At 39.2% G+C, this 60,948-nt stretch overlaps 1 protein-coding gene across 5 annotated transcripts; it reads left to right on the top strand.

Moving 5' to 3' along the window:
* The first annotated feature begins 4,597 nt into the window (after positions 1–4,597).
* Positions 4,598–41,961, top strand: CPSF6 (cleavage and polyadenylation specific factor 6). 5 transcript variants are annotated; one of them, XM_054718870.1, is made up of 11 exons: positions 4,598–4,733; positions 14,168–14,377; positions 18,046–18,149; positions 21,636–21,781; positions 22,687–22,860; positions 22,990–23,100; positions 23,545–24,049; positions 25,353–25,468; positions 26,359–26,512; positions 29,653–29,842; positions 37,157–41,961. In XM_054718870.1, the coding sequence occupies exons 1-10, from the start codon at positions 4,674–4,676 to the stop codon at positions 29,837–29,839; spliced, it is 1,767 nt and encodes a 588-aa protein (XP_054574845.1). In that variant the 5' UTR covers positions 4,598–4,673; the 3' UTR covers positions 29,840–29,842; positions 37,157–41,961. The 5 variants fall into 5 exon arrangements, with proteins under 5 accessions (XP_054574845.1, XP_054574844.1, XP_054574847.1 ...); XM_054718869.1 differs by having other exon boundaries at positions 29,650–29,842; XM_054718872.1 differs by lacking the exon at positions 22,990–23,100.
* Positions 41,962–60,948: the final 18,987 nt, after the last annotated feature.

Raw genomic sequence — 60,948 nt, 5'->3', positions numbered from 1 at the left:
CTGAAAAGCAATGAAAAGTTATTGTTTTTTAAAACTGAGTTGCTTTCTCTTTAGATTTTGTAATTTAAACTAAGACAGATGGCCATTTTCTTGTATGGTGGCAATTTAAACTCTGGAGCATAGCCATGTGCATGAAAAGGAGAGATAGTTCCTCTATACAGAAAGTAGATGTACAGAGAACTTTGGGACATTATTTACCTCTTTTCCAACTCTTTTACTACTCTTCTTAAACATTTTGATTTTATATTGTTTATATAGTTGAAGTGATGCAATGTGGGAAGGGGGCTGCAGCCAAAGAATGTGGACCACCTCTTCCTCTAGAAGCTGGAAAAGGCAAGAAAATGGAATCTCCTCTAGAGCCTCCAGAACAATGCAGCCCTGCCAACACCTTAATGTTAGCCCAATTCTGTTTCTGACTTCTGATTTCTGGAACTATAAGATAATAAATTTATGTTGTTTCAAGCCACTAAATTTGTGGTAATTTGTTACAGCAGCAATAGAAAAGTAATGTAAGTGGGCTAGAAGGAAATTCCTCTGCAAGAGTTAACATACAACTGTCGAATTCCTCCCAAGGCACTTTGGACTTCCAATTCTAGGTAGATTTGAATTGAGAGGGACCTTCATGGAGGACTTGAGGTAAAGGACTTGTCTAAGGTTACTTGGCTATTCAGTAGTAAAGCCAGGACCCATTCTTTCATCTATGTACTTTACTGACTATAAGATGACTCTAACAAAAAGGCTAGTACGTAGAAGGTATTCAATAAGTGGTAGAGTTTTTGCTGTCATCATTATGATTATACGTTTTTTGTAATCTATAATATTTCATTTTTTTAACATTGCCAAGTAAGGAGGTATCATGTGTGAAAGAACCAAAGATTCAACTGAGTAAATTTAAAGACCTAATTGGCTTTATTGAACGATTCATGAACTGGGCAGCATCTCATCTAGTAAATAGAAAGGTGTTCCGAAGAGCTGTATAAAATGGGTGGCTTTTATAGGCAGAAATGGGGTGAGACAAAAAAAAGTTAGAGTGAATTATTTCAGGCAAGGTCACCTCTCCTTAGCAGAAGTAAGAGGATCTATCAGGCAGATTACCTCATTAGTGCTAACCAAGAAATTCCAGACTGACTTAAAATTCCACTCCTGGAAGAGGCTGAAACTGCAGTTAGGTTAGGCATTCAGTCTTGGTAGGACTACAAGTGACTCCATTTGGGGTCTGTGCTTTTGCCCTCGGGGGCATTTTCAGATTCAAGCAATATGGTTGAGAGGTTGAGACTTCTAGGGAAACAAAATATGGAGTCTAGAACCTATCAAGGGTGGTGACTTTGGTAAACCATGCTTTGGGCTGGTCCTCAGAAGGACAGCACCCTGGGAGGTAAGGGTGAACAAAGCTAAATCAATCACCCCCAGGGTTCCCAATCATCTAGATTAGGGTGATCCTGTTTGTTGGTACCCCAAGGTCCTGCCAGAAGAAACTGAAAATTATATATATATATATGTCTCCCATTATTTTTTCAAGTGTTTCAATTACAATGTTGTGCACATAGTCAGGTGACAAGACAACATGAGTGAGAATCAGCATAAACAACAAATAACTAGAACAAACAACTAACAATAGACCCAAACATTAAAAATAAAAAGCAATACACTTCTAAACATACGTAGTGAAAGCCTTGGTGGCTTAGCTCAGTTGGTGGGAGCATCATCCTGATGCACTAAGATTGCAGATTCAATCCCGGGTCTGGACACATAGAAGACTCAACCAATGAATACATAAGTGGAACAAATTAATGCTTCTCTCTATATAAAATCAGTAAAGCCCTGGCCGGTGTGGCTCAGTTAGTTGGGCGTCATACTGTTAAGGGCAAAAATAGAATATTGGGGACTAGCTATGGTTATGGGAAATATTAACCATGCCCTGTTAACCATGATTGCCTTGTGTTGGTTAAAGAAAGGACATTCTGACCTGGCTAGGAGTTGTATGTCGCCAGGACCTGGGAGTCAACCTTGGACCTGGGAATCAACCTTGGAACTTCCCAATGCCTGTAATCCCTACTTCCCCATGTATCCTTGTCCTACCCTATATAAGCAGCTGGTTTATGGGGGGCTGTAGAGCAGATTTTTGTGGGTGACCTGCTGCTCTCCCGTACGGCCAGCAGTATTGAAATAAATGCTCACATATGATTCAACCCCATCTCTGCTGAATTGACTCAAGTAGTGACAGGCAGCCCAGACCCATTGATTGTCCGGGTACAGTCCTGTGCACTGAAAGGTTGCCAGTTCAATTCCAGGTCAGGGCATGTGCTGGTTTTGGGCTTGATCCCTAGTTGGGGGGTGGAGGGGAGGGGAGTACAGGAGGTAGTGGATTGATGTTCTGCTCTCACATCAATGTTTTTCTCTCTCTCCCTTCCTTTCTCTCTAAAAATCAATTTTTAAAAATCAATTAAAAAACATAGTGAAAGAGCAGAAAGCCAAGTTCTAAGAGGAAAAAAAAAAATCTCAAAAGCAGCTAGGGGGGAAAATAACCCGATGATCTTCAAAGAAACAGCTGCACTAACAGCTGATTTTTCAAAGGCAACAACAGAAGTCAGAATCTTGAAATTAGTTTTAAGTGTACTGAAAGAAAGAATAGCCCTAGCCGGTTGTTCAGTGGTTAGAGCGTGGGCCTTCGGACTGTAGTGGCTAAATTCTGCAAGTACCTCAGGCTCGGTCCGGTCCAGGGCGTTAGGGGGTCTGGGCGTGTGAGGGAGGCACCAGTATCCATGAGTCTCTCACAGCAGATGTTTCTCTCTCTCTCTCTCTCTGTCTCTCCCCCTCCCATTCTCTCTAAAAAAATCAAATAATATCCTCGGGTGAGGATTAATAAAAACCTAAATTGCTTCTGTTATCAAATCCCCTTCTCTGACCCTTCAGCCTTCTTTCACTTGTGACTACTATGGACTCACCAGGAAATCAAGGATAATCTCCTTTTCTAGAATCAGATCCGAAAAATCCCTTTTTCATCTGAATGTAGCATATGCACAGGTTCTGATGATTGGCATATGGCCATCGATTATGGGCCATTTTTGTGCCTACCACATTACCATCTTTTAAAAAAACATATTTTATTTTACTTTTTTTACAGAGAGGAATAGTTAGAAACATCGATGAGAGAGAAACATCAATCAGCTGCTTCCTGCACACCCCCTAATGTGGATAAGCCAGAAACCAAGGTACATGCCCTTGACCGGAATCGAACCTGGGACCCTTGAGTCCGCAGGCAGACACTCTATCCACTGAGCCAAACCGGTTAGGGCCACGTTACCATCTTTTATCATAAAGCCCCAAGGAAAAAAAAGGAAATCAGCACAGTATTTCCAAGAAGCAGAAAAGGATAGGGCATTTTGCATACTACCTCATTTAAAACTACCATCAGCCTTTGACCTTGGTGAGGTAAATGTTATTACTCCGATTTTAAGGATTCTGATATTGAACATGAGAAAAATGAGGTAACTTGACTGAGATCATCTAGCTGATCAAGTGTCTGACTAGAAATTTGTATCCAGATCACAGATTGGTCTCTATGACCATGCTTTTCCCACCAGACCCAGAACAAATATTGCTTGGTTTATCAATTCTATGAATGATTTCTGGTCAGTCGGGATCTTAGGAAACACACTTTAATTTGGTGGGAAAGAAATAAAGAATGGGGGAAGGTTTCAAACTGTGACAACATTGTTGGATCGAGTATTGGTGATAACCGGCTTTCTTTATTGACCACAACGTCCAATTCCTTCTATTTTATCAGGCCTCCTCTCCCCCATCAGTAAATTGAGAGGAATGTTTGGACCCAATAACACCCTTTTCCGTGTTACTCCCCGCCCCTCCCCCCACCCCGCCCCCCAGGGGAAGGGGCATTCTAGGGTTCTAGGGAGAAGCCCCCGGCCGCAGGATGCCTCCACCTGGTCGGGTGGGCTCTCGGATGGCTGCCTTCAAGATCGAGGCATCTGAACGATTGCAGAGAAAAACCACTGCAGATGGAGTCGGGAAAAAGAAAAGCAGGGCCAGGAACGGGGGAAGAGGAGATGCAAGAAGACGACGGTAGGAGCTGGAGCTGGAGCTGGAGCTGGAAACATAAATACAATGCAAATCACCTAAGTAGCATGCAAATAATTGAAGATAACAACCGTCCCTGGGGGGCAAATGAAAGGCTGTTGGTCTGAGCGAGGGTGCAGGGGTAGGACGCTGTTCCCGCGCTCCTGGCGCTAACGATCCTGGGCTACGCTTTGCATTTACTCGCGGACAGACAACTCCCGCCTTTCCAGAAGCCCTGGCTGTGAAAAACGTTAGGAGACACGGCGCAGCTGAAGTACGGCAAAACGTCGGCGAGGGCCGGGGCAGCGAGGAAATGCCGCCTCCGGAAACAGCCCGGGCGCCCTCCGTCCCCCCGAGCCTCCCGCAGACACACGAAAACACAAAAGAAACCGCCTCTGGCCTCGGAGACCCGGCTTTTCGCTCCCGCCGCCCGCGGCGCGGCCGGGAGGCGCCGTCCCCCGCGGCCCGGCGCCCCGCCCCCCGCCCGCCGCGGAAGTGACGCAGCGCGCCCCGCCCCCGCCGCTAGTTCGGCTGCTGCTGCCGCTGCGGGTGGATCTGCAGGAGGCGGCGGCGGCGGCGGCGGCCGAGGCCGAGGGAAGATGGCGGACGGTGTGGACCACATAGACATTTACGCGGATGTAGGCGAAGAGTTCAACCAGGTACGTGAGGGCCCGGGCCCACGCCGCCGAAGCGGGCGGCGCTGCGGCCCAGACGCAGGCCCCGGGCCCGCCGCGGGCTGCGAGCCGGCGCCGCTGCAGACCGTGCGCTTTTGCCGCCGTGGGCCGTGCCCCGACCCCGGCGCGACGCCCCCCTCGCCCCTCGTTCTACCGCGTCGTTTCGCGGGCCGCGGACAGTGCGACCCGCCGCGGGGGCCCGGAGCGCGGCCGCGGGCCGCAAGGCTGCCGCCTCTGGCTCCTCCCTCGCCGCCGCCTCGCTCCCCATTGTTGGCGGCGGCCGGCGGGCGCTTCCCGCCGCGCTAGGCCCGGACGGGGGGGACCGCGTGTGTGCGGCGGGGAGAGCGGGCCGCCGCCGCGCCCCCGCCCCTGTCGCGGGCCGAGGAGGAAGCCCGGCGAGGCGCGCGCCGCCCGCCGCCCGCCGCCCCCTCCCCGGCCGCGCCGCTCGGGCTCCGATTTCTCTCTTCGCTCCATTTTGTCTCCTGGCCGCGTACGGTCGCCTCATGGAAGGCCGCGTTCACCGCCCTTTGTATCCCGCGCGCCGGGCTTCCCAGGCTCTCCTCGCGTTTGCGGCGGGTTTCGGCGTGGCGCTCTCCTCCTCCTCCTCCCCTCACACTGGGTGGCGGCGGCTTCCAAACGGTGTGGGCGCGTTTGCAACAAGTCCTTTGACTTTTGGACCCACGGATCGTTGTTAAAAGTCGGTGCCCTGGCGGCGCCGTGGTGGTCGAGGGCTTGCGGCCCGGCCGCTCGTGGCCTTTTCGGTGAGAAAATACCTGGAAAGAGGGGTGGTCTGGGCCAAAAGGAAGACTTGGAAGCGGGAGGGTTGGATGGAACAACAACAACAACAAAAAAGATGGTAGCTCACCCAGAGATCAGAGGAGGGATTAAAAAACGTTCACCTGAAATGCTGGAGATACTGTTTACAACTAGAGGGTTGTAGGCATGACCTGTTTTTATTTCCAAAAGCAAAACGCTACCTGTCCTCCGAGAGACAGGCCGTGTGTTTTGGAGGGATGGGGAAAGTGGGGACACACGCTTTTCCCGGCGCCTCACCGGCCACCGTTGGCCTGGGGCTAGCCGCGGGTCCGGGATGCCTGGTGTGGGGCATCCTTGCAGAAGATCTCGTTTGTTGTGAGAGGAGTGCCGGTGAAACTTGAGGCCTGCTGTGCACGTCTTCACCGCCTTTTATGTAGTAACACATTCTTATTTTTTACTGGTTTTGGGGAGTACGTGATTAGAGCTGGGGACGGTGAAGCAAGGGTTTAGGGTAGAAGAAGCAACAAGGAGAGAGCCTAGGCGGGCAGCTTTGCCTCGCTGAGAAGTCAGAGAAAAGGGGGCCCTGAAGACAGGGTCGGGGGTTACTAGCCCTGGACGAGAGCTGCACTGCCCCGTAGTTGCAGGTCTGGTGGGATCCCTTAGAATTTAGGAGAGGCAGGCCTGCGAGGGAAGAAGGAGGGGGAAAGGGATGGGGAGCACGCTGTAGTAACACATTTTAAAAAAAATCAAGTTGTGCCTAACTGCAGTGTATCTAAAAGCTTTATTTTTATGTTTTTCCAAGTCTGTATGAGAAACCATAAAATTCTACTGGTTAATGTGTTTGATCCCCCCCCCCCCCCCCCTCCATAGGGATCTTATGTGTGAGTAGGGGCTCAAGATCTGTTTTTTAATTGGGAAAGCTAGAAATCTGTATCATTCTTTTTTTTTTTTTTTTCAGGAACGACTTTGTGCCCCTGGTTTCAATATTAGGAAAACAATTTTCAGTTAGCTTTAAATGTTTCCTACTATGTTAAAACTGAATATGCTTAAATGTAAACCATTGTAATCAAACGTTAAGTTTTAAAATTGTTCTTTTTGTTGTGCTTGTATTTTGAATATATGATGCCTTAGTTGTCAGTGACTATTATCTTGAGTGCTACATAGTCTCAGTTCTAATGCTTTTAAGGTCATTAGATAAAGACCTCCAGGAATTTTTTTCCCCTTTTATCATTTCATCCCAAAGCGGGCCATACTTACAAGTAAGGAACAATTAAGTATTCAAGACTTTTTATTAGCTTTTCTTACAAGAGTATACATTTGTCCCACCTGGATTGAGCATTGCCAAGAGGTCGCCAGGTGGATTCCCGGTCAGGGCACGTGCCCGGGTTGCGGGTTGGATCCCCAGTTGGGGGCGTGCAAGAGGCAGCTGATCAATGATTCGCATCATTGATGTTTCTCTCTCCCTTCCTCTCTCTGAAATCAATTTAAAAAAAAGTATACATTTGCTTTGCTTTTCTACACCCAATAAACAAAGAATTGGTGTGCAATTTTAGAAGTTGAGGTTTCTTCAGGATCTCTTTGAGAAATATTTTAGGCATTCGCAGACTTAATATGGTTATGGACATTTCTCCAATTCATATAGTTGGATGAAGTGATACTTGTTTATCTCTGCTATAACTAGTGTTGACAGCAGGAGGTAAGAAGAGATTAAAATTTTGTGGCCCTGATGTGGAACTACTTTATAGTATTCTTTTTAAAGTGTAACTTTTGACTTGTACCTACAGCATTTTATCTCACACATAGTTGTATAATTTTATCAGTAAAGTAGCTATATTTTTGAATTGATTAATGGGGTTAAATCGAAGCTGCAAAGGATAGTTGTTTTGCAATGTTCATTCTGTTTTTTAAAATGTTAGTATTAATGACTTTTTTTTTCCTGAAATTTTACCAGAATTAGAGGCAACTACAAAATCACTACAGATTTATTTATTTTGCCACTATATCATTAGCTAGTGCCATTATTTGTATTGGTTGCTGTAATAAACTATGATTTATTTTGTTGTAGTTGAGGAAAATGTTTTACTAAGTATAAACAGTCTTGACTTATTTTAGCTTTTAAACTGCTGTAAACATTTATAAATCTTTGTTCTTTAATGGGAGCTGCAGTTTTCATTGAATTTGTGTACTTTGAAGTTCTCCATGGTCTATGTATTTCCTATTTCTTCCATTTTAAATAGTCATACTTTTATGAAGCACTTTTTTTTAATGTGTGTATTTTGGAAAAGCACAATATAAACCTATTTCATAAAGTATGAAATGTTAACTGTCTTAGAAGAAACTTCAAATTGGAAATAGGGTAAGAATACATTAATGAAACTCTATAGTAGAGTCCCTTTCTTCACCAGAAGAATTTTAGAATAGAGAATAAAGTTGAATGGGAGATGGCACAAGGGACTGGGCTATTCTTTATGCGTACTTAAGTTGAAGGCCTTTGTATATAACCAAACTGAGAACAGTTGCTCCAGTGGAAGGAGAATTTGAACTACTTCCAAACCTCTATATTACTTGATTTTGGAGTTGAGAAGAAAGCGGTTTTGTTTTAGCCTGTAGGGTGTATCAGTTGAATTTAAACTGGGGTTTGTACTCAAATATAGTGTTACTAAACTAATATTTAATAATTACAGACTTTTATTTTGACTAAAATAATTGAATTTTTAAAAATTCAATTGCTCAAAATACATTTCTTGAGTTTTTGTTATATGCCAACAAGGAGGGATACAAAGTTTAGATATAGTGCACTAGTGTTTGGTGAGAGTTACCCACACACATAATTGTAACACTGATAGGTTGTGTATTGTAGAATTGACTCCTTTATGTGTGTATCTGTATCTGTAGAATTGTTGGTAAGGAAGAGGAAAGCTGATACTGTATGCATTGAAGTAGTGTCTATTTTGCTTGTTTGGGGATCAAAAGCTCCTAAGGTAAAATTAAGTATTGATCTGACTACTCAACTTTAAAATGAAAATGTGCATAGGTAGTGACCAGGAAAAAAATTCATTTAGAAGTTATAGACCTAGACATCCTCGAAAGTCAGGTTTATTTCATGAGTCATTATACTTTATATCCTATATAATAAAAGCCTAATATGCTAAGTGTCTGACCATTTGACCGTTCGACCAGCCTCTATGATGCTCACTAACCACTGGGGGAAGACGCTCCAACCGGTAGGTTAGCTTGCTGCTGGGGTCCAGCTGGTCAGGACTAGGTGAGATGGCCCCACAAGCCCTGGAGCCCTCCTGCGGTCCCTCCCCGGCCCCATGGTACACCAGTGGGGTCCCTCTGCCTGGCCTGCGCCCTTTCTGGCCTATGGCCTCTCACAATCCAGGACCCCTCAGGGGATATGCCGGTTTCAGCCTGATCCCCGCAGGTGAGGCCGAGGGACCCCACCAATGCACGAATCTGTGCACTGGGCCTCTAGATTAATCATAATGTATATTTACTCTAGCCAGTTTTGGAAAATGAGTTTATTAGACAAATATCAGTGAAACCTTATTTCTGATAAATTTATATGTAATAGAAAACCCTCTAAGATAAGTGTTTAGGGTTGAGAATGAGGTAGGTAGAGATTGATTCAGAAACTTGGGTAGAAATGTTTAGGGGAGCTAGAATTCTTCTCACTCAATTTTATTATTTATGAGTGTGATCCATTCAACTGTCTATAAATTGTCCACTTTGGTTTATGTGGCATGATTTTAGTAACAAGTTGGCTTCCTTACTATTAGTCGAGCTCTGTACAGGAATTACCAGCTAATTTTAATATATACTCAGAACATAATTAGACAAAATCAGAATATGATGTATTTTCTAAAAAGATAAATACATATTAGATTTATCTGATATTGGATTTTGTGTGCTAGCAGTTTTCCTTGGTATCGAATACATTTTGTAAATGCAAAATAAAAATTTTCCCTGCTTATATTTCTCAAAGTGGAAATGACTATTAAATTCCTTTTATTTGTTTATTTATTTTCAAATAGAGGAGCTTTGAAACAAATGACCTTTGCTGTGCTGTTACTGGTAGTATCATATGCAGGAATGATAATACTACAATTTAGGACCAGAAGCAGTCTTGGTCCTATCAGGAAGAATGAAGAGTATAGCTGTACTAATTATTATGTATAGTACAGCTATACAATGGTCATCCGAATAATGGTATTCAGTACATACAATATATCTGATATTAAGATTTTATGGGAGGTGATTAGGGAAAATATCTCTAAAAATAACTTTGGAGGGAGGAGGTGGTGCTAATGAAAAATGGTAACAAAATATTAAAAAGGAACTGATAAAATTTTGGTTACTTTACTAAGTTATTTTTTAAGTGTTTTCTCTGACTTGGCAATAACTACTTGTATATCATGTAGAATATAATCTTGGAAGTATAAAATCTTGAGAGGATACCTAGCTTGTAGATTGATTGTAGTGATTTAGAATGCAGGAAATGAAAAAAAAATTACTTAGTGCATTTTTAAAATAAATCCTAAGGGCTGTTAATTATTGGAAGTTATATATATATAATGCACACCTCTATTGGTGATTAGCTACTATGAAAAGTTAAGATTGGGCAGCATTTGGTATCTAAAACAATCAGGGGGGTAATGTTGATATTTTCTTGTTTTTGAATGTTATTAAAATTTCCTAAAGACGATTGAAAAGATTTCTATAGTAGCACCTGACATTGTTGACCATTTCTCTTTGACAAAATAGAAGGCATTTTTTTGTTCAAGTAGACTTTCAGAACTTTCTTTAATGTATGACCCATGATACACATTTTGCATAATTTCAGAATATGCTTGTTTCCCCTCTTTTTAAAGTGGGAACAAAAAGTAGGATATGTTCTGTATTTTTTTTAATGTATCTTTATTGATTTCAGAGAGGAAGGGTTAAGAGAGAGAGAGAGATAGAAACATCAATGATAAGAGAGAATCATTAATTGGCTGCCTCCTGCATGTCCCCACTGGGGATCAAGCCCGCAACCTGGGCATGTGCCCTTGACGGGAATCAAACCTGGGACCCTTCAGTCCGCAGATTGACACTCTATCCACTAAGCAAAACCATCCAGGGCTATGTTCTGTATTATTATTATTATTTTTAATGTGGAGGTTAAGTGTGATGCTGAAGCTGAAAAGGAAGATTACGAGTACTACAAAAGAGTATGTGCTTTGAGCTGAATTTTGGTAAGAGCGACAAATGTATTTCGATTCATTAGTATTTTTTCGCCATATCCAAATGTGTACCTTTGGGGCTAGAAGTACAGGCTGTGACCTTGAAATAGAGCAAAGTTAACTAGTCCACGTGGAAATTGAACCCCAGGACCATGGTCTCAATTAGCATCATTCTTGAACCAGTTGGAAGCAGTCCAACCAGACAAAGTGGCAGATCCTAAAATATTGGAAGTCATATCAATATGGAAAATTGGTTGGTGTCAACGTAGGAATTCATGGAAGGACAAAAATAGTAAGTGATTGTGATTCACTAGGTTAGTGTAGCTGCAATTATGCTTGTAAGGAATTTATGTTAATATTTTCCTGGATTTACAACCAATGAAAAATCAAATAATGTGTTAACATGTTTGGTGAAAGTATAAATTTATTCTCCCTCTGGCCTTATATTGTGATTATAGGCTCTGCTGAGCAAACACAACTCCCTTTGTATAATACTAATACTAATATTATTACTGTTGTTGTTATTATTATATTTGAGGTACAGAACTGGATTGCAAGGGAGTTTACAGTGCCCACAACCTCTTTTTAGTATCTCAGGTGTATGGAACCACTGCTGCAACCATGTCACCTGAAGCTTCAACTACACTGAAACTTCCTAACAAAACTCACCCTCCCTTTTTCTGTTACTGCAATTTGAACATGTATTTTAACAAAAACTCAGTTCTGAAAGATTATTTTGGTGTTGCTGTACAAACAAATTTATGGTATTATTCACTGACTTGTCTTAATTTCTACCTTTTGCTAAAGATGGCTTTGTTCGCTGACCTACCTTAAGATTTTGGGCCCCTTATTAAATGTCTTACATTCTACCTCATAACAAAATTGTTATGTAAAGATTCTGTTACATAATTGGTAAATTGGCTAACTTTGTTATGCAGAAGATTACCTGAAGACGACTTGACAAATTTCAGGTCCCTTTGGCTATGTGTATAAATGGTATTTCCCTGCCTAGGTTTTCTTTTTCTCTTTTTAAAAAACTTAAAAAAATATATTTTATTGATTTTTTTTTACAGAGAGGAAGGGAGAGAGATAGAGAGTTAGAAACATCAATGAGAGAAACACTGATCAGCTGCCTCCTGCACACCCCCCACTAGAGATGTGCCCGCAACCAAGGCACATGCCCTTGACTGGAATCGAACCTGGGACCCTTGAGTCCGCAGGCCGACGCTCTATCCACTGAGCCAAACCGGTTTCAACATCTTTTAAAAAAACTTTTGGTTTAGCTTCCTCTGAACAACAAAGTAATAGCTATGTTCCTATGGGGCCTATAATAACAATACTTTGTCAATCTGTTTACAATATTTTACGAATGCTCTCTAGGTCATTCTTTATCTATGTAAATAGTCCCTAAAACTTTGCTCCTCTTAATGTGCCATTTGTATAACAGTTCATCCTTAATAAATTATATTAATGGGAGAGGATATGAGTTATGTCTGAGTTTGTTGGTTTGTAACTGATTGACTCTCTTTATTATCAAAAATGCGGGTTGTGGCAAAAATAGGTTTACAGTTGTGAGTACGTAAAAGGTTTTATTCTTGTACTAGTAGTCCTGCGCACGAATCCATGCGCCAGTAGCTTGCAGCTGCCCTCCTGTAGTTCCTCCCTGCCCCCCACCCCCACCCCCTCATAGCTTGCTGCCTTGCCCGGTCCTGTTAGCTCTCTGATGCCCTGCTTGTAGCTTGCCCCACCCTCCTGCTGATCCCCACCATCCTGCTGATCGGTGATCCGGTCATTACACGGTTGGTGAGTACGCTTCACGGGGTAAGACCATTTGCATATTACATCTTTATTATACAGGATTATTATTGATTAATTACTGTATTTTCCATACGAACAACTGTAAACCTACTTTTGCAGCATTCTACATCATGAGAATAAAATCGTTCACATTGACTTTAGGTACTTGGTGGAAAGGAAGAAAGATGGAAATAGGTTTTCCTCTGATACAGGTTAGTTAAGCCTGTGGCCCAGTAATGGTTACCAAAGGCAATTTTATTTTATTTTTTAAATATATTTTTATTGATTTCAGAGAGGAAGGGAGAAGGAGAGAGATGGAAACATCAATGATGAGAGAGAATCATTGACCAGCTGCTTCCTGCACATCCCCTACTGGGGATTGAGCCTGCAACAAGAGCATGCATGTGCCCTTGCCTGGAATTGAACCTGGGACCCTTCACTCTAGCTCTATCCACCAAGCCAAACCAGCCAGGGAACCAAAGGCAGTTTTAAATGGTGTTGAGTGTTCTGCCAATAGCTGCACTTCATGTGGTGGTGGTGGTGGGGTGGTGGGGGGGGGCTTATTTACAAATTAAACCCTCCCTTTTCATTTTTCTCTTTATATATGTTTCTTTTCTCTCTTCCTTGCTTATTTAGGCATGTAAGTGGCATCCACTAGCATTGCTTTAATTCTGTTAGTGACAGCTTTCCTAGGTCCATTTTCTCTTGCTAATTGACTAGATAATCTAACAAGTCAATTAAGCATTAACTTTTTGTTGACTGAGAATAATAAAGCTATTGCTAGACACTAATTTGTATAGTTTCACTTGTCTTTATGTATTATTTATCTTTCCCTTGTTCATTTGTTATAACTTTCGGAATTATTTACATACCCACGTTTCATCATTCCCTATGCTTAGCTCTCTAAGCTTTTCCCCCCAAAACTAATAGATTTCATAGGGCTAGCAAAAAAGATCTTGAATACCATAGAAAATAATAGTTGTTTTTCTTCAGTTAAATATTTGTAATGGGTCTGATTTTTGTTTGTGATATTTTTTGTGTCAATTTTTTCTTTTTTTCTGTCGTTTTTGTGTGTCAATTTTTTTTTAAAAAAGCTCATCTATTTGTATTAATTCATGTATTATTACTTTCACTTTAAGAGTATTTTACTTCCAAGGAAAGTTTTACATTAGTACTTTATTATGAGTCCATGTCATTCTTTTCCCAGAGGAACATTATTTTCTGTGTTATAATAAATAGTGGGAAAATAGCTTTCACTGTATAGACATTTACTTTATAGGTACTGTTTAAGAATACAAGTTTGGCCCTGGCTGGGTAGCTTAGTTCGCTGTCCAAGGTTGTGGGTTCAATCCCCGGTCAGGACACATACTAGGAGCAATCAATGAACGCATAAATAAGTGGAAATCAATGTTTCTCTCATCAATAAATTAAAAAACAAACGTGTGGCATAAAATGAGAAAAGATTTTTGCTGATATTTTTGGCCTTTTTCTTTTTTTATCTAAAACTTTAAAAACAAATAGTTGAATTAAATTGTGTTTTTTTTTTAAATTAATAGTTGAATGAATTTGTATTCAAATCTCTTTAGTGTAGTAGTCTGACTATTGTATGACTTAAAAGCATATTTTTATTTTTGTATCCAGGAAGCTGAATATGGCGGGCATGACCAGATAGATTTGTATGATGATGTCATCTCTCCATCCGCAAATAATGGAGATGCCCCAGAAGACCGGGATTACATGGATACTCTCCCACCAACTGTTGGTGATGATGTGGGTAAAGGAGCAGCACCAAATGTTGTCTATACATATACGGGGAAGAGGATTGCATTATACATTGGAAATCTAACATGGGTAAGTAAACTTACATGAATTGGTAATTGAGTTTGAGCTATTCTAGCGGTTAACTTTGAAGTTACTAAATTGATTTTTCTATGTGCTTGCTTATGCAATGAGGAGGAGGATAATAATAGTACCTTTAAAACAAATTCCAGATCTTCTAGTTTTTAATTTTGTAGTCATTCAACTTATTTTGGTAGACATTCCAATTAATTATAGTTCAATGATTTTGTCTTCTAATCAGTTATTCTTTTTACCTATTCCTAGATGTCAGCTATCTCAATTTTACAAAGGAAAACTATCTACATAAGGTCTTAAACCAGGATTCAGAACTGCAAGAGAGAAAGAGACTTTAAACTCTTGGTTTTAAAGTTTTCATTATCTAATTCCTGTTACAAACTTGCAGAGTTTTAATTTCTGCTCTCTTTTTTTTTTTTTTTTAATATATTTTATTGATTTTTTACAGAGAGGAAGAGAGAGGGATAGAGAGTTAGAAACATCGATGAGAGAGAAACATCGATCAGCTGCCTCCTGCACACCCCCTACTGGGGATGTGCCCGCAACCAAGGTACATGCCCTTGACCGGAATCGAACCTGGGACCTTTGAGTCCGCAGGCCGACGCTCTATCCACTGAGCCAAACCGGTTTCGGCTCTCTTTTTATTTTGAGTACATTTATTAAAGCTGGGAACAGAATCAAGGAGGGGCTTAGGATAGAAGAAGCAACAGGAGAGAACCTAGGCTGGGCTGCTTTGGTTCCTTGAGAAGTCAGAGAAGGGCTTTGGGGACATGTTCAGGGGGCTACCCCTGGACGAGCTAATGCTGCCATTTGCTCCCATGGTTGCAAGTCTTGCAGGGGGTCCCTTAGAATTGCAAGACTTCGGGGGTCTCTTAGAATTTAGGTCTCGTAGAATTTAGTAACCTGTGGGGGAAGAAGAGGGAAGGGGAAGATGCTGGTGTACTCACGAAAGGGAGAGCATGCTAAATTCTGATCTTAAAATATTTTTTTAATGTTTAATTTCCAATTGCTGGTTGCTAGTATACAGAAGTACAATTTATTTTATTACATTTATTTATTTATTTAAAATATATTTTATTGATTATTTACAGAGAGGAAGAGATAAGGAGAGAGAGTTAGAAACATCGATGAGAGAGAAACATCAAACAGCTGCCTCCTGCACACCCCCTACTGGGGATATGCCCACAACCAAGGTACATGCCCTTGACCGGAATCGAACCTGGGACCCTTGAGTCCACAGGCCGACGCTATATCCACTGAGCCAAACTGGTTAGGGCTCCATTGATTTTTTTTTTCAGAGAGTGGAAGAGAGAGGGAAAGACAAATATTGATGTGAGAGAAACATATCCATCGGTTGCCTCCTGCATGAGCCCCTACCAGGCCCCAGCCAGGGAGGACTCTGCAACCGAGGTACATGCCCTTGACTGGAATTTAATCCAGGACCCTTTGGTCTGCAGGCCGACACTCTATCCACTGATCGCTCTATCCACTCAGCCAAATTGGCCAGGGCTGCTCTTAAATTTTTAATCTGACTTATGGAAATACTGCTATATATACATTGTACCTTAATTTGCATTTATGAGACCTTAAAATTAGTGGTTGGGAGTTTCATTAACTGGATGTTTAATGTAGCTATTTATGATTTTATTAGCATTAAATTTTAAATACTAGAGCAATCCTATAGAATTTTTATCTCTACTTTGAAACGTGTATTATATGTACTGTAAAGTTTAAAAATAGTCTAGAAATCAAAAGTTGTCACTCCTCAGAAGGAGACTTGACTTTGTCAAAGGAAAAATATGACAACAGCCAACACAACAATAGCCATCTGGTGTGAATGAACAAAAAAATACCCTTTTTTTGTCAGATTGGCAGAAAGCATATATTTTGGTGTGCTATAGAATTTTGATAGTTTATGAGATGAAAAAGGTTGAAAATCATTGCAATATACAGATGATGTATTATAGAATTGTACATTTGAAACCTATATAATTTTATTAACCAATATCACCCCAATAAATTCAAATTAAAAACAAACAAACACTTGTCACTCTTCAACTTCCTTAATAGCATTTTCTTTTAAAATTTTTACATTGAAACACACACAAATTGATTGATCTTCTACCACCCAATCTGAGAAGTTTTATAATATTGGAGACAGTAACAGTATAGTAATGGAGAGTGGTTGATAATTAAGTCTTTGAATCTGGACTCCTCCATATATTAGTTTTGTGATATTAGGCAAGCTTGTTAATCTCTTTCATCTTATGTGAAATGGGAATAATAATGGGACTTGTAAGACTGTTTAAGAGTTAAATATTTGACATAAAGTACATGGTAGATACTCAGTACATGTTATTTTTTCTTTTCGTCATTATATATATATATATATATACACATATATATCCTACATAATAAAAGGGTAATATGCAAATTAACCATCACTCCGCTATGCCCACAATTGGGGATTGAGCTCCTCCTGCTGTGCTGCTGAGCGGGGACCTATGGGGGCGGCGGGGACCGATGGGCGCGGCGGGGACTTGCGAGTCCCCGCCGCCTGCGCCTCCCGCCCACGCGCTGAGCGGGGACCAAATGGGGCCGGTGGCGCGAGCTCAGCATCTGCGCCATGGCTGTGCTGCAGCACAGAAGGGGCCTCTGGGGCAGCGAGCCCACGTCCCCGCCCCGGCCAGCCGTGCTGCGGGAGTGAACGGGCCTGTGGGGCCCGGAGCTCAGCATCTGAGCGTCAAGGGAGGAACCAGAAAAATGGATCTTTCCAGTTCCTGATGCTGACAGCCCTATGGGTGCCGGGGTCCTCCACCTGCAGCCCATCAGCCCCAGTCACAGACTGGAAGCCCCCTGCCAGCAGTCCAGACGGGACCAGTGTGGCGCCGCGGTGGTGGGTGTCAGTGGGCATGCTACAGACATCAAATCACTGCCACCGAGGCCACCCCCCACACACACACACTCGCAAGTAGTATGGTCCAAGGGGGTGACTCCTATGGCAAGGCTCCCATGGCAGCTGATGCTCACCATGCCAGGTGAGGAAGCCAGACCTGAAAGCCCAAGTACCCGAACTGCAGGGCGTCGTGGGCCAGGGCCCTGAGGAGACCCCAGGACAAGCATCTTCCCAGAGGCTGTGCAGAAGGAGGGGAGGAACCTCTGGCTAGAGGCCAGGGTGAGGGATGCTGGCATCTTTGCAGGCCAAGACAGGGCTGAGGGACACCCCGCACCCCCGTGTACGGATTTCGTGCACCGGGCCTCTAGTATGTATGTGTGTGTGTGCGTGTATTAAACAGAATTTCCCCAAATGGTTGCCTTTAAGGAGAGGAAGTGACAAGTGATACTAGTTTTATTTAAAATTTTAAATCTTTGCAGTTTAATGTTGGAAGAGACCAGAAACTTTTTAAGATTAAAAAAAACCACAAAAAACAACCCACTATCCTATCTCTAAAGATTTGTATCTTAATTTCTGAAAATTATCAAGGAATGCATTTTGCCCTTAGGTACTTTTGTGTTATTTAAAAACTGAAGACTGATTTGCAGCAACTGCACTTAGATTTGAACTGAGCATTAATTTTCTTTATTTTGAGTTTACCCTTAAAAAATTGAAACAATAAAAATCTTGGATATGTTTTAATGGTTAATGAGGGGGAAATGTCTTGCAGTGGACAACTGATGAAGACTTAACTGAAGCAGTGCATTCTTTGGGAGTAAATGATATTTTGGAGATAAAGTTTTTTGAAAACCGGGCAAATGGCCAATCAAAGGGGTAAGATTCCCCCCCCCCCCCAATAAAGTTAGTAGCTAGTGATTACAGTTTTGGTGTTAAGTTTTCTTCAAGTTAATGCTTACTATTCACACGTGTAGGATGCGTGTTATCCACATTGGCAGGAGGTTCTTGGGAAAAGATTTGTACTCCATTTGTCTTGTGATCCAGCTCACTAAAACTAGTGGACAGATTGCAAGTGTGGACAGATTGTGTCTATTCTTTAATTTTCCTAAGTTTTCTCCATCTATGGTTGAAATTATTATTGAGATGACAGTTTAAAGAAACCTTACTATCCCTGGGATTAAAGGGTTGGGAAAGATGGGCAACAGGAGAATAATGTAACATGGATGTTTTGCTTTATTTTTTTAACTGTTAAACTATTATGAGATAGGAACATTATATAACACATATTCAAAATTTAATGAAAGCCATAATCTAACCATCCATAGATTATCACTTTTAACATTTTAGTGACTATACTTTTAGGTTTCTTCATAGTGCTTTGTGTTTATATTGCAAAAAAAACCCTAGGTTACAATTCATGTGTTTTATAACGTGTTTGATACAAGGAGTAAAACAAGTATTATCGATAAGTACATATTCTCTTCTAATGTCTAATTCTTTCCATCATCCCTTGTATGCTTCTGTATTTAACCATTCTTATTTTTGGTTATTTCGGTTGTTTCCACTTTTTGCCTATTATAACTATGTTACAGCAGGAATCATTCTATATAAAACTACCTTCTGAACTTTTGCAGTAGCTGCCTACTAGGTGTTCCTGCTTTCACCCTAATCTAAAGTGTATACACATAGTAGAAGTTGGAAAAAAGTGACACCAATATTCGTCTGCTCACAATCTTCTAATGGCTTCTATCTCACAGTGAAAACCAGAATATTTACTATGGCCTACAAATTATATGTGATCTGTTTCCCCACAACCTCTGACATTATCTCTTAACCATTCTTTACTTCATTATGCTGTTGTTTCAGCCATATTAGTCTGTTTGTTGTTCCTCAAATACATTCCTACTTAGGACCTTACACTAGGTGCTTCCTCTTCTGGTTTACTTTTCCCCCCAATGTTCACATGGATCTCATTTCCTTCAGAACTCTGTTTTAAGAGTTCTGTTCCCGATCATCTTGTGCAAAATAGCACCTTCTCTTTCCATCACTGTTTTCTGTCTTTTATTTTTTCTGTTACTAGTGTATTTCTACTTGTTTATTGCCCTGTCTCCCACTACATTATAAGCTCCATGCAAGCAGAGATTTTGTTTTGGTTAACCATTGTATCCCTAGCCTTAGGATGGTGCCTGGCATGTAGGAGTTGGTGTATTGCTCAATAAATATATGTTAAATGAATGAATTCATTAAATTGTTGCTAAATTTAATCTTGACTCACAACAGCAGAATTTTTGACAACAAAAAAACTGGAATAGGGGTTCTAGTTAACAACCATTTTGAGCATTAGTGAGAAAAGGGTTCCAAGCTCCTGAGAGTCCTGATAATTTAGAATATTGTATAACTGTGCAAAATTGTTAATCTTTTCTTGTTTCAAATTATTTTTTTTAACTGCAGTGTAATTCACATACCAAAAAATTCACACTTTTAAAGTGTTGAGTGTTTTTTTAGTATATTACAAAGTTGTTCAACTATTACCACTGTTTCATTCCAGAACATTTCATCACCCCAAAAAGAAATCTCATACCCATTAGCAATCTATCTCTATGGATTGGATTATTCTGAACATTCCATATAAATGGAATCATACAATAAGTGGTCCCACGTGACTGACTTCTTTCACTTAGCACAAGGCTTTCAGGGTTCATCCATGGTGTAGCATGTATCCGTATTTAATTAATTACTAGTGACCCGGTACATGAAATTCGTGTACGGGGGTGGGGGTTGGGGGTGGGTGTCCCTCAGCCCAGCCTGCACCCTCTCCAATCTGGGACCCCTCGGGGGATGTCCAACTGCCGGTTTAGTCCTGAGACATCCCTCTCACAATTGGGGACTGCTGGCTCCTAACCGCTCATCTGCCTGCCAGCACGATCGCCCCCTAACCTCTCCCCTGCTGGCCCGATGGCCCGTAACTGTCCTCCTTCGCGTGAGGCGGCATAGACGCTGGGACTGGCCTCCTCTGCGCTGCGTGGAGCCACGGGACCCCCAGGCCTCACTTCATGGAGCTGCTGCCAGGCCCCGCCTCTGCTGTGCACATGACCATCTTGTGATGGCCATCTTGTGACAACAGCACGCCTGAGGGGCACCTAAGCTTTTATTAGTATAGATTTTCATGGCCACATATTTCATTATATGGATGTACCCTCTTTATTTACTTGATGGACATTGGGGTTGTTTCTACTTTTGCTAATTGTGAATAATGTCCCTATGAATATTCATGTGCCAGCTTTGTGAACATATATTTTTAATTCTTCAACATATACATAGGAATTATTGGATTATTTGTTAACTCTACATTTAATTTTTTGAGAAACTGCCTGATTGACAAAGTGGCTGTGCCATATTACATTCCCATCAGCAGTGTATGAAGGTTTCAGTTTCTCATCCGAACCAAGATTTGTTAATTGTCTTTTATTAAAGCTACTCTAGTGGGGCCCAGCTGGTATGGCTCAGTGGTTGAGCGTTGACCTATGAACCAGGAGGTCATGGTTCGATTCCCAATCCGGGCGCGTGCCTGGGTTGCGGGGCTTGCTCTCTGGTGTGGGGCGTGCAGGAGGCAGCCAATCAATGATTCTCTCTTGTCATTGATGTTTCTATCTCTCCCTCTCCCTTTCTTTTTGAAATCAATAAAAATATATTTTAAAAAAAAGCTACCCTAGTGGGTGTGAAACGGTATCTTACTGTGGTTTTGATTTACATTTCCCTGATAGTTAATGATGTTGAGCATCTTTTCATAATGGCATTATTCATAATCAAAAAGTTGAAACAACGCAAATGTCCATCAATGAATGGATTTTTTTAATGTGTAGTATCCATATAATGGAATATTATTCAGCCATAAAAAGAAATTAAGTACAGCACATACTAGAGCATGCATAAACCTTGAAAACATGCTAAGTGAAGGAGCCAGTCACAAAGGACTAAATATTGTATGATTCCATTTATATGAAATGTCCAAAATAGGCAAATCCATAAAGTCAAAGTAGATTAGTGGTTGCTTAGGGTTGGGGGATGAGAGGAAATGGGTATGAGGTTTTATGTTGGTGTGGTGAAATGTTTTAAAACTGATTGCGTTGATAGTTGAAAAACTGGGAATGTGCTAAAAATCACTGAACTGTACACTAAATGAGTGAATTGTATTATGTTATTTAAAAAGTTCAAGATGAAAGTATGAACTTGTATAGTTTTAATTTAAGAAATATTTTGTTTTCTTAAATAAAATGGAATTTAGGCTATTTTCTTTTTAATAATAGTAACATTATTAATCTCTATTCACTTTCTATTTCCATCCCCTTAAACATCTTTTAGGTTTGCCCTTGTTGGTGTTGGATCTGAAGCATCCTCAAAAAAGTTAATGGATCTGTTGCCTAAAAGAGAACTTCATGGTCAGAATCCTGTTGTAACTCCATGCAATAAACAGTTCCTGAGTCAATTTGAAATGCAGTCCAGGAAAAGTAAGCAATTCCTCTGAAGCTTTTATTAAAAGATGTGTATTTTAATCGATGTTGCTAACATTTATTATATATTATACTAGAAAAGTCACCTTAATATTTAGTGTGTTGGAGAATCCATTTTAGAAAGTCCATACTTTGCATTTGATTTAATTACTGGTTATGACTGTGATCCTGTATGCTGGAAACCTACTCGCATTTTTCTCTAGGTGTCACAAACCCAATATTATTCAACAGTGTGCAAGTTCTGTAGCCCTGCCATTCTTGTCCTGTCATTCCCATCCTAGAGAAAGGAAGAAACTACATTCTAATCCTTAGATTGAAGGAAACTTATGTGGATGTGTGTTATGGTGGTGGAGAAACCACTGATAATCAGAAAATATTCGTTGATTTCTGCTTGGCACCAAGACCTTTCACCACTTGGTAAAGTGACTATAGAAAAGATTTGCCATTGCCCACTTATGAATGCTATCACTTAAAGAGATAAGATGATGATTATGTATTAAACAGAAATTCAAGTGGATGGTATTTTTAATGTTTTAGCACTGAAGGCTTAATTAACAAGAGTATGTTAAAAAATTTAAATGATTTATGCTTAATGAAATTCATATTTCTATTGGAGAATTTGGTCTTGGCTGCTGCAGAGAGTACTGTATTTTGAAAGTAACTCATATTTATTCATTGGAAATACATATGTGCCTGGATATTTTGAGACTTCAAAAGAACATAAATAAATGTGAATGTTTTCCTAATCAATACTTCTCAAGTAGTTTGGAAAGGCCCACGGCATCTGCAAGTTAGTGTATAGTATAAATGATCTTTGAGATGTGGTTGTTTCTAATAATAATGGTTACATTTCAGAGAACTACTTTAATAAATGCTATTTATGAGTATTTGGATATTTGCAGCTACACAATCAGGACAAATGTCTGGGGAAGGTAAAGCTGGTCCTCCAGGAGGCAGTTCACGTGCAGCATTTCCACAAGGTGGTAGAGGACGGGGCCGTTTTCCAGGGGCTGTTCCCGGTGGGGACAGATTTCCTGGGCCAGCAGGACCAGGAGGTCCACCCCCACCTTTTCCAGGTAAAATTTTTTAAAAAATTACCATGGATAAAATGTGTCTATCTAATACCTCTTTTCCTTTTCTCTCTTTTCAAGTAATGCATTATTGATGTGACTTACTCTCCTTGTTATGCTATTTTTGGAATCCAGGAAATTTGATCAAGCATCTTGTTAAAGGAACTCGGCCTTTGTTCCTGGAAACTAGGATTCCATGGCATATGGGGCACAGCATAGAGGAAATACCCATTTTTGGCCTAAAAGGTCTTTATTTTTCTCCAAACTTGCTTGACTTATATATAGAATATTTACATCCGTCTTATTTTCTTACCTCTTAAAAAATTCTTTCAAGACAATTTTTCCTTGTTTCACTTTCTAGCTTGGCATCAGAGTAGAATATAAGGTGGGTGATTTCACTGTAAGAAATGTGTGTATGCTGAAAGATGGAAACTATCGCTAAGTATAATTATCTCTAGTAAAGTTTTTATTTCAATAATTTTTCTTAAGCATAAATTGAGGAAGTTAAATTTGTAAGGATATACTTTATCTTTGTAGTTGTTAGTATAGCATTTACCATATGGGTTTTATTTAACAAGAAAGAATCTTGGTCTATGAGTTATGCTTTAAAAGTATAATCTTAGCATGAAGGTTAAAATACTTTATTGAAGTGTGTTTTTTCTTTCTCTCTCTCTCCCCTTTGTTCTATAGCTGGACAGACTCCACCACGTCCACCCTTAGGTCCTCCAGGCCCGCCTGGTCCACCAGGTCCACCTCCACCTGGTCAGGTTCTGCCTCCTCCTTTAGCTGGGCCTCCTAATCGAGGAGATCGCCCTCCACCGCCAGTTCTTTTTCCTGGACAACCTTTTGGGCAGCCTCCTTTGGGTCCGCTTCCTCCTGGTCCTCCACCTCCAGTTCCAGGCTACGGCCCCCCTCCTGGTCCACCACCTCCACAACAGGGACCACCTCCACCTCCAGGCCCCTTTCCACCTCGTCCACCTGGTCCTCTGGGGCCACCCCTTACACTTGCTCCTCCTCCGCATCTTCCTGGACCACCTCCAGGTGCCCCACCGCCAGCTCCACATGTGAACCCAGCTTTCTTTCCTCCACCAACTAACAGCGGCATGCCTACATCAGATAGTCGGGGTCCACCACCAACAGATCCATATGGCCGACCTCCGCCATATGATAGGGGTGACTATGGGCCTCCTGGAAGGTAAGTTAGTGTATCTTTGAATGTAGACTTGGTATATTTGGTAAAAGATATTCTATGTTCCATCATTGAAGTTTTTAAAATGTTATTGCCTTTCCCCAAATACTTAATTTTCTGTGTTATTTTCTCTTCTTATTAGAAAAGGCAGTATGGTATGGTATGGTAAAAAGATAGAACAGGGTTGGGAAATAATCCAGCTCTGCTACTTGCATAGCCATGTGATTTAGGGCAGGTCACTAAATCCCTGGAGATTCATTTCCTTCATATATATAAATTTCAGAGAGGAAGGGAGAGGGAAACATCAATGATGAGAAAGAATCATTGATCGGCTGCCTCCTGCACACCCCCTACTGGGGATTGAGCCCTCAACCCAGGCATGTGCCCTTGACTGGAATTGAATCTGGGACCCTTCAGTCTGCAGGCCGACGCTCTATCCTGAGCCAAACCAGCTAGGGCCATATATATATTTTTAAATAGGTTTTTATTGATTTTTTTTTTTTTAAGAGAGAGTGATATAAACATTGATGAAAGAGAAACATCACTCACATCAATTGGCTGCCTCCTGCACACCCCCTAGTGGGGATCGAGCCCGCAACTCGGGCACGTGGCCTGACCAGAATTGAATCGGTGACTTCTCAGTGCATGGGACAATGCTCAACTAACAGCCATGCTGGCTAGGGCTACATGTACAATTTTCAAAGTTGTCAAGCAGCTTTAGAAAATCTTGGCATTTTACTCATTTTTTTAACCAATATTTGCACTTACTGAATATCTTTTATTTTCCAGATACTTTTCTAGGATTTAGTGGCAAACAGCATAGTCTATGGTCTTGTCTGTTCTGAAATTCTATTAATCAGACATTTATTATCCTTCAGTTGTGAGTTGGACCCTCTGCCTGGAGTATCTAAGTGTAATAAAACCGAATTCCTGTCCTTGATTTTGTAGGCTATATTTTTTGCACTCAACATTTTGTGTGTGTATTCATCAAAAAATTAATTACCTGTTTCTGTGAGAATGAAAAATGCCATATTGTAGATATGTAAATATATCATTTCTGCCTCCAGAAAGACAAGATTTCTAAGCTGCTACTTCATTTCATCTGTAAGATCGTGATGTTAGATAATTTTGCTTATTAGATTTGCTTTCTTAGTAGGATTTCTCCTACTTTTAGCATGCTTTAATTTGGAAAATAAATACTAGCTCTAAGGCACTTGTCAAAAACAACCAATATAAATTGCTTTATATACTGTTAAGACTAAGTTAGAAATCTGTTGTGTATGAGTTAAGGTTTATTCTGATTTTATAGGGAAATGGATACAGCAAGAACTCCACTGAGTGAAGCTGAGTTTGAGGAAATCATGAATAGAAATAGGGCAATCTCAAGCAGTGCTATTTCAAGAGCCGTGTCTGATGCCAGCGCTGGTTTGTGTATTTCTTTCTGTATTAATGCTTCTTATTTATGTTATTAAGAATGATTGTTTATATATAGTAGTTATTTATTTATTCTCAAACATTTAATGACTGAGGCACCTTAGGGCCACTCATTTATTATCCTATCTAATAAAGAGGGAATATGCTAATTGACTGTCCTGCCCTCAAAGATGGCAGCACCCACAGCCAATAAGTAGGGAATGTGCTAATTGCCATGCCCTTGAAGATGGCAGTGCACACAACCACAAGATGGCAGCACTCAATCCCCTTAGTCTCGCCGGGGTAACAGGCGTATGGCAAGGCTGGGCTTGCTCCCAGGCAGGCCTGGCTGCTCTATGCACCTGCCTCCAGAGTCCCTCAGCCCCCCAGCTACCCAGGGCCGGCCCAAGGCGCAGGCAAGCCTCGGATGGCGGCTGCCCAGCCTCCCAGGGCTGTCCAAGGCTCAGGCAACCAGAGCCAGCTGAGGCTTGTGCTGCAGGCAGTGGCAGCAGCAGAGGTGTGATGGGGCGTCACCTTCCCTTGATTACCAGGTCGCCTCCTGCCCCTGAGGGCTCCCAGATTGTGAGAGGGGGCAAGCCAGGCTGAGGGAACCCCCCTCCAGTGCATGAATTTTCATACACCGGGCCTCTAGTCATATTTACAAAATGGTAACATGCTTCATATAGATAATAATAATAACAAACTGCTAATTTTATGCACAGAAAAGCCTTTTGCAAATGGTAAAATACTAAAAAAAACCCCACAAAACTAAGAAATCTTCTGTGGTCATTTTAAAGTTCACTCCTTGTGTAAAATGCTTTATACTCTTACTGCAGAGGTGGATTGGTGGTATTTTGAAAATAAAATTTATTTGACTTCAACCCCTCTTCTTCCCCTCACAGGTGATTATGGGAGTGCAATTGAGACATTGGTAACTGCAATTTCTTTAATTAAACAATCCAAAGTATCTGCTGATGATCGTTGCAAAGTTCTTATTAGCTCTTTGCAAGATTGCCTTCATGGAATTGAATCCAAGTCTTATGGTTCTGGATCAAGGTAAAACTTTCCTGTCTCATTTCTATTCAAACCTGCTTACAAATGGAAAAAATATGTTCGGGACTTTAAAATAGGACTTTGATTATACTTACACTTGATCATCTCACTGTTTTTGTAATTGATAGTCTTTCTGTTAGGACCCCTTTTCCTGAAAAAATATTTTTATTGATCCAAGAGGGAAAGAGAGAGCGAGAGACATCCATGGGCTGCCTGCCTCCTGCATGTCCCCTACTGGGGATCGAGCCTGCAACCCGGGCATATGCCCTGATCAGGAATTGAATGGGATGCTGCTCAACCAACTGAGCCACACTGGCCAGGGCATGGCTTATGTTTTTCATGCCTCAACTCAGTCTAACTTATAGCAGGAGTCTTCTTCCAGGACATTTTGTCAGGTTTTGTTATTTCTTTCATAGTACTTACTATAATCTATTCCTATTTATTATTAATTCACATTTCTTTTCACTGTACATGTTGAAAGGTGGAAGGGGCCTTACCCATCCTATTCACTACATTATTTCTTCTTTTAAGATAAATGTTTTGGAGTGACAGATTCAAGTGTGCAATTGTATAAAACGTCATCTGCACATTGCATTGTGTGTTCACCATCAAAAGTCTCATCTCTCTATTTTGTTTTAATATATTTTATTGACTTTTTACAGAGAGGAAGGGAGAGGGACAGGGAGTTAGAAACATGTGAGAAAGAAACATCGATCAGCTGCCTCCTGCACACCCCCTACTGGGGATGTGCCCGCAACCAAGGTACATGCCCTTGACCGGAATCGAACCTGGGACCCTGCAGTCCGCAGGCTGATGCTCTATCCACTGAGCCAAACTGGTTAGGGCTAGTCTCCTTTTATCACTATTTATTTGACGCCCTTTACCTTCAAAATCCCCTCACCCTCTTACCCTTAGGTAACTACAATACTGTTGTTTATGTATGAGTTTTCTGTTTGGTCCCTTGTTGCTTTCTGTTATATATCCCATGTATGAGTGAAATCATATGGTCCTTTTCTTTCTGGCTTATTTTGCTCAGTATCATACTCTCATGATCCATCCATGATGTTGTGAATGGTAGTGTTTCATCCTTTCTTATGGCTGAGTAGTATTCTGTTGTATCTATTAACCGTATTTTTATCCAGTCATCCCAAGGACTCTTGGTTGTTTCCTGTCTTGGTTACCATGTATGATGCTGTGATGAACATAGGGGTACATATATCTTTACAAATAAATGTTTTCTAATTTTTTTTGTGTGTGTACCCAGAAGAGGGATTCATTCCTGGGTCATATGATAGCTCTATTAATTTTTTGAGGAACCTTCATACTTGTTTTCCATAGTGGCTGTCACTATAATATTGCTAATGAATATACAGAATGGGTGCTAAGTAAACGTTTCTTGAACAAGGGAGTTAATGAATGGATTATCTATTCTTAGTTTTTTAATTAGGTCATTCCATATTTTAGCATTACTGCTTACCTTGAAATTTTTCATAACTTTTTAATGGTAGATCTTTAATCTTCACATGATACTTTTGAGATCTGTCTTTTGTATAATTTATCTGGTGGTAGAATCTTTTTCTTATTAAAGTTAAGGAAAAAGAGCTTGTCATAGTCATGGTCCCCTACTTTATAATTATTACATTTTGACACAGTGTAAGGATTTTTGTATCTGAACAAATTAGTCATAGCTAAAAACCATATCTCAGAGTCTTCTTTTAAACGTTTTAAGCGCAAAGTAAGCACCTAATAATGAATTTCAAATTTAGAATAGAATTTTTAAAAGTATTTTAGGCAGCATACTTGGTTAAATTACCTGTGGTTTGTTTTTTTTAAGTGGTCCATGGAACATTTCTTTTCATTAAGTAACAATGTGAATAGTATCCCAATCTTTACTAGGGGTCGTAATTAGTGGGTTTTCTTCTTTGCTTCCCACCACTCTTCTCAGCCTCCCAACAAACATATATTATTAGAAAGTTTCTTAGAGGAGTGACATTCTTTAGTTATAAAGGTAAAATTGATATTTATGTATGGGTTAAGGTAACCTGTGTTAATAGATGGTAATTTTGTTTTTTACTTTAAAAAAAAAAAGATGTTTTTATTGATTTTGGAGACAGGAAGAGAGAGGGAGAAAGAGATAGAAATATCAATCGGCTGCCTCCCGCATATCCCTTTACTGGGGATCCTACCTGCAATCCAGGCATGTGCCTGACCTGGAATGGAACTGGTGGCGTTTTGGTGCATGAGATGACGCTCAATCCACTGAGCCACACCAGCCAGGCAATAGGACTAAAATTTACTAAACAATTAGATTAAAACTTACCTTTATAGGTAATTTCTTATATTTAAGTCCCATTGTACATTGAGTGATTTCATGAATTTTATATCTACAGAACTACCTTCTGTATGTTCTTTAGCTTGAAATAGAAGTCCTTTGAAATTTCCTCTTTTACCTTTCTGTTTGTTTGTTTACTTACGTTAATTCTCACCTGAGGCTATTTTCCCATTGATTTTTAGAGAGAGTGGAAGGGAGGGAGAGAGACACACAGAGAAATATTGATGGGAGAGAGACACATGGATTGGTTGCCTCCCACACGAGCCCTGATAGGGCTGGGGATCGAGCCTGCAATCAAGATATTCGCCCTTAACCTGAATCAAACCGGTACTCTTCAGTCTGCGGCCGACCGACACTCTATTCACTGAGCCAAACTGGCTAGGGCTTACCTTCCTGTTTATTATTCAGTGAACAATACATGTCTATTAGACTACCAATTATAATAGATAAAACATGATGTGTGCCAGGTTCCTAATATTTGGGTATTTTTTAAAATGGAATTTCTAGTTCATGCTTATAGGTGTGCTGGTAAGTCATTGATAGTTCAGGATATCATAAATCTGAATTAGGCCTATAAAATTATTTTGGCCTTAGGTATTTTTAAATACCAGAATTTTTTTTTATATATAGCAAAAGTGGAAATTTATTGAAGAACAAGTATAGACTCCCACACGGGGAAGGGGAAAGATTCTCACAGCATAGACTCCCACGTGGGGGGGGGGGGGAGGAGAGTCCCCAAACACCGAATATTGAGAATCTTTTTAAGTTATACAATTATGGAGAGCATTAATCCAGTAATTCCTTTTAGAAGACGTGAACGATCAAGAGAGAGGGACCATAGTAGATCACGAGAAAAGAGTCGGCGTCATAAATCCCGCAGTAGAGATCGTCATGATGATTATTATAGAGAGAGAAGCAGAGAAAGAGAGAGACACCGTGACCGAGATAGGGACCGAGACCGAGAGCGTGACCGAGAGCGCGAGTATCGTCATCGTTAGAAGGTGGGTATTCCTTGTCCTATTGTATTTAGTATATGTATTATTAACAGTAATTATAACTCCGAGGCTATTGTTTATACAGTATATACCTACATTTTAAATGGTCCAACTACTTGTTCTGAGTTTAATCTTCTGGAACCATCTGAGACAAATGACAGGTGAGTAATGACAGGTAAAAAATTTGACCTCTTACCTTTGAATATTGTATTGCTGAGTTATAACTTTTCGTTTTCAGATTGTTAAGGGTCTTAAGAAAGCAAGAAAATAATCAAGAGGACTCATTGTCTACTTCTAAAATCCAAAAATTGGAATTCTCTTAATCACATAATTTGCATATGACTTAAAATATAAAATAAAAGGAGTTATATATATATAAAATGTGCTTGGACTTTTAAAAGTAAATTTTTTAAAAAGTAAATTTTACAGTTTCTCTTCTGGAACTAACTTCATTCATTCATCCCTAAAACTTTTAAAAATGCAGGATGGTTTCTCAACATTGGAAGAGCTTTTCTACTTAAAAAAAAAACCAAACACACACAAAAAACCCCAATTTTTAGTAAAGACACTTTTCCTAGCACCTGGTTTTTGTTTTTAAAAGAAAAAAACAAAACACAGTACTCTTTTAAAAATTTGCAAAGAAGATATGAAACTTAATTAAAATGGGTTCAGGATACTTTATATCTAAGAATTTTTAATTGTGTCAAATTATTCATCCCAGGTTAGAATAACCGTGAAATAATTTTCTTTGATGTTTCATTCATAACCATAATCATTGTCTTTTTTTCTGTATTTTAAAACTTTCTTGTGTACATTTTTTCATAAAGCAGTAAGAGTTGTCTGTTTCTACTTCATTTTCACGTGTAATTTTATTTTTATATTGTGAGCAGCATTTATTCATGTGAAAAGTGGGAGGAGGGCACTATAAATGCTTGTGCATGTGAGACAAAGGTTATTCTGTAAACAAATATTTTTTTTTTATATGTTGGTGGCATACTCGGATTAGACTAAAACTTACCTTTATAGGTTACTACTCTTTACAGTTATTTCCCATAATCATGGGAAACATTGAAAATTAAGTGATGGTAATTGTTAGTATTTAAACTGTTATGGACAAAATCAAACATTTTATCAATGTGTAATTTTGTGATAGAAGAGCAGTTTATTTAATATGTTTTAGCAACTGATAAATTTTTTTGTAATTTAGTAAATAAGCATGTCAGTGTTATTTTTATGGTACCTAATAATCTATTCCATTATTTGTAGTTTTAAGAGCTCTTTGAAGTGAAAAGGCCAGTTTTAATACTTTTCCTTGCATTTCAATATCCTAAACCTGACATTTAATGACTCAGGAGTCTTAGGGCATTCAAAATATGTATTATATTTATCAAAATTTCAATTTTAAAATAGCCCTTCCTGTATTATAGAACTTAATATAAATAGTTCTCAAAACATTTCTTTAATATGATGCAAAACATCTTTCACTTTTAAAATTAGGCTTATTGAAATAGATAGTTTTTCGGATGAGTAACAATTGAATACTTGTATCATGTAAATTTAAACATCAAATTTTAAAAGATACAGGTTTTGATACCCCTGGGTTGAACAGATCTTATTTCATCTTATGAAAAAATTCTCAGTTTCCATCAATTGCTTAAGATGAATTGTGGCCAGCTTATTACTTGAATGCTTATCAGCCATTTCATTTTATAGTAAGGTACAGGTCCTACAAGTTACATTTTTAATGAGTTTTCTTACTGGTTCTATTTAGACTAGCATAGTCGGCCAAGTAAACTCCTTGAAAAGTTCATTGTTGATTTTAAATACTTTTAAGTAACTAACATTACATTCCAGTAATGGGTACACCTAACTACATCATGCCTTGAGTTTCGTTAGATTCAGACATTAACTATGAATTGCTAACTTGCAAACTATTGTTGACATTTTTCTTAATCGTGTACCATACCAGAATCTTCATGTTTTGTTTGTACATTAATCAAAATTGAGTTGCAATATTGTTATGTGCCTTCATCCAAGCAATATTTTTACATAAGCATTTCCAGTGCAAAAATTTCTGTTATTCTGGAATATATCGTTGTTATATACCAAACTTATTGTTGATGTAGGGATGGGAAGTGGGATTAAATATTATCAAGTGAAAAACTTTTAAAAATAAACAATATCTGCACATTTAATCACCTTTATTAAGGTCTGTTGACCTTTTTAGAAGTTTTTAAATATGGGTCCTTTTGAGCTTTCAGGTAAATCTTAAATTTGACTAAATGGAATAAGAGTAACTTGGAAGCTGAAGTGAATGTCAGAAAGTCTGTATACAAATAAAACAATGTAATCTATTATTAAAATGGTGATGAATGGCTAAAAGGGCAAGTTCTTAATTTAACTGGAAACATTATGATGTTGGCAAGCTGTTAATGTCTGTCCTATTTTAATTTTTTGTGTTTGAACTGTTGGTAATGTTAATTGCATTCTCTCATTAAAAAATGTATTAGTTTTTCTAAAAGCATACAATATCTAGGTTCAAATAGATAATATTCCAATGAGAATATCAGTATTGTAAATTTTTGGTATGTAAATACATTGTGCTTTATATGCTGTAATTTCTGCCTATTCTCAGACCACTCTGAGCAAAACAAAAGCATTTCAGTGTTGTAAGATTGTACACTTAGAGAAATAATTTTACTTTCATAGTTTTTTTTTTTTTTAGGTTGTATTCCACTTACTATTTCTGTTAAGGATTCAGTTTCTCTTTATGTACTGAAGGGTTGAAACCAAATTATTATTATTTTTTTAAATATATTTTTACTGATTTCAGAGAGGAAGGAAGAGGGGAGAGAGAGAGAGAAATATCAATGATAAGAGAGAATCATTGATGGGCTGCCTCCTGCATGCCCCCTACTGGGGATTGAGCCTGTAACCCAGGCATGTGCCCTGACGGGAATTGAACCATGACCTCCTGGTTCATAGGTCGATGTTCAACCACTGAAGCACGCAGATCGGGCCCAAATTCTTTTTTTAAATACTCTTTATTCATCTTTCCCTGATAAATGAGTTTCACATATTCTCAAATCATTACCCATTTCTTTGATTAAAAAATTTAAGCATCATGTATAGAATATGGGTTAAATAACCACTTTTTGCTGAGTGATTACTTCTGCCATAAATATCATGATCTTAAATGTTGTTACTGAATAAGATTTAGGGCACTTTGCATTTCTTAATTCATTTTATAGCTTTTCATTAATTTGGGAAAAACAACAAAAGTTTCTTACGTTAAAGATGTTTTATCTTTTTTTTTCTTCTAATATATTTTTATATATTTCAGAGAGGAAGGGCGGGGGAGAGAGAGAGAGAAACATCAGTGATGAGAGAGAATCATTGATCGGCTGCCTCCTGCACGCGCCCCCCCCCCCCCCCCCCCCCGCCCCTGGGGATCGAGCCCCCACCTGGGCATGTGCCCTTGACCAGAATCAAACCCAGGACCCTTCAGTCCACAGGTTGATGCTCTATCCACTGAGCCAAACCATCTAGGCAAGATGTTTCATGTTAAGAGTTAGTGTTACTTTAAGGCTTATGTGGAAATTAAAATTCTCTTAATTATCTGATGAATGATGATGGTGATAATGAAATTTAAAAATTATTTCTGCAACTCTTAGGTCATCTAAGGTCTGCCTTGTATTGTCCAGCCCTGTGTTGTCTTTGAGGTTTCCTATATATCCTTACTGCTTCTTTTGGATATGCTAGTTCTCATTTCTTTCACTCTAATTTTCTTTGCTTTTAGTATTATTTGTAAAACCTGTCTGACCACCAGCTGTCAAATTAAAGTGCAGGAGGGTAGGAAGTGATCCCTTGAATGGATATATAGTATGTTTTTGCTCATTGTGGTTTAAGAATATGGTTGTTTACAAATATTGTCCCTCTTTAAAAAAAAAAATCCATGCCAATGTGAGTCACTTTGCTCTCTCCATCTTAGTGTGGAATTTATTATCATTGTTCTAGTTTGTAAATTAGATTGTTTTGAATATTTAGTTAGCATTGTTTAACAAGAACTTAATAACCAACAAAGGGCTAAGTTTGCCATATATGCTATCCAAATTTACTAATTTGCTTTCTGTGGTAGCATGTTTTAACTCTCACAGTGAATTCTAAATCACATAAGCTTATTTTGAAATGTCCATTTTGTGAAATTTTGAGGACAAAGCTGAGTTTTGTTTGTGGAAAAGTTCTTTTCTACTATTGAGTGAACTGCCTAGAGTAACATCATATAAAGGTTTTATAGTGTAATAAAAGGCTTTAGTTTAAATGAGGTAAGTACTAACTCTAAAGGTAGAAAGCCAAAAATATGAAATGTTTTGGTAGTAAGGGAACTTTTTGAAAACATCTACAGAAGACAGAATTTTGTGTAATATATCTATGTTGATGCAGGAAGGATTTTTGATTTTTAAAATGATTTAACTTATATTTAGAGACTTCTTTTTTCTCCATTCCTCTGGTTAAGGAAAAATTTTGAGGTAAGAGTGAATTTAATTGCACTGGGTTAATTAAAAGTGCATCTCTAAAATTATATTAGCATTCTTTTTTTAAAAAAAATATTTTTATTTCAGAGAGAAAGGGAAAGGGAGAGAGATAGAAACATCAATGATGAGAGGGACTCATTGATTGGTTGCCTCCTGCATGCCCCCTACTGGGGATTGAGCCCATAACCCAGGCATGTGCCCTTGACCAGAATCGAACCTGGGACCCTTCAGTCCCCAGGCTGATGCTCTGTCCACTGAACCAAACCAGCTAGGGCATATTAGCATTCTTTAAATTAAATGTACTAACGTAAAAACTTATAAAAGCCATATCAAATATACACTTGAATCTTTTTTTTTTTTTTAAATATATTTCATTGATTTTTTACAGAGAGGAAGGGAGAGGAAGAGGGATAGTTAGAAACATTGTTGAGAGAGAAACACTGATTCAGCTGCCTCCTGCACACTCCCCACTGGGGATGTGCCCGCAACCAAGGTACATGCCCTTGACCGGAATCGAACCTGGGACCCTTCAGTCCGCAGGCCGACGCTCTATCCACTGAGCCAAACCGGTTTTGGCTACACTTGAATCTTTTGACAGATGAATTTGCCATGGGTTTAAGATACTGATGCTAACAAATTTGCCTAGTTTCTAAAAGAAACACTCATAATTTGAGTTTTTACTATTGACTTAATTTTACATTAATCTCAAAATGCAGATGCTTCTCTATTGAAATTTTATAACTGATAGCTAAAGTAAATAATTGTGTGGATTTGACCAAATGTTATTCTCAAAACAAAAGCATTGAATGTATTTGTCACTTTTAAGCTTCTTTTTGATATCTTTGTTTATGTAGATGTCTACATAGAAATTTGAAAATATAATATGGAATCGGATTATTGGAAATGGGTTGTATTGCCTTCAAATTTGCTTTCATTTGGGATTGTATATTTTGTATTTCCAAATGGATAACTGTAAAGTGTTTAGAAGTAGAAATAAAAACTGTTAGAGTATCCCCCAAATTTTATGTCTGTATGGTGAAATTGAGAAACTTATTAATAGTAAAGATCTAACTATAAAGTATAATTATGCAAAAGATGAGTGCATTCGTCCTAGATAAAGGTGTATGTTAAAATTTCATGAACAGGATTTTCTGCATTAAAAGCAGTAAAATTCTCCGTTGGAGTGATGAATGATATAAAGTTGCAGTGTATATGATTTTTGGAAGGGTGGGGTGTTTTTATTTTGTTCACTGTGACCTTAAATAATTTTCCCCTCTTAATGATTCATCTCTCCCAGCATAACAAAAATATAGGGTGATAGCATTTTTTTTGCAATAAGATTTATTACTTTTTCAGTAATAGTTTGTTTTTTTTCATATTCCTTGTCTCTTTAATACCGTGATACTAGTTTTTATAAGTACCGCGCGCTAACCGATTGCGCCACTGGAGCTCCTCGTGATACTAGTTTTTAAAAGTGCATTGCAAATAGTAAAAATAAAACATTAAAGCTGCCTTTCTAGATTTTTTTTTTTCATGAAATAATTCCATCAAAAGGTTCATCAACAATGAGATAAGGGTACTGTAACAGGTAACATTAGAAATGGTGTAATCATCTCTTTGAAAAACATGGGCAAATAGAAACTATTTAAAACAGAAAGTCCAAGATTGTAACATTGCTTTTTACTTTTGTAGTTACACAATTTAGGTTTTTACTGCTAGGCAGTGTGAATGTGATATGTGTACTGATGCTCTTAAGATTCTTAGAGCCTAGTGGAGAGGAAAGGACATAAAAGATAAAATTTATAGTTTGATAGAATATTAAGTACTCATAATTACAGAGCAAAATTTTTTCTTAACATATGGCAAAATATCACTAAATATTGGGCTCTTTTGCCTCTTATTATTGAAGTGCTCTCTTGGGGTTTATACTTTAAATACCTGATGTTTCAGTGATCACTTATCCAAGTAAATTGAATGGCTTTTTTTGTGAATCTCTACTTGAAGTGTGCACATTTATGTATTCTTAAAATTTTAGTTTATCAAATTTGTTTTTTTTCCTTTATGTGAGTTTTCAATGAAATTTATTGTAGATTCCTATTTAGCTTGTTTTTGGTTAGTTTATTACATTAGATATTTATATAGGAGGATTAGAGTGAAAGTAAAGTAAATGTTTTAAATTTGTATTATGTGTGAAAATTTGTACATGGATGTTATTATATTTATTTAAATGTGCATACTAAGCTATATATTCATAAATTTTGTAACATAGAGGACCCTTTGATTGATAACATTTGCAGTAGTTCCTGTACGCTGTCAAATAAATACAACTAATTTGTAAAATACTTATTGCATTTTATATTCACTTTGCATTTAATTGTTAATGCATTCCATAGAATTGATATGTGTTTGAATGAAAATATTTACACTAAAATCAAGCATTTAAAAATTATTTTTGTAGTATGCATATTTTAGAAAATGACTTATGTTTCCATCGTCACAGAAACAGTAGCTGCTATTTTTTTTCTTTTCTGTTTCAGTCATTAAATTTATAAGACTTAAGGTCCAAAAATAATGAAATCAGAATGTCTCAAGTTTTAATCATCACATAAATTGGGAACATTTCTCCACCACAAAGGCAGCTACTGTTTCAATTAATTCTTACTTTGTGTTAGAATACATGACAGTGAAATAGATGCACGACTTGTGTTTGTATAGTTAAGCCAGCGTTTTTCTGTGTATTATGGGGAATAGCAAAATCTACATCACAAATTTTGACACATTACAGCTGAAGGAAGAGGAACACCTTCCAAGACAAAACAGTCTTCATGAGGGAAACATGACGCTTGTCCAGCAGTTTGCTTCTTGTGATTGAACTGAACCTGTAAGGATTCATGGATAAAATGAACAGGAATAGATCTGAATAAAGCAAATCTGCATAAATGGTAACCAGTAGCTCTCCTTTTATTTTTTATGTTGCTTAACTGTTTTTATTTGAGGAAAACCTGTGTGATTTGAAAGTTATAGCTTTTGCAACTTTATTACTGGTTATATACTTTTTGGCCATTATAATGTGCAAGCAATTGAAACAAATGTCAAGTAAATGCTTGTTTTTATAGTAGTTTGTTCTTGTTAAAAATGTTCATATGATAATGTCTGTAAACAGCACCACTTTGATTACAATAGATGTAGTGTTGTAATAAACTGTTTAATGGGGCTGATGTGTAAAGCTGTTCAAGTTATTTGATGTTTACACCTCAGGGAAAGTCTTGTGTTTAGCAATATCTAAAGATAATGTTACTATGACATTTATACTGTCCTCTAAAAAGGCGTTGCAATAGCATTTTTGGATATGCATCAAACTAATCTTGCATTCAGTGAATTAAACATACTAATTAAGTGTCTGTTGCCCTTGGTTGATATTAGGATAGGTAATTACACGGATATTTAATATTTCTATATTCTGCTTTTCTAGCTCTTTTTACCTCGTTAGCTTGTGGTTTTGCTGAATGGTATGTAAACCTATAAACCGAAATTTCACAGACATAGCAATTCAGGCAGTGTGTTGGGGTCAGAACAATTTTGTGGTTTTAACATTTTAGTTAAAATCCATGCATTATTTGCTACAGTAATGCAGCTTAGTCACAACACAAATGTCCTGAAATGCTTAATTGTAAACTTCTGGCATTGAAGAAATATTTTGACAATTTCTATTTGATGCGGCACTTACTTGTGGTTTTATATTGATAGTGCTTATGGTTAATTTTTGAAGCCATGGGCAGTGTAAATACAGTCATGCAGCAGACAGGTTTGAGTAAAGAGAGCCTTAGTTTTATTTTCTGGTTACTATATAGATTTCTGAAGGGTGTAATGTTTATTAACATCAGGTTGTATTCTCCCGTGTGTGTAATGGGAGATTATAGGTATACCCTATCTATCTCCATAGTTAAAGAATTCTGTGTATTTTTATGCAACCTATTGATTCATGCTAGAGTTACTTAATCAAAGTTTTTATTTTCCAAACCTGCCTTGCATAAAGGCCCACAGTATAAGCACTTGCCTAGCATATCTTCTTAATTGCAAAATTATCATAGGCAGTGTCACCTTGATTAGCTATTTTACAGGAAGGTTATTCTGAATCACTACAGAAATTTGAGTGAAAATCCTTAAGCAGGTTATAAATTGCTTTTAATATTTTTAAGATCCAATTATCTTTGAGAAGTCTTCTGATAATACACATTTGTTTTTTAAAAGTATCGCCAAATTTTAGGACAATGCTTAAAGTTTAGGTACCCTAGATATTATGTCATGTGCAACTGTAGAACCCTCCTGAGATTTGCACTGCAGTTCTTCACTTAATCTGTGTGCTGTCACACTAGTTCTTTCAAAATTGTTTCAAATGATTCATATCATATTACTGCCAGTTTTATTTTAAAACATTTTGTTGAGTTTTTATGCATGGGATCATTGGTGTTTATCAGAACTCTGCTCTCAAATTCTTAAAGTGTTCTATCTTGTTGAAATGCACTTGCCTTTTAAACATTATTTGAGAGTTGTATCAAAATCGATTTTCTTGTTTTGTATATAGGTGTTTTTTCGTTTTTGTCATTTCCTAGTTTTTTATATTTTAATTATAATGCCCTAATGCAAAGTACGGACATAAATCTATTACAAGGGAAATTAGTTAATAGTAATCTTAAAAAGGTAAGTAAATATCCATGAGAATAAACATTTCTCTGAACAATGTTAAAATGGAATCATAGAAATCGCTGTTTGAACTTGAAATGAAACTGGAAATTTTATGCTAATTAAATCCTTCATTTACTTTCTCACTTTTTATCAGTGGAACCCTTTAATTGCTCATTCTATGTCACTCTTCTCCCTACATGGCTTAGGTCATTGTGTGACTTATTGCAGACCGTGTGAGTGTACTAGAATTGCTTGCTACTAGTTCATTATTTTTTAAGTGTCATCAGAAGGAAATAACTTTCTGGTTTGACTAATTAAATTTCACAGTCTTGTTCTACCTGATAACATATGAATGTACAGCTGTAAAGGTGAAAATTGCAATCCTTGTTTTATTTATATTCCTTCTGTTGTCTATGGGCTGATGTGATTTGAAAAAAAAAATTTTTATGTATAAAAACAATCCAAAGAGATAAATCTTGATTTACATAGACACCAAAGAAAGAGAGAGAGAGAGAGAGAGAGAGAGAATGTATCCAGAGACGTTTCAATTTTTTCTTAGTTACAGTGGATATGAAAACAAATGTGGGCTTAATTTTAAACCATAGCATTTATTAATGCTATGCAGCCACATTCCTTTTAGTCAGTAATGTATGTGATGACAGCACCTGAATGGTATTGTTTCTTAAAGCAACACTTTGAATTGAAGTATGCTGCTTTTAGTTAAAGGACATTTGTTGTAGGGATATTCCAGTGTAAATTCCAGTTTATTTTGTCAGTTTTCATAAGCAAGATTTGGACTACTTTGAGGTGGCTGGTGATCATAGTTTAGTCCATTTAATGTTCCCTTTACCTTGTATATTCTTAAACAGTTAACTACAATTTGGAGTTCACAAGTAACTTATGGATTGTAGCTTAAGGTATTTTTTTATTTTATTTAATACTCCTATGGAGAACATTGCATTTTTGTTTTTAAATTAGTTTAAGGTCAGTTCTTAAACAAGGTTTTAATGAATGTTGTATAACATTTTATAGTGAAGGGGGAAATTGTTGGAAGGGTAAAGACTTTCCCTTACGTATTTAAATGTGCCAATAATTAAATAAATACATACTGTTTTATACAATGAGATGCTACTACAAGACTTTCTGTTGGAGTGCTCTCGACATTTTGGTTTTACCTGAATGATTATTGCATTTTCTGTATCTTATAAGATGGCCCCGACTTTGTGTTTTAAGGTTCAGCTTGTTATTTTTAGAGAAAGTTTATGTTCTGATTCTTTACCAAGAATATAGTATTAAAATTCTTGGCACTTTGCAGATACCTGCCCTTTGAATTTTAATCCATTAAATTCATTTGCATCCCATAGCCACCTGTAAATGTTTCCCACAGTTGTATGTACTTAATTGCACGCTTACCCATTGTACATATCTTACATTTTTGTGCTAAAATACATTAAGTGGGGATTTTGTAGCAAAGCATTCTATTTTTCTGTTCTTAAAGTGTGTGTGATGTTGTTTTATTATTTTTTTACATTAATTTTCAGTTTAAACACTGGTGTATTTTTTTAGCAACTTGACTCTTAGAAGCCTTAGACTAATTTTTAAATAAATATTCAACCAAAAATTATAAATTTATTAAGATGTGGCCTTACATATAGCAATCCTTGTTTTAGTAATGTGAGAGTTTTAATTTAGAGAAATCAGAAGATTCAGGATTAAAGTTTCATTAAATTGAAATAGAAAATGTGCTAAAATGTCTAGGCTTCTGGGAGGAAGTTCTTATACTCTTCTTTCTTGGCATTAGAAAGAAGCAATATGAATTTTTATGAATATTCAAAATGTTGAGGCTATTGTATCCTGTTCAGATTAATTTAGATTTGTCTTAACCAATGTTTCTTTAAAATTTCAGGTTTTTGGCATTCGCTCTGAGTATGCAGCTAGTATGGTTTTTAATGTTTTAAAAACTTGCTGCTATATTAAAATTGTAATGGGAGTCTTTTAAAATATTAGGTAGAATTTTATTGAAATCACACAAATCTTAAAATGTTATCTGCGGATAGTATATACTACAGAGAGTTTTCCATTCCGTGTGTGAGTAGTATTCTAAAACTCTGCCATGGGTGTAAATGTTTTACATTAATTTCATAATTAGACTCATAAATGAAATTAAACATTTCATTTTGAAAATTTTTCTTTCTTGTTACATTGTTACTACGTAACATTTTTTAGCATTTTGTAAGTTATTTTAAAATACAATGGTGGATTCATGTTTATTTTTTTATGTTGAAAATTGAAGTACTCAGGTGGTATTTAATGGGAAAGGAATTTTTGGGGAAATAGTGTATTCTAAGGAATGCATCTATAACATTGATGACTTTAGCCTTAAAAAAGGTCTATTATTCCTTCTTCCTCTTCATCCATTGGTATATTAGCAAAGTAGTTTACAGCCTTGTACAGCCTTACAAAGTTGTTTTACAATTTTGATGGAAAGACCTTAACAAAAATATTGTATCATATTCCAGTATCCATGAATTACTGAATCATGGTTTGTAAATAATTTGTCTAATACCAGAAGGCCAAAGAAAGTCTTGAAATTTTAGCTATTGAGACTCTATGGTGACTTCACACAATAAGATTTCTGTGCAAAAGGTAAGGTAAACAAATGACATATTTTTGGTGTTTATGATAACTAGACTTCCATATTTGCTTCTACTAGAAAGTTCATTCCATTTTATTAAAATGTTTGTAATTGCAATTTTGTGTTTAATGTTTACTTTCTGTCTTTTCTTTCTTTAGCATTTAGGTGATTGTTCAGCAGTTTACTATATGGCCATTGTTGGCCTTAAACTGCACTAGTAACAAGCATGGTATTTATCTTGTATTGAAAATAAACCAGTTTTGATAATACTTTGCAGTTTGTTTTTTTTTTTTTTTTTGCTTGAGTTATAATTTGTTAACCATTGTACAGTAGTTTGAAGAATTTGTATCTATTGGCCATCCTATCCTATATAATAAAAGGCTAATATGCAAATTGATCTAATGGCGGAACAACCGGTTTCTATGACGTGCATTGACCACCAGGGGGCAGATGCTCAACACAGAAGCTGCCCCCTGGTGGTCAATGCGCTCCCACAGGGAGTGCCGCTCAGCCAGAAGCTGGCAGCAGTAGTGGCCGGAGCCTCTCCTGCCTCCAAGGCAGTGGGACATTCCCCAAGGGCTCCTGCAAGAGGGCACAGGCCTGGCTGAGGAAACCCCCAACCCCCGAGTGCACGAATTTCGTGCACCGGGTCTCTAGTATGCAATATAACAAAAGTTGGACTTTTTGTCTTTTAGCCAGCCTCCTAGATAGTGGTTATTTTCATCTGTATTGGCATTTGGTGGTCCTTAAAGCAGATGGTATTTGACTGAAATGAAGATTTAGAAACCTAAAAGATTTCTGGGCTCTTTTATTGTTAAATATATAAGATTCAGAAAACATTTGGGATATATATGTATACACACACACATTTGATTTTTTTTTTTTACAGAGAGGAAGGAAGAGGGATAGGGAGTTAGAAACATCGATGAGAGGGAAACACCGATCAGCTGCCTCCTGCACACCCTCTACTGGGGATGTGCTCACAACCAAGGTACATGCCTTTGACCAGAATAGAACCTGGGACCCTTCAGTCCGCAGGCTCTATCCACTGAGCCAAACCGGTTAGGGCCATTTGTCTAGTTTTAGGTGATTATTAATCTTACTAGATTTTAATAAAAAATGTAGAACATAGCAAAAAAATACTTAACCACCAGCTAGCTTGAAGGTAATATAGAATACTTTTAAAACTAACAAATTTTTATTTCAGTGCATAACCCATGGATTCAGACAGTAATGTGGTAAAGGCCTGGGGCAAAGGACAGGGCAGGCTAGAAGGGGTCAGTGAGGATAAAAGGGAACATGTGTAATACTTTCAACAATAAAGATTAGGAAATCTGTGATTTCAATGAGGTTTTTTCAGTGCTGTGTATTATAATACAGGCCCCAAATTTCTTGAATGTGTATGTTTAAGGTAATTCCAAACAGATGAAATGACCATATGAGAAATAACAACTTATCATTATAGGGATTCTTTTCCATATTCCAATTCAAATTGTGGTTCAGGTTTTGTTAGTTTCTCTAATACTTTTTGTTACGTTTACATTTTAAAGAAGATTCCATTCATTGATCTTCACTTGAGATTGAATTAATTTCGACTACCTGAAAGAAAAGATTATTAGGGCCCTAGAGCATAAACTGAAGGGTCCCCAGTTCGATTCTGGTCAAGGACACATACCTCGGTTGCAGGCTCCATCCCAGCTCTGGGGGGCGCCCATGAAGGAGGCAGCCAAATAAATGTGTCTCATGTTGATGTTTTCCTGTCACCCACTCACCCCTTTTCACTCTCTCAAAAATGGGATTAATAAAAATGAAAAGAGCCGAAACCGGTTTGGCTCAGTGGATAGAGCGTCGACCTGTGGACTCAAGGGTCCCAGGTTCGATTCCGGTCAGGGGCATGTACCTTGGTTGCGGGCACATCCCCAGTGGGGGGTGTGCAGGGGGCAGCTGGTCGATGTTTCTCTCTCATCGATGTTTCTAACTCTCTATCCCTCTCACTTCCTCTCTGTGAAAAATCAATAAAATATATAAAAAAAAAAAAAATGAAAAGAAAGATTATTACTAATCTTTTAAACCAGATGCCACACAAAACTTCATAAGAGTCAGTCAAGGCCTGATTTAGTGAAAGGGGTTTTTTAAATAAAGGAGTTATATACAGTTTTCCCCCCCAGTCTCCTAGTTTTATTTTCTAATGATTACCATGAAACAAATAGTACTAGAAATGGTTTACCAAATGTAGAGAGGCAGGCACAGGACAAAGTGTCTTCTATTACTAACAGAATTTTTGCATTTTCATGTTCTATCCATTCTAATCAGCTGTCATTGTCAGGTAAAGGATATATACATTTTTTGGCTTTCAAAAAGCTACATTCAGAAATTAGAGTTTATTTTCTTAATGTAGTTTATGTCTAATGTTATGCTTAGACCTAAAGAAAAAATAAGACTTGGTGCATATGGAAGGGAATTACTTCACAAAGGTTTGAACAGAAGTCTTGACAGGAGGGACTAGCATATTAGTAGGAACTAGAAGAATGCCAGTTTGGCTGATTTAGGGAGTGACTGTCATAGCCTGTGCATGGGGCTCAAGAAAAAGCCAAGAGTCAGGACTCTTCAGGGCTCGTAAATCACGTTCAAGATGGTCTCACTGTAGCTGATTTGGCTGGCTCAGTGGACATAGCGTTGGCCTATGGACTGAAGGGTTCAATTCCGGTAAAGGGTACAAGCCTGGGTTGCAGGCTCGATCCCCAGCTGGGGGCTTGCAGGAGGCAGCTGATAAATGATTCACCATTAATGTTTCTCTTCCATTCTCTTAAATCAATAAAAACTTTTTAAAAAAAAAGATTGTCACAAGTAATAACATTTCAGAAATCTTCAATGCATATTTAATCAAGGAAAGAATAAAGGAGGCAAACCAGTAAAAAGTCTCCAATTATAGCCGATAGGGGGATAATAGAGATAGAGAAAAATTGACTTAGTGAAAGACTTAAGCACAGTTGAGAAACTTAGCGGAAGTTTGGATACAACAAGGCGCAAAGGATGACTTAAATGCTGTGTCATCAACTGAAATGGGAAACTGGAAAAAGATGTGGAGGCAATGTGAATTTAGTATGTTTGAAATTCAAGAAATAGCAAGTAGTTGTGTAGCCATATGGTTTTACATGGATTAAAGTCATAACTTAGTAATAGCTAGGAAAATGGGAAAGTGCGAAGTCTGGTACAACTTTCAAGCTGATACTCATTGAGATGAGTAGTATGAAGCAATAGCTTTGGATTGAAAGGAACCCCCTCCTTGGGACACAAACGGGAGTGTGTGACCTTGAAGGTAGGTGGTAGAAGTTTAAGACTTATCTAGTGACTTAAGATGGAGGGCATTGTACAAAGGGTTATTGCTTAGGTGTGGGAGAATGAACTGATGCTGATCTGTTGAAGCATTGTGTGGACGTCATTGGCTTAGCTGAAAGTAGGCCTCATTTTTATGGCAGCAGTCCACTTAGTAACACTCTCGGTCACGGAGAAGGTAGGTAGTTGGATCACACTATGGGGTGGGAAAGAAAATTGTCTCCATCACTTAATTCAATGGTTATCAACCCAGTTGCAGAAGAGAAGCACGCATGCCCTTGTTTGTGTTTTGTTTTTTGAGTCCTCACACAAGGATATTTATCCGTTGATTTTTAGAGAGGGGAAGATAGAGAAATACCAATGTGAGAAATACCGATTGGTTGCCTCCTGCATGAACCCTTACCAGGGCCCAGGCTGGGAAGGAGCCTGCAACCGAGGTAGATGCCATTGACGAGTTGAACCTGGGACTGACCTTTCAGTCCGCAGTCCGATGCTCTCATCTACTGAGCCAAACCGGCTAAGACTCGTTTGGGGCGGGGGGGTGTTGCCATCAGCATTTTTAAAATTGCTCTTGTACTTTGTAGAGCTTAAATCATCGTTTTAGAGATAGTATTCTCCTTTTACAAGTGAGCTAGTGGTATCTGAGGGGTTCTGATTAGCATAAAGGTGAGTTGAAGTTAGAATGTGTTTGATTCCAAATCAGCTTTTTTTCACTTACTTGCTGTGTTTTAGCAAACTAGGCCCCCACTGCTAACTTTAAAGGCTTTATTGGTTCCTGAACTGTAAGCATTTCAGAATGTTAAAAATGTTTATTTCTGTACCTGCTCTGTACAAGATACTGTGCTAGATAACAGGCCATTGCAACTTAGTGGTATCTTGTTAATTTTATTTTAAAATATATATTTCTATTGATTTCAGAGAAGAGGCGAGAGGGAGAGACAGAAACATTGATGAGAGAATCATTACCTGCTTGCTGCCTCCTGCACACCCCCTATTGAGGATGGAGTCCACAACCTGGGCATGTGCTCTGACAAGGAATCTAACCGTGACCTGTTCATAATGCTCAACCTCTGAGCCACAGTGGCTGGACTTTATTTTAATTTTTGAAATATATTTTTATTGATTTCAGGGAGGAAGGGAGAGAGATGTGAGATCAATGATGAGAATCATTGGTTGGCCGCCTCCTGCATGACCCCTACTGGGGATCAAGCCTGCAACCCGGGCATATGCCCCAAATCGAACCTGGGACCCTTCAGTCTGCAGGCTGATGCTCTATCCTTTGAGCCAAATCAGCTAGGGCCAGGCTTTATTTTTTAAAATGTCTCATAGATACTTGCACAGGTTCTACTTACATAATAGCTATCCTATAAATATAAGATGCTCAACTGTGAAAAGAAAATTTTGTCATTGACTCAGGAATTGGGCCCCACTCCATTATGGTTTAGAAACTTGAATACCACTGTGTACCACTAGTTCTCCGCCCTCCCCTGAAGAAAAAATAAAAACTGTTAAGTCATTTTACATTATTACCTCTACAGCTTTCCCCCAAGTAGGGAGAGAAATCACCTTAGGAGAAAACATAAACAAGAATTCTTAAGCATCCAAGAATATGCTCAGTTTATTAGAATGTGATTCGCTAATGGCTCTTTTTACAGTTAATTAAGCGCCATGTCAGTCACCGGTGTCCGACACTATACTTTCCATCCGGAAGACAAAACAGGTTGGGCTCTTAATGTGTTAACAGTGTATCTGTTGTGAATACTTGTCTCATTCCTTTTGAGAGTACCTGGCAGTAATGTACCTAAAGTTACCTTCCACCAATTGTCACCTCAACCCCTGTTACATTGGCTTAGCTGAAAGTAGGCCTCATTTTTATGGCAGCAGTCCACTTAATAACACTCTCAGTCACGGAGAAGGTAGGTAGTTGGATCACACTATGGGGTGGGACCTATTACATGACTATTGAGGATAACACATGCACTCTTATCAGAAGTTTATCAGCATAAATAGGCAGGTAAAGTTAGGAGTCATAATGAAGGTTTAAATTTTCATTATTTCATGCATCCTTAATCTCTCCTGTGTCTCTCCTCTAACCTTTTAAGTTTAATCTGAATTTTTTGGCACTCTTCCTGTTCACAGCTTTATGTATTAACTAGAGGCCTGGTGCATGGAAATTCATGCACTGGAGGGGGCGTCTCTCAGCCCTGCCTGTTCCCTCTCACAGTCCAGGAGCCCTCAGGGGAAGGAGGTGACCTGCCGATCAGGGGAAGTCGATGCCCTCATCACACCTCTCCTGCTGCCACTGCAGGCAGCACAAGCCTCTGCCGGCCCTGGTTACCTGAGCCTCAGGCAGCTGGGCAGCTGCCATCTGAGGCTTGCTTGTGCCTCGGGCCGGCCCTGGGGGGCTGAGGGTCTGAGGGGACTGGTGAACTCCAGAGGCAGGCGCCCCAACGGGCCTGGGGCCGCCATCTTGTTGCCGTGGGTGCTGCCATCTTTGAGGGTGTGGCAATCAATTAGCATATTCCCTCCTTATTGGCTGTGGGCGCCTCCCACCTTTGAGGGCAGGGCAGTCAATTAGCATGTTCCCTCATTGGCTGTGGGCACTGGTGTGAGGGTCAATTAGCATATTCCCTCTTTATTACATAGGATATTCTGTAGGTTTCTAACTTGATAGTATTTCCAATTCACACCTTTTCCCAAACTGGAGACTTAACGATCTACTGGACATCTCTATTTGAATATATATTTTTTATTTTTTTAATATATATTTTCATTTCAGAGAGGAAGGGAAAGGGAGAGAGATATTAATGATGAGAGAGAATCATTGATTGGCTGCCTCCTGCACGCCCCTGCTGGAGACTAAGCTCACAACCCTGGGCATGTGTCCTTGACTGGAATCAAACTTGGGACCCTTCAGTCCGAAGGCCAGCACTCTATCCACTGAGCCAAACCGGCTAGGGCTCTACTTGAATATTTAAAAGGTATCTCGACACTTTACCCTCAACTATTCCTCACCACCTACTCAGTCCAGGCTTCCCTAGTAGCAAACATCAACACCATCATTTCAGTTGCTTAGGCTCAAAACGTTGAAATCATTTTGTAATCTTTTATATTCCCTATTCAATACATCAGGAAATATTGTCTGCCATCAGGAAATACCTAGAATCTGAACATTGCTTGCTTTCTTTACCTATATTACTGCAGTAATTCCTAATAGGTTTTTCTGTTTTTACACCCCTACATACTTAGTAGATCTTTCAAGAGTTTTTATTGTCTCTCTTAAAAAACCTGCAGTGGCTCCCCATTTCTGACAAGATTAAAGCTCCAGTCCTTAAAAGGTTCTTCCATGCCGAAACCGGTTTGGCTCAGCGGATAGAGCGTCGGCCTGCGGACTGGAAGGTCCCAGGTTCGGTTCCGGTCAGGGGCATATACCTTGGTTGCGGGCACATCACATCCCCAGTAGGGGGTGTGCGGGAGGCGGCTGGTCGATGTTTCTCTCTCATCGACATTTCTAGCTCTCTATCCCTCTCCCTTCCTCCCTGTAAAAATCAATAAAATATATTTAAAAAAAAAAAAAAAAAAAAGGTTCTTCCATGATTTGGCCCTAATTCTCTGAGATCCCCCGGTACCTTCCTTCCATGCTCACTGCATTCCAGCCACTCTACTAGTAGCCTCTGTTTTTCAGACAGGTCAGGCATGCTCCTGTCTCAGCCTTCGCACAGGCTGTTACTCTGCCTGGAATGCTTTGGATGTCTGCATGACTGCTAATAAGTTATATATATATATATATATATATATATATATATATATATATATATCCACTGGTGTGTGTGTATGTATATATATATATATACACACATGTGTATATATATATATACACACACTGGTGTGTGTGTATGTATATATATATATATACACACATGTGTGTGTATGTATATATATATACATATACACACACACACACCAGTGAACATATATATAATTTTTCAACCTGGACTGTGTGGCTCAGTGGTTGAGCATTGACCTATCAACCAGGAGGTAATGGTTCAGGGCACATGGCCAGGTTTCGGGCTCAATCCCCAGTGGGGACCATGCAGGAGGCAGTGGATCAATGATTCTCATTGATATTTCTATCCCTTTCCCTTCCTCTCTGAAATCAATAAAAACATTAAATTTTTAAAATTTGATTTAGTCTTCACTCGAGGATATGATTTTATTATTTTAGAGGAAGAGAGAAACATAGACATAAGAGAGAAACCAATTGGTTGTCTCCCATACACTCCCCAACAGGTCTATGGGACAGTGCTCCATCCGAGCCACCTGGCCAGGGCTGTTTTTACCTTTCTATTGAAGAATGGAATCCACTGTCTTCCTTATTCATCTTCCAAGTATTTATTACTAACACAGTATGTTACATTTTTAATCCATTATAATATAAACAGTTGTTTTCTGTTAAGACCCAAGTGCCCACATCAGCATGGGGCACATAGATGTTAAATAAATGCTTAAATGTAGGTCTACCACATTATCTTATTAGCTTAAGCTTACAGTTGTAAGAACTAATTCAGCAGCTTTCAAATTATAAAATATAAGTTGCTGTTTTGACCATTTTAAATGTATATTTCAGTGGCATTAAGTATATTCAAAGTGCAGCCATCACCACTATCCATATCCAGGATTTTTTCAAGTCCTCATTAAGCAGTAACTTACCATTCTTGCCTCTCCCCACACTACTGGCAACCTTTACTGTACTTTATATCTGAATTTGCCTATTCTAGGTACCTCATATAAGGAGAAGCATACAATATCTGTTCCTGTGTGACCAGCTTATTTCATTTAACATATGTTTTCAAGGTTCATCTACGTAGCATGTATCAATTTCATTCCTTTGTATGGCTGAAGAATAATCTATTGTATGTATATTACCAAGTTTTATTTTTCCATCTACCAGTGAACATTTGGGTTTTTCACGTTTTGGCTATGGTGAATAATGCTGCTATGAACATTGGTGTACAAGCATATGAGTTCCTACTTGTGATTCTTTGGATACATACGTAGGAATTGCTGAGCATATGGTAATTCTGTTTAGACTTTGAGGAGCCCCAATTCTTGTCCACAGCAGTTGCGCCATTTTGCATCCCCACCAGCAACTCGTGAGAGTTTCACTTTCTCCACATCCTGACCAACACTTATTTTCCTAATGGGTGTGAAGTGGTATGTCAAAATATGAACTTAGTTTTTATTGAACCAATGATTTACACTCACATTTCATTGGCTTACATAATTCTAAATTATGAAAAAAATAGGAAAAATACTATAGACATAGTATTTAGGAACAAACTGGCTCATTAAAGTAATCATCCGAGAGATGCAAATCAAAACAATGAGGTACTTGCCCTAACCAGTTTGGCTCAGTGGATAGAGCGTCGGCCTGCGGAATGAAGGGTCCCAGGTTTGGTTCCGGTCAAGGGCATGTGCCTTGGTTGCGTGCACATCCCCAGTAGGGGGTGTGCAGAGGGCAGCTGATCAATGTTTCTCTCTCATCGATGTTTCTCTCCGTCCCTCTCCATTCCTCTCTGTAAAAAATCAATAAAATATATTAACAAAAAACAATGAGGTACCACCTCACACCTGTCAGAACAGCTATCATCAACAAATGACGAGTGCTGGAGAGGATGCGGAGAAAAAGGAACCCTCCTTCACTGCTAGTGGGAATGCAGACTGGTGCAGCCATTGTGGGAAACAGTATGGAGTTTCCTCAAAAATTTAAAAATGGAACTGCCATTTGACCCAGTAATACCAATTCTAGAAATATATCCCAAGAAAACAGAAACACCAATCAGGATATATGTCCCCCTATGTTCATAGCAGCACAATTTACAATAGCTAAGAGTTGGAAACAGTCTAAATGCCCATCAGCAGATGAGTGGATTAAAAAACTGGTACATCTACACAATGGACTACTATGCTGCTACAAAAAAGGAATTCTTCCCATTTGCAGCAGCATGGATGGAACTGGAGAGCATTATGCTAAGTGAAATAAGCCAGGCAGTGAAAGAAAAATACCACATGATCTCATTCATTTATGGATAATAACATTATAACTCGAACAAAAAGATAGATACAGAGGCAGAGAAGCATCGGACAGACTGTCAAACTACAGCGGGAAGGCTGGGGAGTGTTGGCAGGGGAGGAGGGGTTTAAGGGATCAACCAAAGGACTTGATGCATGTATATAAGCATAACCAATGGACGTAAGACACTGGCGGGGGTGGGGGTGAGGGCATGTGCCGGTGGATAGGGGAGGCCGGGGGAAAGTCAATGGGGGAAAAAAGGAGACATGTACTACTATTTGTAATACTTTAAACAATAAAATAAATAAAAATAAAGTAATTGAGTAGGTTCTTGAACATGTATGTTGTGTGAATAAGTCCTTTGTATAGAAAGAGTGTATGTATAAGTTGTTTATGTGAGGCTCCATTGAGTGCTTTTACAAGTATTGACATTTTGTGTCATTAAATGCTCCAAAAGCTTGCTACTAAAAATGTTGTCTACAGCCCAGCTGGCGTTGCTCAGTGGTTGAGCATCAACCCATGAACCAGGAGGTCACGGTTCAATTCCCGGTCAGGGCACGTGCCCGGATTTCAGGCTTGATCCCCAGTGGGGGTGTGCAAGAGGCAGCTGATCAATGATTCTTTCCCATCATTGATGTTTCTATTTCTCCCTGTCCTTCCTTTCTAAAATCAATAAAAATATATTTAAAAAATAAAAGTGTGGTCTACAGACTATTAATGTCAGCATCACCTGGGCTGGGAACTTGTTACAAATACCGAGTCTGGGGCCCCACCTCAGGAACCAGAATATGCATTTGGACAAGATCCCCAAGTGATTTATATGCACAAGTTGTGTTTTTAAACTGCTTTTAATGACTACCTGGTATTTCAACTTATACTATGATTTTAATCAGTTCTTGTCATTGGGTATTCAGGTTATTTCACTAGATTTTTTCAACTAATGTAAAGGATATTGCAATGAATATCCTTATAAGTTAATCTAAATGTACATCTCTGTATTCCAAAAAGTTTGTTAGAGTGCTTGATTTAATGAGTATGAACATTTGAGGTTTTTGGCACAGGAACTTCCCCCCTGATTTACCTTCACCTCAGCTGTTATTGAAAATGGATATTTACCCACATCCTTTTCAATAATGGGTGCTTTATAGAAATACCAATTTTGAAAGTGAAAACTAGTATATTGATGTATTTTGTGATGTTTACAGTGGGTTAAATATTGTCAATGTTTTCAATTGTTATGTACTGCCACCTAGTGGTAGCTTTATGTAAGAAACGGGTAGGTCATAATTTATTCAGTCCAAAGTACTGTATTTTTCCATGTATAAGATGCCCCCCATTTTTCCAACCCCAAATTAAGAAATCAATATTTTAAACATAAAACAGAACACATTTTTATTTAGCAATTACCGCAGTAATGTTTACATACCAGGACTATGATGTGCAGCATCACTTTATTCGGCCTCTGTTGCATCACTGCTCTTCTTCATCACTGCTAGTTCCAGACATATCAATTTCTTCAACTTCCATTGTATCACTGCTGTCTTCTGAGTCACTGTCTATATATGTGAGACCATCCTCACAAACTGGTGGCATTTTCTGAGCTAACTTTGTTCGTGTTCTCATGGCCAACCCTTCTCTCCTCATGAAATTGAAGCACCATTTTGCCTTTCCTATAAAATCAACAATGTTTATTTCTCTTGCAAACATTCTTTTTAAAAAAATATATATATATTTATTGATATTTTACAGAGAGGAAGGGAGAGGGATAGAGAGTTAGAAACATCAATGAGAGAGAAACATAAATCAGCTGCCTCCTGCACACACCCTACTGGGGATGTGCCCGCAACCAAGGTACATGCCCTTGACCAGAATTGAACCTGGGACCCTTGAGTCCGCAGGCTGACGCTCTATCCACTGAGCCAAGCCGGTTAGGGCTCTTGCAAACATTCTTGCCTGACATTGAATAAGCTTGGTTGACACACATGAGCCACTCTGGCACTGCTCCATAATCCAAGTCTTAAGCCTCTGCTCCAAGTTTGCCCATTTTGCTGGTTTTTCTCCTAAGGCCTTCTTCTTTTTGGCATTTAGGAGTTGTTCTTCCTGTTTTCTCCACTGTCTGATCATACACTCAGTGGGGGGCGGTCCAATTGTCTCTCTGCAGCTCTATTTCCATGCTCTCTTGCATAGCTGATTATATTCAGTTTGAATTTTGCAGAGTAAGACCATCACTTACCAGTATTTATCTTGTTCTTTTTTTTTTTTTTTTTTTTTACATCTTTATGGGCTCAGAACACTCAGGTCCCTATTGCGTCTGCACACTCTCCACCTCCACCTCCAATTATGGCATCAGCTGATGTCAGTAATAATAAGGCTCATGATTGGAGGGAGCCTGATTGGAGGGAGCTCATGATTGGAGGTATGGACAGCTACGCACCCGTGCGGTTCCCTCCTTGGCTGACTCCCATGTATAAGATGCCCCTCGATTTTCAGTCTAACGATTTTAGGAAAAAAATAGCATCTTAGACATGAAAAAATATGGTAATACAACCAGTAAAGGGCAAATATAAGAACTAGAAGATCCAAGCCAAGTTTCAGTTACCAAGAAGGATCTGAAAATTTTTTTTCTAAATCAGTGTCTGTTAAGTCACAACAATACAGTCAAATGGAATGAATGACTTAATAATTCTCTGGCTATTCTGGCAAAATCAGTAAGACCTTTTTTGTTTTCATCCTTATACTGAAAATATTTCTATATTTGCTCAATGCACACAATAAGTCATTTGAGGGGAAGGTATTTTGTACCTACATATTTTGTACTAATATATATAAAAAATTAATTTAGATAATTAGCATTTCTTTGAAAAAGTATAGACTTGCCTGATGTCTTTCTGAATAGAATGCTCATGGTAGGTGTAAGAGAGTGAACTTAATCTAACTTAGCAGAGTTCAATACTGTTTTTTGTTTTTGTGTTTAACCCTAGGTGAAAGCAAATCTTTTTATTTTTCTAAAGACAGGAATTTTAAGGGAGGATCTTTTTCTTTTAAAAAAAATTTTGTTGTTAATCCTCACCTGAGGATATTTTTCCATTGATTATTTTTTTTGTTTGTTTTTAGAAAGAGTGGAAGGGAGGGGTAGAGACAGAGAGAAACATAGATGTGAGAGAGAGACATCGATTGATTGCCTCCCGAATGTGCCCTGAGGGGTCAGGGATTGAGCCTATAACCGAGGTGCATGCCCTTGACCAGAATCAAAACCCTTAAATCCGAGAGCTGACACTGAGTCTCTATACACTGAGTCCAACTGGCTAGGGCAAGCATATCTTTTTAAGCATTTGAGTGCTTACTCTAAGTATGGGATTCGGAAAGGGCATCCCAGCCAAGGAATATGCATTCTGCCCTGTAGTCAGGAAATAAATAATTACTACTCAGTGAATACTCAAAATGACTGCCATGTGCAAAATCCCTTGAGCACACAAAGACAAAACAATGTGCTGTCTGGAAAAAAGGGATTGAAGAGACCAGGCTGGCCATTTCCCCACATGCTATTTCATGTGTCAAAACAGTCCTACTGGGGTTCCTTATTTTATAGGTGAGGGAACATTTGGATTCAGTAGCAAAGCATTAGTCTTGGACTCAGAGGAGCCAACCGAGAGAATGTGACAGTAGGACTTCTTAGTGGTCAGTATTTACAGATGATGTGAGATGGTATGAAAGACTACAGATTAAAAGCAAGCTCTAAATACCAAATCAGATATAATGTAGCTAGCATTGAGTAAAAAGATGTGCAAGCCCTCTTTGGAGAAAGTTTTAAACCTTTATTGGAAGTCATTAATATGGCTGGCATGGCTCAGTGGTTGAACATCGACCTATGAACCAGAGGTCACGATTTGACTCCCAGTTGGGGCACGTGCCCGGGTTGTGTGCTCGGTCCCCAGAGTGGGGCAGGTAACAGGCAGCCCATCAATGATTCTCTCTCATCATTGATGTTTCTATTTCTCCCTCTCCCCTCCTCTATGAAACCAATTACACACACACACACACACACACACACACACACACACACACACACACATATATATCCAAATAACCAAGGGACCTATTGTCCTATTGTGCTCATGAAAATAAGGAAGAGTCGGTATTGTAAATGTCAGTTCCCCACAATTTGACACAGCATTAATGCAAATCCAATTAAAATCCCAAGAGCTTTGTTTCTTTGTTAATGAACTTGATGGTCTGGTTCTAAACTTTATGTGGAAGTTAAAGGCAAATGATAACCAAGAAGGAGATGAGGAAAACTTGCCCTGTCAGATACCAAGACCTTTAATAAAAGGGCAGATTTGGTGCAGGAATAGATAAACAGACCTTGGAACAATATCGAGAGAGCAAATCTACATATAAGAAAACTAGATGCCCTGGCCGGTTTGGCTCAGTGGATAGAGCATTGGCCTGTGGACTAAAAAGTCGCAGGTTCGATTCCAGTCAGGGGCACATGCCTGGGTTGGGGCTTGATCCCCAGTAGGGGGCATGCAGGAAGCAGCTGATCAATGAGGCTCTCTCATCATTGATGTTTCTGTCTGTCTCTCCCTCTCTCTTCCTATCTGAAATCAATAAAAATGTATGTTTTTTTAAAAAGAGAAAACAAAAACAGAGGTAAGGGCCCTGCTTACCCAGGGACCTCAGCCCCAGTTAAAACAAAAGACAAAACAAAACAAAACTATATTTTCCCAGCCAGGTGTGGCTCTGCGGTTCGAGTGTTGGCCCAGGAACCAGGAGGTCACTGGTTGGATTCTGGCCAGGGCATATGCCTAGGTTGTGGTTGCAAGCTCGATCCCCAGTAGGGGGCGTGCAGGAGGCAGCTGATCAATCATTCTCTCAAATCATTGATGTTTCTATCTCTCTCTCCCTCTCCCTTCCTCTCTGAAATCAATACAAATTATATATATATTTTAAAAAACTAGATTTATACTAGAATGGAAATAGGATCTTTATCTAATGCTATACATAAGTATCATTTCTAGGTGGATTAAGTGTGGCCTTATTGGGAAAGGCAAATGTAGACTGTTTTTAGAAGGAACTAGAGAAACTAATTTTATAACCTTGGGTTAGAGAAGGATTTCTTAAAAGTATACACAAAAGGAAATACCACTAAATGTGAATACATTAAATTAAGAACTGTTCATTAAAAGACATCTCAAAGAGCTCTAGCTGGGTGGTTCAGTTGGTTGGAATGTCGTCCCATACGCCAAAAAGATTGTGGGTTTGGTTCCCGGTCAGGGCACAAACCTAGGTTGCAGGTTTGATCATGGTTGTGGGCATGCAAGAAATACCAATTGATGTTTCTCTCTCATCTGATGTTACTCTCCTCCTCTCTTAAAATAAGAAATCCTTGGGTGAGGATTTTAAAAAATAATAAAAGACACCACAAAGAGAGAAACCCCAAACTGGAGGAAGATACTTAAAACTGAAAAGGGATGAATGTCAAGAATATGTAATAATCTACAGAGAATGACAGAAACCCATTAGAAAAATGGGCAACAGACATGAACTGCTATTTCACAAAAAATAAATATATGAAATTATAATTAATTCCATTAATAACCTAAGACTTGCATATTAAAAATCACAGGTGACATTTCACACCTACAAAATTGGCGCACACAAAAACATTTGATTAGTCAGCTCTAAGTATTGGCTAGGATATGGTGCAATGAAAAATACTGCTGAGAGGGATATATATTGGTACAGCCAAATTACGTGTTCCTATATATATATATCTATATACACACTAGAGAAACTATCTCTGCACTAGGATGCATTTGTAAGAATATAGCAGAATTTCCAATAGCAAAATTCTGGAAACAGTTCTAATGCCAAGCAGCCACAGAGTACATCAATAGAACATTTGTACAATGAAACATATAGCCTGAAAAGACAAGAATTCTAGCTGCACACAGCAACATAAATGTTAAACATATGCTGACTGGAAAAAGCAAGTCATAGAAGAATTCAGACAGTTTTTTTCCATTTTTACAAAGTTCCAAAATGCACAATTGTGAATGTGTGTGAGAGATTCCTATGTTGGGGAAACAATAGGAAATACAAGGAAATCATTAACAAGACCCAACATCGTAGTCCTGCCGGCCAGGAGGGAGAGGAATACAGCCAAGGCAGCGTTCCACAGGGGCCCCTAACGTGTCCCAGTGTGTCTGTTCCTCAGAATGGTGGGTACCCACGTGCCTTTACTCTTTAAACTAATGTATATTTTAATACTCTGTAAAAAATAAAATCATCCTGGGAGTAGGCTTTTTATTGTATGTCTAACTGAATTCTAGACCATTTAAGCTCCATCATTCCTAGGAAATGATACAAGTATTTAAAATAATACTTAAGGCATTTCTTCCAAAACATTATAAATGCTACTTTAAATAAACACCAGTCTTCTATTTATATTTTAATTTTTCTTTGAGTACAGGTCACTTGAAGTGGGAGATAACATGTTGGGGCATGGAGATAGCAAATAGGTAATGTTACAAACAGTCTCCCGCTTTAGCAGATTCTCAACATGGAAGAAAGGTAGTTTGAGAAGACATATTTTAAAGCGACCATTGTTACATTTTGTTTCCGATTTTTAAATAACACCAAAGGAGATCATAAGGTTTATACTTATTAGAAGTGAGCTCATGACTCTTCCTTCTCTGGGAAAGTGCTGGGTGGTGATGTTGGGAGGAGTGCCGATACCAACCGGGGTCAGTGCCAGGATAAACATCCCGAAACTTGGAGCTGCCTGTGCGGCTACTCGAAAGTGCCAGTCGTTATTGTCTTGGATGGGATGCAGTGATCGTTACAAGTAATACTTGGACGTAGACTGAACAGCCACCCTCCCTCATTGGATGGGCCATTCAGGAATATTCTGCCCAACACCTTTGGACTTAGGTCGTAACCTACCTGTGCCAAACCATTTATGCCCCCCCCCCTTTTTTTTTTGGTCTTTTTTATTTTTTTTTAATTTCTTTATTGATTAAGGTGTCACATATTTGTCCTCATCCCCCCATTCCCATCCCACACCCCTCCCCACGGATGCCCCAACCCCCTGTTGAACTTAGCCATTGGTTAGGCTCATATGCATGCACACAAGTCCTTTGGTTGATCTCTCCCCCCTTCCCCCATTTATGCCCTTTTTAGGGTGGTGTGACGCCTCTTTTCCAAATCTTGGAATTATGACCTGAGTTGGAGCCTGCGTCCTGAGGGAAGTGGCTCAGATGGAGGTCACTAGAACCTGCGTTGTGTTGGGATAGATTGGACCCTAGCACAGTGTTGGAAGCAGCTACCAGTAGATGGCAGGCCACGCTGGTTAGGGAGTTAGTGTGGGGGGGCAGTGGATAGTGTCTTCCAATACCTGGAAGGCCCCAGTTGCCAATGGGCTCTCTGCGTTCACTCTTTCAGGAGCTGCTGAGGTGCCCGATAGATACCAAGCACTGTTCTGGTGCCAAACAAAAACAATTCCTTCATCGTGTGATTAGTGAAGAAATGAGAAGTTAATTTTTCCTTGAAGTAGTGGATATATTTTCATCTCTTTGGAAGACTCCTAATCTATGAATGAGTTCTTGTTGGATTTTATGAAGATTACTTCGTTGAAGATGTAGCTCAGAAATGTCACTGTTTGAGTGTTTTTGCATGTGTACATTCCAGGGTTAGCCTCCAAGAGGGTGCTCCAGTATTCAGGAAGTCTCCGAACAGGGGTTTATGTGAGGTCGGGTACCCTGGCTAGCATCAGGTAGGATTCATTCATTCATTCATTCATTCATTCATTCAACAAACATGCTGGCCACTGATGTAGGTGCTAGAACTGCAGCACTGAGTATGACAGACAGCATCCCTCTTCTCCAGAGCTTGCTGTAGTGAGGAAATACAGACAATAGTCAAATACACCAGTTGGTGTTGAAGTTATCCAGTGAAATAGAGCAGGGTATTTATTTTATTATTTATTTATTTTTTAAAGTATATTTTATTGATTTTTAACAGAGAGGAAGGGAGAGGGATAGAGATCCAGAAACATGGATGAGAGAGAAACATCGATCAGCTGCCTCTTGCACAGCCCCTACCATGGGGATGTGCCCACAACCAAGGTACATGCCCTTGACCGGAATCGAACCTGGGACCTTTGAGTCCGCAAGCCGACGCTCTATCCACTGAGCCAAACCGGTTTTGGCAATTTTTAAATGTTTTTTTTAATGTTTTTAAAAAAGATATATTCAAGACAACTCAAACAAGTCTTGTTACAGTGAGATGGCAGCTGCTGTCAGCCAAGTGTCTGTCTGTTACCTGGGTCCCGATTTGAGCTGGGCATGGGAAGCTAAGCAGCCATGGGGGCAGTAGACTTCCCTCAGAAGGGGTGAGGGTTCAGGCCCCTGCAAAGTTAGGGGGGGTGAGCATCTGTGCCCCACCTCTGTTGACCTCCAAGTTCTCTCCTGTTTGTCCCTCTGTGACTGTGCCTGTCTTAGGTTGTTCCTTCCCTGAGGAATCTTACCCGTCTCTGGCTAACCAGCCATCTCCTGGAATACATCTTAAGGCATCTTTAATTATTGAATTCTATTTATCTGGCCTATGTAGATTAAATAATATATTATCTATTATAATCATAGTAGGGGCCCAGTGCACGAAATTCGTGCACTGGGGGTCGGGGGTCCTTTAGCCCAACCTGCCCCCTCTCACATACTGGGAGCCCTCAGGGGATGTTCTACTGACAGCTTAGGCCTGCGCCCCACTGGGAGTGGGCCTAAGCCGCAGTCTGGCCTCCCTTTGTGGGAGGCAACCGGGCTGGTCAGGGGAAGACACCAGCCCCATCACCCCACTGCTGCAGCCACTGCCAGTCACCGCAGCCACCAAGGTGTTTTCATCAACACGACCCCAGTCCCTTCACCAAGAAAAAATGACAACTTGCTTTAGGCATTTTCAAGATGTGTCTTTCATAGTCTATGCATTTCTTTATTTTTTATCCTCACCTGAGGCTATGTTTCCATTGACTTTTAGAGAATGTGGAAGAGAAAGGGAAATACAGAGAGAAACATCAAAGTGAGAGGAACACTTTGATTGGTTGCCTCCTGCATGAGCCCTGATCTGGGCCCCGGCCAGGGAGGAGCCTACAACCTAGGTACATGCCCTTGATCAGAATCAAACCCAGACCCTACTGTCTGCAGGCTGAGGCATTATCCACTTAGCCAAACTGGCTAGGGCAGGATATGACATTTCTTATCCCTCCAGCAGCGGACCTTCATTTTTTTTCTCCAGAAGTGTGGTGGAAAAACCCTAGATCACCTTTTTGGATTCTTATTACCCAAGTTACTAAGAATATTACCAGTGGCATACAGAAAGCTTAGCCAATGTGCAGTCAGAAAAGGTGTTTCCTCTATAGTTCACACCAATGGAGGGCTGGGCCCTGCCCAGGCCTAATGCCTCTGGCCGAAGCTTTAGGCCTGGGCAGGTCCCTCTAGCTCCCACTGATCACCGGCTCAGCCCCTGCCCAGGCCTGCCCAGACCGAAAGCCCCTTGGGCGGGAGCGGACACCCAGCTCCCTGTGATCGATCACAGGGGGTCTGCTCCTGCACCAGGCCGGAGCAGACACCCACCTCCCTGTGATCGATCGCAGGGGGTCCACTCCTGCACCAGGCCAGAGCAGACACCCACCTCCCTGTGATCGATCCCAGGGGGTCCGCTCCTGCACCAGGCCGAAAACCTTAGGCGGAGGCTTTCAGCCTGGTGCCGGAGCGGACACACAGCTCCCTCTGATCCGTCGATCCGTTGCAGGGGGTCCACTCAGGGCGCCTATGTATGCAAATCAACCGCCATC

This window comes from Eptesicus fuscus, chromosome 7, assembly GCF_027574615.1.
Source record: "Eptesicus fuscus isolate TK198812 chromosome 7, DD_ASM_mEF_20220401, whole genome shotgun sequence".
Lineage (NCBI taxonomy): Eukaryota > Metazoa > Chordata > Mammalia > Chiroptera > Vespertilionidae > Eptesicus > Eptesicus fuscus.
The sequence above is the reverse complement of the archived record's forward strand: the minus strand, read 5'-3'. Positions and strand labels throughout refer to the sequence as shown.

Excerpts from the sequence above, each read along its gene's own strand:
- CPSF6 (XM_054718869.1), top strand. The coding sequence starts at position 4,674 with ATGGCGGACGGTGTGGACCACATAGACATTTACGCGGATGTAGGCGAA. Across the intron at positions 4,734-14,167 it reads TAGGCGAAGAGTTCAACCAG|GAAGCTGAATATGGCGGGCA; the intron begins GTACGTGAGGGC and ends TTTTGTATCCAG. Across the intron at positions 14,378-18,045 it reads ACATTGGAAATCTAACATGG|TGGACAACTGATGAAGACTT; the intron begins GTAAGTAAACTT and ends AATGTCTTGCAG.